The sequence below is a fragment of the Ictalurus furcatus genome, chromosome 1 (genome assembly GCF_023375685.1).
Source record: "Ictalurus furcatus strain D&B chromosome 1, Billie_1.0, whole genome shotgun sequence".
Classification (NCBI taxonomy): domain Eukaryota; kingdom Metazoa; phylum Chordata; class Actinopteri; order Siluriformes; family Ictaluridae; genus Ictalurus; species Ictalurus furcatus.
Window position 1 is genome coordinate 23,579,932 of NC_071255.1, and position 72,089 is coordinate 23,652,020.

At 37.7% G+C, this 72,089-nt stretch overlaps 2 protein-coding genes across 3 annotated transcripts in view; both read right to left on the bottom strand.

Moving 5' to 3' along the window:
* Nucleotides 1-34,438: 34,438 nt before the first annotated feature.
* cenpw (centromere protein W) lies at nt 34,439-48,236 on the bottom strand. Its single transcript, XM_053633281.1, has 3 exons — nt 48,062-48,236; nt 39,024-39,137; nt 34,439-34,934 (listed from the first exon to the last, which is right to left on the bottom strand). The coding sequence occupies exons 1-3, from the start codon at nt 48,146-48,148 to the stop codon at nt 34,908-34,910; spliced, it is 228 nt and encodes a 75-aa protein (XP_053489256.1). The 5' UTR covers nt 48,149-48,236; the 3' UTR covers nt 34,439-34,907.
* A 22,086-nt stretch (nt 48,237-70,322) lies between these two features.
* The window catches only part of trmt11 (tRNA methyltransferase 11 homolog), a 17,084-nt gene continuing 15,317 nt past the window's right edge, over nt 70,323-72,089 (bottom strand). For both annotated transcript variants that reach the window (XM_053633137.1, XM_053633144.1), the window contains one exon: nt 70,323-70,606. In XM_053633137.1, coding sequence (XP_053489112.1) covers nt 70,454-70,606 — 153 coding nt within the window. In that variant the 3' untranslated portion in view covers nt 70,323-70,453. The remainder of the gene's footprint in view (nt 70,607-72,089) is intronic.

Below are 72,089 nucleotides of genomic sequence, written 5' to 3' on the forward strand. Positions count from 1 at the left end.
TTTCACATGACTGTATAATCATACTAATAGTTAAGTGTGCTAAAATAGATACCAACATTTTTCAGCTTTCTTTACAAAGGAATTGTCGTTCACAATAATCTATTATACTCTGATTAGGGGTTTTATCAGCAAATATGCTGAAACCATATCCTTTTATATTCCTCTCTAAATTTGCTTTGTTTGGCATAAAGATTAATGGCCTGATATGGAAGATGGAACTGTTTGGGATGAATGTGAGCAGTCAGATATAATTACCCTACAGGGCTGTAACATTGTTCCATGCTTCAGTGTAAACAAGAACAAAGGAAAAGTCATATCTCTTAGAAATCAGTAACAGGCAGAAAATATCAGTATAAACAATTCTGACATGTGGAATTTACAAAGGACAGTTTATAGCATTCTACCCTCTGTCTATTGTTGTAACAATAGAAGAGGGACCAGCAATCTGCGAGAATGGCATAGTACATATGCTCACAGGATAGGACAAATTATATTTTTGATTTTGATTATCAACAAGATCTGACAGTTGTAACAACTGCATGACACAATTCAATATAAAGGTTAAGGATAAAGTAAGAGGTGGGGATAGTGTTTAACCTTGAACTCTAACTTCATTTATATAAAATGAAAAACAAACAAACAAACAAAAAAACAATGACACCTCAGTCACATTGCCTTCACTCATATGCATGAATCCCACCTCCCAAAAACATGCCTGTAGGTTTATTGTCTATGCTAAATGGCCTCTAGGTGTCAATGAGAGTGAGTGTGTGTGTGTGTGTGTGTGTGTGTGTGTGTGTGTGTGTGTGTGTGTGTGTGTGTGTGTGTGTGTGTGTGTGTGTGTGTGTGTGTGTGTGTGTGTGTGCGTGCATGCACATGCATGGTGGCATGCAATGAGCTTGTATCCTATTCAGCCTGGATCCTGAACAGGAGAAAGTGGTTACTGAAGATGAATGAATGAGTGAATAAATGAATGAATGAAACATCTTTCACATGAGTCCTAAAAGTAAACAAAGAGAACCTAGTTAAACAAATGAGACAAAAATATTATACTTGGTCATTTATTTATTGAGGAAAATGATCAAATGTTACATATCTGTGAGTGGCAAAAGTATGTAAACCACTAAGATTAGCAGTTAATTTGAAGGTGAAATTAGAGTCAGGTGTTTTCAATCAATGGGATCACATGTTTGGGGAAGTGTATCATAGCCTGAACAAAGGACACTTCTGAGGACCTCAGAAAAAGAGTTGTTGATGCTCACCAGGCTGGAAAAGGTTACAAAACCATCTCTAAAGAATTTGGAGGAAATTCAAGACCATTGTTACCCTCCTCAGGAGTGGTCAACCAAAAAAGATCACTCCAAGAGCAAGATGTGTAAAAGTCCACAAGCTCACAAAAGAACCCAGGGTAACATCTAACATCACATAGGTCATTCTACCAAAGAATGGTTAAAGAATAAAGTTAATGTTTTGGAATGGCCACATCAAAGTCCTGACCTTAATCCAATAGAAATGTTGTGAAAGGACCTGAAGCAAGCCATTCATGTGAGAAAACCCAACAACATGACGCTGTTCTGTACTGAGGAAGGGGCTAAAATTCTTCTAAGATGATGTGCAGGACTGATAAACAGTTACCAGAAACGTTTAGTTGCAGTTATTGCTGCACAAGGGGTCACACCAGATACTAAAAGCAAATTGCCACTCACAAATATGTAATATTGGATCATTTTCCTCAATAAATAAATGACCAAATGTAATATTTTTTTTATCTCATTTGCTTAATTGGGTTCTATTTATCTACTTTTAGGATTAGGAGTGAAAATCTGATGATCTGATGATATTTCATGCAGAAATATAAAGGGTTCTAAAGAGTTCACAAACTTTCAAGCACCACTGTATTTGTCCCAAGCTCTTTGTTACAGAATGTTGCACCTCCCAACAGATGCTGCAGGCAATAAGACTACTTTAGAAATGGAAACAATCAGACTGGAAGCTGTCATCAGTAACCAATAACATGAAATGCAAAAGCTACAACAATAACAATAAGGACAACAAAATGGAGCAAGTTCTATGCTTGTGAAGATAAACCAGCTGACTGTTATGCACTGGTGAGTTCAGTCAAGGTGACTCAACTCCCTGTTCTTTAACATGATTCCAAAATCTGTTCATTATTGACAATCCATCCAATTTCACTTCCAATGTGTCATTTATCATCTCTCTTTTAACTAAGAGAGTACAAGAAAGGGCCACCACAGCAGAAAGAGGAGACAGGGTCATACAATCAATTTACCTTGTCCCAGAACATTTTTTATCATCATCTACATGGAAGAGAGTTTGGAGAAGAATTTTCAAAAATCGTCAAGGGAAAAAAATATTCCGCTAAGTACACCCTCACATTCTCCTCCTTTGTAACCTAAAGAAGAACAATAGAATGAGCCCTTGTCACAGTGTTTCATAGTGCTTATATTTGGAGATGTCTCCCTTTCCCTAAACCAACTAACTACTCTCTCAACCAGACTGGATAACTTGTTGTGCAAACCTAGAACCCAGCCAATAGGCACAGGCTCTGAGAGATGAAGCCCCATATCCTATGAACCCATGAAAGTAGACAGGACCCAACTGTGTCCAGAGAAACAAGTCAGAAGGATTAGGAAGGACCTGTGCCTCTACTGTGGGGGCTCTGGACACTGATGCATAGACTGCTCTAACAGACCTAGGCCCCATAATCAATTGGTAAGTAACATCCAGTATGACATAACTCCTTTACAGTGAAACCCAAGTAGTTTTACTTAAGATCCCAGTGAGACCCTCTCCTCCACACTCCATCTGTGGCCTGGACTTTAGACCACTACACTCAGGGAGAGTCCAGTAACCCTACCCCTGACTGTACAAATTATATGGTATATACTCTCATTGTATGCCATTGCTTCCCCTGGATACTCCTAGGTCTCCCTTGCCTGAATAAAAATGACCCCAGAATAAGTTGGTTGAGAGTGGAGAGAATGAGCTGATTATGAAGCTGTTCAGACAGTTGTCTCCAGTTCCAGTATGAATCCACCTCCATAGAGAGCCGTGAAACCCATGGAGAATGTGGCCACTGATTACTATCATCTGGCAGTGGTCTCTAGTAAGCATGGTGCCACCAAACTCCCTCCTCACAGACCCTGGGTTTTAACTATTGACCTGCTGCCAGGAGCCACTGTATGTTACTGTATTTGGGAGGTGGACAAGTAAAAGACTGCCTTCTGAACAGCAACCAGACACTACAAATAACAGGTGGAGTCATATGGCATGACCAATGCCCCACTGTGTCCCAACTGTATTTCAACAAGATCTATGAAATCCAGCTCCAGTATGGTATGAACTATCCAAAAAGTGTTCATAGAGGCTGAGGATGTCGTGAACCACCATATTAAGCCAGAATTCCATCGATGCTGCCCTTTATGGCCAACATTGCTGAGGTAAGATCAACCATTCACTTTTGAATTTGTCAAGGAGCAACTCCTAAGAGGGGGCTTCTTTATCAAATTCTAAGACCCAGCATGTCTCTGCCCTGCCTTCAGCAGCTTGTGACAGGCACTCGCCCGCCTATACCTGCAGCTGTTTCCCAATTAATTACAGACACTTTAAACTCTTAAAATATTCACAGCACAAAGTCCTTGCATAACATGCATCACTCTGCTATTTCCTATGTTTTCCATGAACATGTTTCTATGTACTTTGTATTATCTGTCAGTTTATATAATGTGTTTATTATTCCTCTAGTTAAAGGTCATTCATAGTGTAAGTTTTAGTGTAATATTCTCCATGTAATATTCTGCGATGGACTGGCACCCTGTATAGGGTGTACCCCGCCTTGTGCCCGATGCTTCCTGGGATAGGCTCCAGGTTCCCCCACGACCCTGAAAAGGAGTAAGTGGTTGAAGGTGGATGGATGGATGGATGGATTCTCCATGGTGACCACTTTGTAGTTTAAAGGCTATGTCATGTTTTTGTTTTGCTTGTGTTCAAAAGCAAAAATGGTTGCTTACAGAAGCAAATCAACCTAACTACAATTATATGGCAAGATAAATGCACTCATATCCTGGTCATCACTTTTCAAAAGCTTAAATGTCTGACAAGCAAGGGACATAATTCCAAGAAAAAAGGTTTTGTAATACAGTGGAGGAAATAAGTATTGAACGTGTCAACATTTTTTTCAGTAAATATATTTCCAATGAGGCTATTCAAATGAAATTTTCACCAGACATCATTATTAATGCAAGAAATCCGGAAATATAAAGAATTCACAACATTAAAGTCCATAAATAAAGTTATGTGTAATAAAGTGGAATGACACAGGAAAAAAGTATTGAACATGTTAAGAAAAAGCAGTTCTCCAAGGTAAGGTAAGGCAAGGGACCAGCTGAAATCCGTAATTAATTATACCTCCAATCTGTGCAAATTAATATCAGCTAGGTTAGTAAATTGATGGTCCATAAAAAGGCTTTTCAATAACAAGGTGTCACACAAGAAACATCTCATGATGGGTAAAAGCAAAGAGCTCTCCCAAGACCTTCACAACCTTATTGTTGCAAAACATATTGATGGAATTGGATACAGGCGTATTTCAAAACTTCTGAATCTTCAAGTAAGAACCATTGGGGTCATTATCCTCAAGTGGAAGCAACATCACTCCATCATCAACCGGCCATGCACAGGAGCTCCTCGCAAGATTTCTGATCAGGGAGTCAGAAGAATAGTCAGAAGAGTAACCCAAGAGCCAAGGACCACTCAGAAAGAGCTCCAGAAACACAGAACTTTTTGGCTGTCATACTACACACCATGTTTGGAGAAGAAATGGCACTGCACATCACCTTAAAAACACTATACCAACAGTGATGTTTGGAGGTGGAAGCATCATGGTGTGTTTTTCATTGCATTGTTCTGGCAGACTTCATATAATTGAAGGCACGATGAATGGAGCCCTTTACCAGGAAATCCTTGAGAAGAATCTGCTGCCAAGATGAGATGTGGGTGAACCTTCCAGCAGGACAACAATCCAAAGCATACAGCAAAGGAAACTCTCAATTGGTTTCAGAGAAAAAAAAAATCAAGGCGTTAGAATGGCATAGTCAATAACCTGACTTGAATCCAATTGAACAAGATTTAAAGACAATATCTTTAGAACAATGGGCCAAAATCACACCTGAATACTGCGGCCAATTAATTTTTTCGTACAGGAAGTGCCTTGAAGCTGTCATTACAAACAAAGGGTTCTCAACTAAGTAGTAAATACATTTCAGTTAACGTGTTCAATACTTTTTTTCCTGTGTCATTCCTCTTTATTACATATAGCTTCATTTATGGACTTTAATGTTTGGATTTCTTTATATATGTGGATTTCTTGAGTTAATACTGATGTCTGGTGAATATTTCACGTGAATAGCCTCATTAGAAATAAATTTACTGAAAATTTTTTATATACTTATTTCCCCCACTGTATGTTTTACAGAGGTGGCGATATTCAGTGACATTTCTCTGACAAAACTTTTATGTAGAAACAGTTTGAACATTTTTAAGCACTCTCTCACTCTGTTTTTCAAAAAGAAGAATATTAGATATTTGAACACACCTGCTCACAGAATGTTTCCCCCCCCTACTATTTTAGAATAATGATAAAACTAACACTGTAAAATAACATATGGAATAATGACTAAGAAAATTATTAAACAATTAATAGTTTTAAATTATAAACTATTTAATATTTTTAAATTCTTAACAATATTCATGATGAAGCTTTGCACTCTAGCATCTTCTCAACCAGCCACAACCAGAATTTTCTTAAATATCCCAAATAGGCTGAGAACTGCTTAGTTCTAAATGAAAACAATTTAGTTATAAGTAAAAAACACTAATTTAAACCATAATAATAATAAAAAAAACATTTAACAATGCAATTTGATTAAGAAATCAATTTATACCTGGGCATTGCTTTCATAATTTTCAAATGTCAACCTTAAAGACATTGAAAAATATCTATTCAATCCAGTGTGTCCAAACCTTTGATGGCTATACAGAATACTGTATGCATATTTACAATTTGTTTATGACTGGAAGAAGAATTTAGACAAAATTAAATATCCAACTGGAGATCTTCATTGATTTTGATGCTGAAAACAAACACTATTAATTCTTCTATTAATAAACCTGTGGAGGAAATCAGGAAGGAATACTCAGGAAACATGAGATGTTTCCTAACATCTTAAGTGTCCTAATGACAGTATCTGCATATGTTGACCTGTCTAGCTGCCAGTGTTTTGAGTGTCATGACTATCTTCAGTTGGGAAATGACCATGCAAGACAGGGCTTACAAAGTTAAATGGCTTGACTTCAGACAATACCCCTCCATCCTCTATAGTATGACAATGTACACAAACAAATGAGCTCTCCCTCTCCTACAGATGACAGAGAAAAGAAGAATGATGAGTAACTGCTGAACAAATTTGGCTTATCACTTCCCATCAGAGCATGATTCTGTGAAATACTTATGTTATATGCTTTAGGTTTTAATGTATTTGTATAATTGTATAATGTATTTCCTGGTTATATTATATTGAATGAGTTTTTATTCCACAAATAAATACTGAAACATTCAGAGAATACTTCTCTTTCATAAAATAAAATTATATGGAAGTCAAAAACAATCAAAAATAAAGTGCTTATGTTGAATAATAATAAGAAGAAGAATAAATTAATTAAATAATTAAAATGTAAAAAAAGCAGAATAATTAGAATAGTGAGGTAACTGTCCTCATTAATTTACTAGCTGTCTCTAATAACATTATTAAAATCTTTGCATTATAAAATGGATGTAATATGCTTTGCAACAGATATTGCAATACAGTCTGATGTCTGAGCCAGAAATAAAATGTGTTCTATAGTAACATATAATAGCTATATATTTATGTATAAATAAATAAATAGATGTGTGTGTATATATATATATACATACATACATACACACACATATATATATATATATATATATATATATATATATATATATATATATATATATATATATATATATATATATATGTATGTGTGTATGTATGTATGTATGTATGTATGATTATATCCAGTTATAGTTAGTTTTTGAGTGTTTGAGTGCTAATTAGCAGACATTACGAATCAATTTAGCCCTCAGGTAGGATACCCTAATCTAATTTCAATTAATCTTAAATGACACAATTAGATTGAAAGCTTTACCTGACTCACTTATACATAGATAATGTACACATTCGTGAGGACACATAAGCGGGATATGTTCTCTCTCTATATATGGCCAGACATGGGAGTTTTTATCATAAGTTTTAAAGCTGCAATGCACTTTCACAAGCCTGTTAAATATGGTTTACCGTTTAAAAAAAAACAAAAAACAACATTTTATACATTCATACATTAATGCATCTAGAGTGCAATTAAAGATCAGACTGCTGAGTCTTGGTGCATTGTAAGTCATTAGGTAGCACCACAGGCAGGATATCCTGCCAGTGACCCAGACCAACTCTTAAAATTCCACTGTTCTGCTGTATTGGATTACAGCCTCACAGTGGGAAAAGTAAATACCCACTTTACTGCAGCTCATCCATTTGGTTTATGCCTTATTAAATTAAGGACCAGGCAGAGTAATAACATGTATGTCATGCTGTACAACCACCTTTTATATGAGTTAAGGAAAACGGAATTTTTTATTTATTTATTTATTTTTTACTTTTGTGGGTGGACAAGAAAACCTGAACAGAAAACAATTATAGTTCAAGGAGGAAGGAGAGAGAGAGGAATCAATTCCTCTACATAAATCTTTATGCAGAAGTACAATGATTATGTAAAATGCATTGAAAAGTCACTACCTAAGTTCATAAAAGAATATTTCAAGGTTTTTTTTTCTGTCTGTAGTAAAATCCATGGGGAATCCCCATGGCCATGCCCAATACACACACACACACACACACACACACACACACACACACACACGAATGAAAGAGTTAACAAATAAATAATACATGTCAAATTGGACAGTTGTAGATAATGAACTGACTCTGGCTAAGTATGTATGGGAAAATAAAAAGTGATCCTAAGATATACTGTATAAATCCTCCTAAACAGTGCTTATTGCTGCACAAAGTTCATTACTTAACACCAACCGGAAAAGCTTAAAGCATTTTATTATTAATGATTCTAATACTGAACTGATCCTAATACATTATGATTAAAACTACATTTCTTGACTTTATTTTCATAACATTTAATATTTTTCCCTATTTATCCCCCACTGGTCGTGGTTCAAAAATGTTTTGAGAATACAATTATATTCAAGAATTCAAATAGATTCCAGACAGCAAGTTGAAGATGCCACAACCAGGCGCTCACACATCTTGCTCAACCTTATTTTGCAGCCACAATTCTGTCATATTATATTATGAACAGCAAAAAGCAAGGACGATGATGAGACAGCTTATATAACAGAGAGGACACTGATGAGACAGGCTATATAACAGAGAAGAGGCCTTTAACACATGGTAGGCTTAAAACAAGATGTGCAGATGATTATGGAAATGGAGTGTAACATTGGCGGGTTAATAATAATCTTAATTGCTGGAGAATTAAAAGGACAACATTGTGCTAAACCTTTCTACCAGTAAGTGCTGTGGTAGGTTGATGTCTCCACAAATTCTCAGTCCTTTACTCATAAACATGTCTGTTATGGGACCTGCCATATATTATTGTCTGATGAAGCAAATGTGTGGGTTTTATTTGGACTGGATATAGGGGTGCAAATGAAATAGTGAAAATGTTACTGCCTTGTAAATTCTTCTAAAGATTACAGAGCCAGCATGAACTATAAATTTTATGCTTTATGTCCTGCACAAAAATAAACAGCAAAAAAAAGTAACAATAGAGTAGAGAAGAGGCAGTGCTGAGTCTTTAAAAATATGCCTGAATACACATGGGGGTTCCCATTAACACTAAGGAACCATGATTAACAGGTGACTGTAGATTATTTTCCTATACCTAGCACACTCAAGAGAATCTGGTCCAGTCTTATGATTTGTTACGTTTTAATTTATGGACTACATTTCCCTACAGGGTCGTTACATAAGTGATTTTTAACATTTACATGCAGTTGTGCTTTTAAAAAAATTAAAAATCTTTCTATTCAAATGTGGACATGTCTCACTTGCAGAAAACAAACAATAAAATTAAAACATATTGGTTCATTTTAGGCGGATAAATTCTAAGCATTAATCCATTATAAGTAACCACTTTATCCTGGTCAGGGTTGCATTGAATCTGGACACATATTCAGAACATCATCTCAAAATTTCCTCTCCTATGGACATAGGAGCGGAATAAAAGATGCCTGGTCAGAAAAGTCCAAGGTTCATTGTACCATGCTGATGGAAGAATCAGAATTTACACAAAGATTAGTCCCTAGAGCCATCCCATTTGAACAGCACAGCACAGATCGGTGGTGTACGTAATAAACTGTCTACACAGTGAACATCTACAAATTTTATCCATAGATTTTAATTAGAATGCATTGCAGTTGTATTATAGTGAACTATGCCCCTTTTTAAAAGTGCATGTTAACCCTGTTACTCTGCAGTAACAGAGTTGACACTAACAAAGCCAGCCTTTTTTGGCCTTTCTATTGGTTATTTGCTCATATATCTGCCAACTAAATGGAAAATGGAAACCTCTTGCAATAGTGTAGTAAGGATTTACATTTATTTATTGAGTAAAATTTATTTTTTATCAGATAAATTAATTTTTTGTATGTCATATGTGTTCTCAATATTCACTCATCATGAAGAATAAACTGGCAACAAATGCCCGATGCTCCCTGGGATGGGCTCCAGGTTCCCCATGACCCTGAAAAGGAGTAAGCGGTAGAAGATGGATGGATGGATGGAAATAAGGCTGGGAAACTTATTTACTCTCTTCAGCCACATTGAATCTAAGAAAATGATGTGAGATATGGAATAGTATATTATTTTAAACAGAACAGTTTTCTTCAGAGTAATAGAGTTGACATGAGATCCAGGGACATACTGTGCCCTCTACTAATATTGGCACCCTTGGTAAATATGAGCAAAGAAGGCTGTGAAAAATTGCCTTTATTGTTTAACCTTTTGATCTTTTGTTAAAAAAAAAAAATCACAAAAATACTCTGCTCTCATGGATATCAAACCATTGCAAACATAACACAGGTTTATCAAAAAAAAAAAAATCTTTGTTAAATATAGGTGTGCAACAATTATTGGCACCCCTATGAATTCATATGAGAAAAATATATTTGAAGTATATTCCCATTGATATTTTACATTTTTTAGTACACCTGAGTGACTACGAACAGGAAACTTTTTAGTACGAACTGGGTGACAGCTCAACCATGACTTCCTGTTTCACAGGGGTATAAATACGAGGTAACACATAGGCCAAATTCCCTTAATCATTCATACCAATAGGTAAGACCAAGGAATATATCTGTGATGTGCAGCAAAAAGGTTGTTGAGCTTCACAAAATGGATATTGGGTATAAGAAAATAGCAAAAGCATTGAAAATGCCCATTTCCACCATCAGGGCAATAATTAAGAAGTTCCAGTCAACTGGAAACGTTCTGAATAAACCTGGAATTGGACATGTGTCTATATTGTCTCAACACACTGTGAAGAGGATGGTTCGAGTGGCCAAAAAATGTTCAAGGATCACAGCTGGAGAATTGCAGAAGCTAGTTGCGTCTTGGGGTCAGAAAGTCTCCAAAACTACAATCCGAATTCATCTACATCAGCACAAGTTGTTTGGAAGGGTTTCAAGAAAAAAGCCTCTCTCATCCAAAAACAAACTCAAGCGTCTTCAGTTTGCCAGACACTACTGGACCTTCAAATGGGATCGGGTTCTATGCTTAGACGAAACCAAAATAGAGCCAAAATAAACACCAGAGGTGGTTTTAGCGCACACAGAAAGGTAGCCATATGGAAAAGTACCTCATGCCCATGGTTAAATATGGTGGTGGCTCTTTAATGTTTTGGGGCTGTTTTTCTGCCAGAGGACCTGGATGTTTTGTTGGAATACATGGAATCATGGACTCATAATATCAAATATCAACCGATATTAAATGAAAACCTGACTGCCTCTGCCAGAAAGCTTAAAATTGGCCATGGTTGGATCTTCCAGCAGGGCAATGATCCCAAACATTCATCAAAATCAACACAAAAATGATTTACTGATCACAAAATCAAGGTCCTGCCATGGCCACCCCAGTCCCCTGACTTGAACCCCATAGAAAACCTGTGGGGGGAACTGAAGAGGAGAGTCCACCAGTGTGGACCTCGAACTTTGAAGGATCTGGAGAGATTCTGTATGAAGGAATGGTCTCAGAACCCTTGCCATGTATTCTCCAACCTCATCAGGCATTATTAGGAGAAGACCAATGGTGCCAATATTAGTGGAGGGCACTGTTTTTACTTTTTATTTTTTAATTTTGAAATAGATATGATAAAAATGTGAAAAAGTCTGTACATGTAGAGTTGTCTTAAACTGTACTAGTCGTAGATTTTATTCATAAGAATTCTATTATATATTATTTATTATATCTTATTATTTATTCAGACTGAAAAAAATAACTTGGTTATCATATAAGAAATGCAGGTAATATAAATGAGGCTAAATGTCAGATGAATAAAATCACATTGAAAAAGTAAAATGTCATGATGAAAAAAAATTAAGGTCTTGATTAAAATGTCAGCAACACTCACATTTTATCAAAACAGCTGCCTGTTATGACAGTAGCATATGAAATCTGATGCTAAGCACTATGGGATTACCAGCTCTTCAGTTCTGCACATATTGCAGGCGTGTCTGAGTGATTTCTCTCCACTGCCCAGATGCTGTCCCACACCTCAGCAGTGACCACAGGGGAGACTGGCGATAATGGCAGCCACATGCTTCACACAGTTCACTTAATGTAAAAACACTTTTGCACAGAAAAGGCACACAGAGCATGAGAACTCTCTCACTCTGGCCTCGACAATCTTTCTTTCTCCTTGCAGAGCTGTGCTGCAGATGTGGCAGATGTTGAAGTGTTATTTAAGCAGTTCCTTGGGTCAGAAACCTTGTTGCTGTATCAGAACATTTAAGAATAAAAACACATTAGGCTGAAAATTTGCCATTATGAGCAATGTAGGTAATTATGTAAGCATGCCTTATTACCCTGCTAAAGATAACAGCTTAGCCTGGCATGAATTTCATATATTAGCATGTGCTAATATGGCATGTGCTGCTGGATAACAAGGACTAATGAGATAAACACTGTAAACATGAGGTCTCTATGACAGTACAGTGTAGCTTTAACACAGATTCATTTGAATTGTCAGTTATAGTAAATACATTTTTTAAATGTTATAATTCAAATGTATTTTAAAAGCACTAGAAAGTAATAATATTTAATGCAGAGCTTTACATGTTCTCCCCATGCTCATGTTTACTTCCACTGTCTAAAACATGCAAATAGGTAGACTGGGTATGCTAAATTGCCCCTAGATGTAAATGAATTTTTGAATGCGTGTGGGAATGGACTGGTGTCCCATCTGGGGTTATTTCTTCTGCTTTGCGCCCAGTGTTACCGGCTTGGTTCCAGGTCTATCATGACCTGATCAGAATAAATATGAATTGTAAAATGGGGTGCGGTCACAACAAATACATTATCAAGAGGCTAAGTGTGCTACTGTGATAACCAATCAAATAAGCTATTCTTGTTCTCTACAGAAACCCAGTGTGTGCAGTGCAGTGTAGCCACATTTCTGTATTAACATATGATAACAATTCACTTAACAAATATGTTATCTGTATTGTCAATTTACAAAAGTCAGTATTTTGTATGGTAGTCAGTAGTATGGTAATGGTAGTTACAAAGAATATTACTCTTTTTTTTTTTGCCATTGTGAAAGCCAAAGAACAAAACCCACACTGCAAATAAAGACAGAAGGACTAAGAGTAATGTTCAGTAATGCACACTGCTATATTAACACTATCACTATGGGAAGCAAAAAAGTATAAAGTGAGCTGAATATATTACCACACCAATGAATTTTTAAGGTCACACCCACTGTTGTGCTACTTCACCCACATTAGACCACACCTGTTCATTTCTGGCCATGAAAACTACAACAAAGTGCAGACATCAAACCAAATTACCAATACAGCAGTGTTATACCAGCAAATTGGTTATCAGCTGATAGAACAATTAAGATATGGTTCTAGGTAAAAAGTCCATCATGTTGTGATGTGTGACTACTATCAAAATCAAAAACTGTGAGCCCAAAAATACGTTCCAAATGCACACACCATCCAGTGGAACAAGACTAAGACAATGTGAACACAGGAGATTATATCGGCTGTCTTATTAGTGACATTGTATCTAGAACCCATCCTTTATTTAGGAACCAGTCAAGACATTCTGTTACTTCTTTCAAGCATTTTGGGTTCAACCAATTTTATCTGCCAAAACCAAAATTGCTCAAGGACCTAGCTTGCTTTCAGAAGTGGCTTGGGGTGAACGGACAAGATAAAGTTGGGAAACTGGATCAAGCAGTGATATAAGTGCAAGTGTGGCTCTTCAGAAGGAGCTTGCCTGTGAGAGTTACTATAATATGTGTTCTCTTGTAACTTTCCCATCTTATCTACTGAGTACTGAGTGTCATTATTAATGATAAAAGTAACAAGATTACTTGGTAACATAGCCCTAAATACAGAAATGTCACTATGAACAGGAAGAGCTGATGTTTTGTCAGGACTTCATTAAGCTGCACTATTACAGCCAAAAGTATGTGGAAAACTGAAATTTGAACATGCTATTCCAAAACCATGGAGATTAATAGGAAGTCTTTGTTCTTATAATAACCTCAAATCTTCTGAGAAGACTTTCCATTAGATTTTGGACTGCAGCTGTGGGGATTTGTGCCAATTTTGCCACAAGAGTAGACCTGGTAGGGCAATGTCTATCAATAATGCCTGGTGCGAAGTTGGGGTTACAATTCATCCCAAAGCTGTTCAGTGGGGTAGAGGTCAGGGCTCTGTACAGGCCACTTGAGTTTTTCCACACCAACCTTAATAAACCATGTCTTTATGGACCTTGCTTTGTGCACAGGGGCATTGTCATGCTGAAACATGACCCCAATTCCAGTGAAAGGAAAGCTTAATGCAAAAGCATACAAAGACATTCAAGACAATTGTGTTTCATTTTGTTACATCAGTTGTTGCAACAGTTTGGAGAAGGCCCAAATATGGAGGTTTTATAAGAATAATATAACCCACATGCATGCTTTTAGTGGTTTCTGAACATTCAGTTCCATGGCATCTGCTCTATTTTCTGAATCACATCGCGGTTTTAATTCCAAGTACAGGAATCTTAAAAATTGAATGAAGTGTCTTTTTCAATCCAGTTAAGTGATCTGTTTCCTCTGTTAACCATGAGTAATGTGCTGCAAAGTTTGGTATAGAGCTTTTGTTTTGATGCAAATGCTTTAGTGCTCATTTTGTGTTGTATATGGCCACATCAATGTCAGAATCACAGTCAATATTACTGGCCAAGTGCTCTCACATGTATGAAAAATTTGTTTAAGTTACACTTAGTGCTATATAATGGGACAGAGCAAAGTACTCAATATGAATAGTAACAATTCTACAAAGCACAAATCAAACGAAATATTTACAAAAATATTGCGCAAGAGTTTGGTTTTTAGTTTTTTTTTTTTTTCTTTTCATATTTACATTTAGTTGCATTTTTGTGGTAACATTTGGTGCATACGGAATGGCTCAGTATGGAGTAACATGACATCCTGCAATGCAGTGTTATTGTTAAACCTATTTTAAATACAAAATTGCACATATACAATCACTATACTGTATGCATTCAACTGCATTAACAAAATCAATTTAAAAAAAAAGAATTAAACACAAGGGAGGCATGGTGGCTTAGCGGTTAGCACATATGCCTTGCACCGCCAGGGATGAGGGGTTCGATTCCTGCCTCCGTCCTGTGTGGGTGGAGTTTGCATGTTCTCCCCATGCTTTGGTGGTTTCCTGCAGGTACTCTGGTTTCCTCCCCCAGTCCAAACACATGTGCTGTAAGCTGATTGGCATCTCTACATTGTCATTAGTATGTGAATGGGTGTGCGAGTGTATGCAGTTGTGCTCTGTGATGGGTTCGCACCCTGTCCAGGGTGTGTGCTGCGAGTACCCTGGGATAGGCTCCAGTCTTCCTGTGACCCCGTGTAGGATAAGTGGTACAGAAAATGGATGGATGGAATTAAACACAAGCCAAATTTATTGGCACCATCCTAGAGTGCTCACACATATCTGAGAACAATCACAAATGTAGAATCAAGAAGTATTTGAGAATGAGCACTTCTCATTGCATATTTCGGAAGGTCTGAATTTCCTGTTAAAAGCTAGAAAGAACATGCTACTGCACCTTTGAGTAGTGTGACGATCTGGTGACATATACTAAAATATACTTTTTGAAAAGATGGTGCAGAGGGTGAGAAGACTCTGCAGTGATCTTCCATGGACATTTCCCTGGATTCCTACAGGTCTTCAATGGAGACCAGACTAGAGCAGATATTCCCTTCAAAAAACAAAAACAAAGAAAGGTTACACTTTTTCCTTGGCCTGAGTAGATGCTGCACCAAACGAAACAGTGTATAGGATTATTATTATTATTATTATTATTATTATTATTATTATTATTATTATTATTATATTATTGATACATCATGCATCACTTAGAGCAAATCTGAGCTAGTTCATAGACAGGTTTCCCTAAAGCAGTAGACACATAGGGGTGCATATCAGGAACAGCTAACAAGCAGTCAAGTTTGGTATTATTAAGCTGTTTTTATACTAACACTTCCTTTCAGACTTAGTTCTCCTCCTCTGCTGTTAGTGAATGCTTTGGTTAGCTTACTGTTGTGGTACGTACCAATACTTGTTTGTTTGTTGCTTGGTTATCCATTTGTGGTAGTCTATGTGTCCTATAAATAAACCTTTAGGAGACCTATGCATGCATTAAACAATTTTTTTTTCTTCTAATTGTGGTCAGTTTTTTTGGGGTCAATTTACTCAAAATCTGGACCAATTTGGAATTCAAAATGTAAATCACTGAATTTTTGTGGGAAAACATTTTTCTGCAGATAACCATCTAAATATTTTAATCACTATATAATATATTTAACTAAGAATATAAATATACTTTGCATGTATGTATTCACAATATATTGTGTACAGAATGATTATTTGGAGTTGATGTATTAGTTTGACAGGGGGAGGTTTGCGTATAAGATTAGACCTATTCAAGACCACTGCAGCTAAATAAGTGTAAAATGAATCCCTGACCTTTGATTATAATAATGAGGAGAATGGTAAAGGTTCACATAGCCACCACAAAGTTCCAAAACATTTAAAAGTGTGAAATAAATAGATCCATTATTTTCTCGTCTAGGGACATGTGCTCCTCTGACCCAAGAACTGGAAGGTTGATCTGTAGTGGCTCTTTGCTTCTCCCCATTTAAGATTTGGAACTAAAGATGTAGTAAACTATTTGTCTGACAGTGACATTTGAGACCTTCTTGCCACTTATAATAAGGGTGAACTTTCTTTGACTGGAGTTTGCAGATTCAAATGACTCAGCTCTGAATTTTCCCTGTTACTTTTGGATATTTATTTGAGAGGAGCATAAGTAAATGAAAGGAGATGAGATATATGAGAAATGTAACAACAATGTGCAAATCAAATCTAACTACGTAGGTCAGATTTAATAATCAGTACCAGGTTATGCCGTCAACATGATGCAATCACCATGTAATCTGTTTTGAGCACACATTAGAGCAAATGGAGAAAAATGCTTATTGCTTCACCAAGTGTATAATGATACACACACTCTCAATGGAAAACCATGTATTTTGTAAATTCGTTGTTTGTTTCATTTATGTATGACATCATTTGAAGCTATAATTATAATAATGCTGGAGGCCTGTTCAGAAGAAATTAGATTTTAGAAAATACTGTAACACATAAGCATATTGTCCAAAATCCAATAACCTATTTCTTTTTCAATCTGACGCTCTTTCAGAAGTTGCTTGAAAACACTGATGAGTCTTTAGTGATGAGTCAGCATCACACACACATTACCAAAGAAATCAAAAAATGAAGACTGTTATGGTGGAGATCACATGGATAATGATGTTCTGCATTTAGCATCTGGAGAGGAAAGCCAAAGGTCAGGGCAGACTTTAGAACAAAATGAATGATGGCCAGGAGGGTTACTTAATATTTAGATGTGTGGCGCGAGAGCCTCTCTTCTGTAAGTGTTTGGGTGGCCCACAATCTCAGTTCAGAGCGCAGCAAAGTACCACTTGTGTTCCATTACCTTTACATTTGTTTTGTTTTTCTCATCCCTATTCTTGGGTGTTGTGAATCTAAAAGGAGCCATAAAAAGGGAAACAGAAAGCTCTCAGCCATAACAGCGATACATCCCAAGTGAAATTTTAGACAACCATTAAGCTAATGGGCCACTCAGGCTGCAGTAATGGGCTCTTCAGATTTCAGTGGTCGAGACCTCTGGACTTCATATTCATATAAACATTGTGCAATGAGTAGCGTTTATAACAGATCGAATAGACTTTGATGGCAGGTTTCAGGTACAGCAAATTTGACCCAGATGTCCACTGTTATTTCAGTAGGATATGGGTGGGCAAGGAGATTTTTTTACAAGCAAAGTGTATTAAAGCAGGCTTTTATACATATTAAAGTTTTTGATATGAAAAGCAGCTTTTGTGTCAGAGAGAAAGGTACTTTCTATGGATATGTGACAGGGAATGACTGTGTTTCACAGCATACAACCATACAGCTGGACTTCAACCCAAGCTGAAGAAATGCTTCAATAGAATATTTCACATGCCTCATCCTCTACTAACATGTTTAAGTAGTTATTGAACACCAGAATTAGTAAGGTTGCTATGAAGAGAAAAGAGGCATCTGTTGTGCTGAGCAGATACCAGTGGCAGAAATGAAAACAGACACTGGATTCATACAGATCTAGATAACATGGTGAAAATGTAATTATTTTAGTAATTGTACACAGATATGCATTAAAAATATAAGCTAAATAATGCATATAAAAGATCAGCATTTTGCATTTCCATCATTTGGGCAGTACAGGCACTGTAAGACCAAACCTTGTGAAAACATTTCTAAATGGCATATGAAATATATACAGACTCACTGGGCATTTTATCAGGCCCAACACTGCTCAGATACCATTTGACTGGTAGATCATTTTCAGCATAACAGTGACACTGTCACGGTAGAGGCACTCTAGTGTGTGTAGTGCCAGGGCATAATAACTATCCCAAAAATATCCATCCATGTACGGTTAGTAGATGATCAACACAAATTAGTCTGTAGTGTCTAACAAGGTAGGTGTCTATAATAAAGTGGCCTGCGCTGCTGCTGCATCTGATATACTGTACTTAAAGCACTGCAACAGCCATTAAGATACCTCTACCATGTCAATATAACTGCTGTGCTGAGCATGGTCCAGCAACCAAATAATATCTGATCAGTGGTGGTCCTACTGTTGTCTTTTCACTGATAGACACTGTAAAAAGAAGCTGACAAGATGGGCTAGTCAGTAACTGTTTACGTACAAAGTGCTCCTGTTTGCTTTTCACAGTAGTCCAAATTGACCAAATGGATATGGAGGCATGGACTCCACAAGACCTCTGAAGGTGTGCTGTGGTATGTGGAACCAAAATGTTAGCAGCAGAACCTTTAAGTCCTGTAAGTTTTGAGGTGGGGCCTCCATGGATCGCACTTGTTTGTCCAGCACATACCACAGATGCTTGATTGGATTGAGATCTGGGGAATTTGGAGGCCAAGTCAACACCTTGAACTCTTTGTCATGTTCCTCAAACCATTCCTGAACAATTTTTGCAGTGTGGCCGGGCGAATTATCCTGCTGAAAGAGGCCGGTAATACGATTGCCATGAAGGGGTGTGCTTGGTATGCAACAATGTGGTACATGTCAAAGTAACATCCACATGAATTCCAGGACCGAAGGTTTCCCAGCAGAACATTGCCCAGAGCAGCACACTGCCTCCGCCGGCTTGCCTTCTTCCCATAGTGCATCCTGGTGCCATCTTTTCCCCAGCTAAGCAACACACATTCACCTGGTCATCCACATGATGTAAAAGAAAATGTGATTCATCAGTTCAGGTCACCCTCTTCCATTGTTCCATGGTCCAGTTCTGATGCTCACATAGCCATTGTAGGTGCTTTCGGCAGTGGACTGGGGTCACCATGGGCTCTCTGACCAGTCTGAGGCTATGAGGCCCCATATGAAGCAAGCTCCAAAGCACTGTGTATTCTGACACCTTTCTATCATAACCAGCATTAACTGTTTCAGCAATTTGTGCTACAAATTCCCACTCTCATCAATGAGCCTTTAGCACCCATGACCCTGTCGCCAGTTCACCGGATGTCCTTGCTTGTACCTCTTTTGGTAGGTACTAACCACTGCATATTGGAAACACCCCACAAGACCTGCCCTTTTTCAGATGCTCTTACCCAGTCATCTAGCCATCACAATTTGGCCTTGTAAAAGTCGTTCAGATCCTTATGCTTGCCCATTTTTCCTGCTTCCAACACAGATGGAACCTGCTGACTGAACTTTAAATCAGCTGAGAGAAAAACTGCAGTTTACATAAAGATAAAGATAGTGTCATAGTATTGAAGCCAAAATAGCAGCGTTGTAAATAAATTTGTGTACAAATGAAACTTGTCTGCTTATACGGGAACATACACCGGAGTTACTGATTGTCCATTCACTGTACAGAGAAATACAGAGCTAAAACACATTGCTATAGCAACCACGGGAAAAAAAACCTCTTCCTTGGTGGAAAGTTTTAGAATGACCAGACTGAATTAAAATGTGCAGCATTTCACTTACTGAAAAGGACATTGACGTCATGAAGACCATAAAACAAACAAGAACCGAAAATGTCTGTAGCAAGGGCTTGGCAAGGCATTTCAGAAATGGACAAAAAAGGAAAAGTAACTTGCTGTACTGTAATATTGCCTTACATTCACCCTTCTTCTGTAGCCTAATATTTTGTACCTTTATTTATAATGTCAGAATATTATGAATAAGAATTTTTTTTTTTTAAATAATTTTTGTGTACTTCTCCCATGGTATTCTACATAAAGTCAAGTCAAGAGAGGTTCTCAGTCATGTGCACACCAAGAAATATTGAGCTTTTGACTCTCTCCACAGTTGTTCTGTTGATGTGCAGTGGTGAGTGGTCCACTTGGGTTCTCCTGAAGTCAACAATCATCTCTTTAATCTTATCAACATTAAGAGATAGATTGTTGTCTCTACACCATTCTGCAAGCTGGTTCCCTGTACCGCCCCCCCCTGTACTCTGACTCATCGTTGTTGCTGATGAGGCCCACAACTGTAGTGTCATCAGCAAACTTGATGATGTGATTAAAACTGAAACCAGCAGCACAGTCATGAGTCATCAGGGTAAACAGCAGTGGACTGAGCACACAGTCCTGGGGTCGCCGGTGTTAAGTGTGGTGGTGCTAAAGTTGGAGTTGAAGTTGTCGATCCTGACAGACTGGGGTCTCCTGGTCAGAAGGTTCAGGATCCAGTTACAGAGGGAGGTGTTTAAACCCAGCAGGCTAAGCTTTATCATCAGTTCTTCTGAAATGACTGAAGTCTATGAACAGCATCATTATGTATGTCCTTTTTGTCCAGAAGGGTCAGAGACAGATGGATGGTAGGACCCATATGTCCGTCCATGCATGCAAAAAATAAACCTCTGATATAAAATTACCAATTTTTTTTTTTCTCACTGTCATTAACTTTCAAGGTCACAATGGATCTAGAGCCTATTAACACCTAGGGGCAATTTATCTTAGCCAACCCAAATAATGGAGGCGGGAGGAACATGCACAGAAACGTCACACAGACAGTAACCCCGGAACCCCGGAGCTGGGAGGCCACAACACTACCTGCTGCACCACCGTGCCGCCCCACAACCTTCCTTCTTATTATCCTGAAGCCACCATGCTATTAACTCCTCTGTTGGCATTTGCTGGAAAATACCTGTAGTTACAGTTAGGCTGCAATAATTTGGAAAAATTCTGTGTTTATCTGTTTGATGTGTAGACATTCTATGTTTAATTGACCAGCTGCCAAACGTGTAAAAAGTGTAGTGGATTAAACCATTTCTATACATCCCTGTTAAAATGGCAGGTTTTTGTGATGTAAAAAAAATTAAACCAAAGTAAATCATCTTTTTCCAATTTAATGCGATCAACAAAATAATAGCAATCAACAAAATTCAAGTAAAAAACAAATAAAAACATTTTTTAAAAGAGAAAAATTTAAAAAGAAAAAAATTAAAATAGCCTAGTTGCTCATTTCCACACCTCTTTACAACCCCAGTTCCGAAAAAGTTGGGACAATATGGAAAATGCTAATAAAAACAAAGAGGAGTGATTTGTAAATGTACTTTGATATGTAATTATACACAAAACGCATAAAGACAAGGTATTTGACATTTTACATCAAACATGTTCAACTGCATAGTTTTTTTTGAAATTTTTTTGGTAAAAGTCTTCTAATTTAGTACATCTCGATTTGGCAATTTTATTCCTTGCAAATATGCTCCAGATCTGTCAGATTGTGAGGAGATCTCCTGTACACAGCCCTCTTCAAGTCATCCAGAGATTTATGATAAGATTTAGATCTGGGCTCTAACTGGGTCATTTCAAAATGTTGATGGTCTTCTTGTGAAGCCATTCCTTTGTTGAGTTGGTTTTGTGCATTGGGTCGTCATCTTGCTGAAGGTAAAATTGTTCATCATCTTCTGCTGTCTAACAGAGGCCTGCAGGTTTTATGCAAAAACAGATTGGTATTTGGAGATATTCATGATTTCCTCTATCTTGACCAGTCCCAGCTGAATAGAAGGAACACTATAAGCATGATGCTGCCACCACCAGGCTTCACTGGGGCATGGTATTCTTTGGGTGATATCAAGCATATTTGGGTGGTCATGAATAACATTTAGAATAATACCCAAAAAGTTCTACCTTGGTCTCATCAGAGAAAAGCACATTTTGCCTCATGGTTTGGGGAGATTTAGGTCGGCTTGGGTGTATTTTTTTTTATTTTATTATGGGCTAATGTCTAGCCATCCTACCAACCCCAGCCTAGACATTGAGATATTGTTGTCACATGCAGGGAGTGACCAGTACTTTGCAGATATTCCTGCAGCTCCTTTAATGTTGCTATAGGTCTCCTTGGCCTTTTGTCAGGGAGGGATATCCTGTACTTGGTAATGTCACTGTTGGTACCCCGTTCTCTTCACTTGTTGATGATGGTCCAGCTAATGTTTTGTAAATTGTTTTGTATCACTCCCCTGATTGATACATTTTGACAATGACATCCCATACATGCTTTGTAAGCTCCTTATGGACTATGGCTTCCGCAGTCAAATGAAACCAAGAAGATGTCAAGAAAATCCTACAGAAACAGCTGATCTTTATTTAGGGTTAATCAGAATGACCTCATTGAGGACAGGTGTGTGATGATTACTCTTGAACATGTGTTTGCAATCAGGTTACTGTAAGTTTTATTTCTTTTTTCACCAAAATGTTTCTATTGGTTTTGCACTTGAATTTTGTTGGTTGCTATGTCACATTTAACTTTTAACACATTAAACCTGCTATTTTAACAAGGATATGTAGACTTTTTATATGCACTGTAGATGTTGCAGAAAAAACTTGCCATGATATAGAACAAAACTTGTACAAATTATTGTACTAGTAATGTATTTTATTTTTTCAAAATCCAAAGTTGTAAGAGGGTTTACACTATGTCACTCTTTACATGACTGAATTCATTTCCAGGATCTCTGTGTAAAATAATAGCAGCAATTCCCTTCCTGTTTACGACCTGAAAGTCACCCCCATGCATGTTCTGAAAGCCAATATTCCCAATGTATACTCAAATATATTACTGTGCTTTTAAACCTTTCAATTTGTATTTTATAGATGGATAGCAAATGATACAACAGAGTCGGTGTTGTTGAATCAAGTAGAAAGATGCTAAACAGAGAATGTGGGAATTAGTGGGAAAAAGAAAGTGATGAGAGGTAAGAATCAGGGAGAGTAGTTTCCCATCAGCAGGCCATACTCCATCTCCTCAGTGGGCAGACCACTCAGAGGAGGCAGCTTAAACCATCTTTATAGAGTGCAGGCACGTGGGAACCAATTTTCATTTCCCACTTTGTGTGTTCCCGTAGCATGAAGCTGGACCAGAACTAAACAATGAGCAGATGCAGGACAACTGAGGAGTGAAGGTCTCCATCCATGGGACTGCGGTGTAAATACTGGGCCTCCCCCATAGGCACAGATCAAGGCAATCCTACCCCCCCCATCCTCCACAGCGGGAGTGCCAAAGAGTAATGAGAGGAGGGCAGCAGGAGTGGGATTCCAGGCTGCCTCTGTGGAGAGGCTCTTTTTCCTGACTCGGCAGGTAGCAAGACACATCTTTCAGGTTGGAATTCCTGCACTCACTTGCCTTATTCCTCCGACAACCAACTAATCTCACTTTAGTCTGCAGAGTAATGCATCTACTCTCTACCTCAACAATACCATTAGGCATTTTGCTATTTTTTGCTTCTGCATTTCTTTTCTTTTCTATTTATTGGCACACCATCCAATAACCCTCCAATTTCCTCTCTAAAAGTAGCACCTCTTGCCTATAGTATATTAAGGTGCATTTAACACCTAGTGCTTACCCTAAAAACCATGAAAAAAGACATTTACAAATGTTTGCACACACATTATGTGCACCCCATTATCCTAGTAGTCCTACTGCTTCCTAAGCAGTTCCACTGCAACCGTCTATCCTTAAAAAGAGACCTATTAGACACAACCCACAGCCCATTAATGCTAATATTGCACTAACATGCTACTCATTGGGGGTGGGCCACATAAGGTCATAGTTTGGCAATGCAGGGCACTGACTAAAGTTAATTACACTCTCTGCAGTGGTTCCAAGACACTTAACCCCCTCAGGGTGAAGTTGGAATATCCACCAGAGTACCAAATAAAGCAGTCTTGACACTGTTCTACAAGCCAATGATCCTTATCATCACAAATTGGTCTATATTAAGAAAGAAAAAATGAAAAAGTAAAAAAAATATATATATATATCAGCTATTAAAAAAAAATAAAATAAAAATAACTTAAAAAAGGTTTATACATGTAAAAGGTTTGAAGTTAAAAAAGAATGGAAAAAAGCTACAGTTTGCAAGTAGACATCTCAGGCCCCATCCACACTTACTACATGGATATTTTTCAAACCATAATTTTTTCTCTATGTTTTGGCTTCCTGTCCACATTAAAACAACACAATTTTTGTTTCTGAAAACAAAGCTTTCTGAAACCACCCTCCAAACTGGAGCAATTTTACAAAAATGCTAATGTCACAGCGTGAACCTGTGCATGGGTATTACGAATGCACTAGGATGTTTATCTTTGTTGTTGATATTTGTGGTACTTCCTTCTACTCAATTTTTTCAAAACTATACTGTTTTTGCTTGGGCCAACAGAAGTAAGTTAACTCTTGATTGAGTTGCATCAGCTGTATCTAAAAACAACAGTAGTTATAAATGTAACAGTGATTCTTTTAACCCAGGATAACTTCTGTAGGGTGGTAAGAATCAGCTTGATACCTGCTTGGGTACATGAGCACACATGCTGAGACCTTCTAACAAAATAACTAAGTGATGTATTTGCAATAATTTGCAATCTTCCCCTGGAACTTTCTTATTGAGTTCTTGCCAGGCCAATGTTGGTTCAGAATGATGGTTATCCAAGTTTCATATAAATAGTTACATATACAGTATAAGAAATGCTCTGTTTCACCAGGAGTAGCAAGAATAATCTGGATAACATATGCCACAATGTCTAGAAGAACAAACACACCTTAGGACTTATTAGGAGTAATGTTAACCATGCAGAACCAAAAAAGGTGCAGTGTCACCCAGTTAGTAGCAGTGCAGACTTCATGGATTGATATTCTTCTAAGTAATGACTATAAAGAAGAGGCACAGCATGTATAATGGCATGTCATGGTAGGGATTATGTGTACAGCCCATCTATGGTGATGGTGTTCACCACCACCCAGTGGACTAGCCTCTGCTTAGACAAGAGAGCCCCCTAGGTCTACTCTATGACAAATAAGCAGTTTATATAATGATAAAATAGCCATGATCTAGGTGTATACTGCAAATAACAACTAAAACTCTGCAGGTTGGCCTTCATGAAACACTGCAATGCCAATCAATTACTCAAAAAAAAAATTTTTTTTAAAAATGAAGGAGATATGACCATGGGCAGAAGTCCCAGGCTCAACAACAAGACCATGTAGTACATATTTTCCTCACAGTTCTGCAGCTCTTCTCGACCTCCAAACCAGCCTGATTCATCCTGATGCTCTTCTGCTTGGAGCATTCCACACTTGTTACTCAATTTCTGATGCTGTGGATGTCCCACTGATATCCTAAATATTTGCACTTCCCAAAACAGTTTATGCCCAAAATCACCCTTGCTTCGGTGGATGATCTCACCTAGATACTATCCTTCTGAGAACTGTTCCTGTTATCATACAGCCTCATGCCTGTGGCGATCAGTATATTCAGAATATCTTAATAGCCAATATTCAGTATAACTGCACTCTTACTTGTGCGATATTGCTTAATTATAATCCCACAATGCAGTGTCGCCTAGAAGAGGATGGGTTCCCTTCTGTGTCTGGTTCCACAAGGTTTCTTCCTCTTACTGACCCAGGGATTTTTTTCCTATATTCATTGGTCACCTCTTGCTTGCTTATTAGGGATCTAAATCTACATTTCTGTAAGGCTGATTTGTGTCAGTGTCTATTGTTAAAGTACTATGTCCAATATGGTCTTGCAGTTAAGGGTGATTTTTTTTTGCACATTTAATTATGAGAAGTTATGAATGGTTACATGAATGGTAAGAGTTTGGGTGAGGGACAGGGAATTGTAGCCTTTAATTTCTGCCTTAATTTGTGTGGTTAAACAAATTTATGAATAATTAATGATAGGGGTTTGGAACAACACTTGGCCATGGAGCTTAAAAACTGTGTAGATGTTTCCAGTAAATGCAATCTGGCTGAATAATCTGCAAATCTATTATTAAACAATGATTAAAACACATGTACATCACATTAGCAGAAGAGCAATAACTCACAATAAAGTGAGAAAATCATCAGGGAGATTTATTTAAAATCAACAAATTTTGATTAACTGAATTTAATTAAGTCATTAAAAATTGAATTTAGTCATTGCAGCTATTTTTAATTTTAGACATAAAGAAATTTAAGACGCAAGTTAAAAAACTTGCTGCTTTACCAGCTATTTAGTCCTTTATACCGTATTACTATATTAATAACATACTAGTTTAAATATTCAAACATTTTTACATATTCTGTCATTTTTAACCCAAATACAAATGATTTTAAACTGTTTATTGATAAATGCATGCTGTAACCCACATCTAGGCTAAAAGAAAACATATAAATTAGTTTTTTGAAAGAGATTACTGAAAGGCCAAAATTAATGCAACTTTTAAAAATGTTAAATTTTATCTATAGCAAGTGACAATATTTAAGATCTAGTGCAAAATGAAAAAAAAAAAAAAGGCTTGTTGTGTGCAGCTCAGCCTGTATACAATCCTTACTATGCACAAAAAAACCCTAGCTTCTTAATATTGTTGTACTGAAGCAACAATGTCTTTTATCATTCTCTGCAAGGAATATGGAGGAAAGAAGACACGCCAGGTGTTTAACAGACATGAGGGTAAGTGAAAACTGACAGTAAACTGCTATTAAGCAGAATGTAACTTCAATGTCTAAACACATTATCCTGACACAGCTTTTACCCCAAACAGGTGATGCAAGGTGGTGTGTTATGGTCACACCTCACCGCAGTGGCAACTGTGTCATCTGTCTGAGTTTTGCGCATGGTAACATGAGGACACAGGATCAAGGCTTGGATTGGCCAGCGGACAGACCAGCAGCGGGCCACCATGTCCATGTTGCTTTACGCTAAATAGCGAACAGAGCAAAATGTGCCAGCCTCGGTCAAGGCCGATTGGGCATATGGTTTGTTTTCCCATGAGTCATCTATAAACATCGCTCAGGTGCTTGCCCTCCTTGTGTAGTGTTTTACATGAGCTGTGTGATGTCATTCAGCCCCTGAACACCCAGCATAGCAAAAATAATATTTAGCTTTTAAAAAAATGTTGGGTTTTTTTGCATTTGTTTCTATGGTTACTTAAAAATTCCATAATGCTATGGAACAGACTTTGGAGAGAACATAAATGTTGGCATAGATTAAAGAAAAATTTAATAATAACAATAATAATAATAATAATAATAATAATAATAATAATTCTTGCCAATAAGTTTGCCCTTTTTTACCAACACTGTCTGGGAAAACCCCACAAGAAACCAGTCCAAATCACATCAGTAGTTTGTTTACCAGTTGAGGCACTGACAAATCAATTACAAATACAAACTGAAACTGTGGCAATTTTTGGTTGTCGGGGTATTATGTGATTCTACAACTTTAAACGTCAACAGTGCTGTTTATTGTTTGAACATAGCCCAGAAAGTCAGAGGGGATTACAGGGTTTACCTCTGTATAAAATTCTGTAAGACAGCACAATGGCTTGCTTAAATCCTAGAACTTACCCCCTCTGTTCTTCCCTTAAAAATAGCCTTTAAACAAGAGGTTCTCTCACTGGGCCAACATCAACATCCAATAAAGCTCAAAGATAAACATGGACCAGGCTCCATGGCAGAGTAAATTTCATCCCTTGGGAAATGCGGCCAATTCTCTCCCATCTGCTCAAAACACAAACCTGCTGGCTTCTAGGCTGAACAAAAATCAGGCTAGTAGGAAAAAAATAAAAAAATAAAATCACCTTCTGGAATTTGTCTGATTGTGGCCATATTACAGGGATTATAGTAAAGGTTTTTAGTTTGGTCTTTTCATATAGAAAACCCACCAAAATCCTATGTTACAGCAAATTTTCTTTGAACTTTGCTAGCGAGAAGAGGTTTGATTTACTATTTTCTCACATATGTCCTTGTTTATTTGTACCAAGATTATGTATAGCTTTATTTCAGACAAGAGTCAAAATGTAATTTGATTGTGAAACACTGATGATTAGTTATTAGAAACTAAAGGTGCAATTATTCTCTATTTAAATAAATAACTAAAATAACACAACATATGCAGGTTATAAATGAAAAGAAAGAAGATGTGCCTTAGTGAGATGTTAGGTCAACATGAACCACCAGCTTCAATGCAACTTGGCATTAATTAGTCTATTAGTCTCTGGAACTTACTGGAACACCATTCTTCTAAAAGATATTCCCTCAGTTGGTGTTTTGATGATGGAGGTGGAAAACGCTGTCTAACACATTGGCCCAAAACTTCCCATATGTGTTCAGCTGGGTTGAGATCTGGTGCTGATCATAGCATTCAATGTGATTTATATTATTTTCATACTCATTAAACCATCCAGTGAGCCCTCATGCCCTGTGGATGGGCACATTGCCATGCTTGAAGAGACCAGAAATGTTTCATCATAGGATAAAAGTGATCAATTAGAAGAAATTTCTATTGATTTGCATTGACGCTCACTGCTAAAAGGACGAGTGGACCCAAAGCATGCCAGCACTTTTCATTTAAAAATCCAAAAGGACTTGAATACCAAAACAAACCTCACTACAGAATCATCTCAGCAGCATCCTTAGAAATTCCTATTCATTTCTCTTTTAAGATTTTACCAGGCTGCTCTCCTATCTCTTCGATCAGCCTTAAAAACAGGCTATGAACAACATGAAAAGAGAGGAAAAGGGACAGATGGGCCCCAAACATTCTGGACCTCCAATAACTAATGAAGATCTGTAATAACTGGTAATCAAATGCACCTGAATCGTGCTTGTTCTAATTCGCTCAGATCATGGTAATATTACAAACTGCATTATTAGAGGATGTTGCCCAAGGAAGTTACCAGCTCTGGTTACATCATGTCTGTCCAGCTATAGGTAAAAGTAGAGTAAACAGCTGTTATTCCACTCTGTGTCTAAATATCAGAATTTTGTAAGGCACCATGGCTGGATTAAATAGTAACCATGTTATAAGCGTTTTTCAATGTATTACCATTGTATCCTAATGGGCTTGCGGATTTAGTTTGAGTTTATATCTGGACAAAATATGTTGTCCCATAAGATCACATTTACCAGATCACAGTTACCCAACAATACAATACTAAACGTTAACTATAAACTAATTCTGCATCAGCTTCATGCCAATATTACAAAGCCTGCAGCCATTGAATGTTTGAAACAAGCTCTTCATGTTGGAAACAATTTCACTCTGCTGATGACAATACACCAGCATCGCAGGTTCTATCTTATAACTGTATCACTAAAACAATATCCTAAACACCATGTCCAATTTCAGTTATTCAGCGTTTTTGCTTGGTTATCTAATTAAATCTGCTCAGAGTTGGTCTTGGGCAGCGTTGGAGCAATATGGGTTTCTGGACAAGCAAAACAAATCAAGACCTCCAAAGCTAGATTAGAAGCAGACCAGCCATGCAAGACTGAAGAAAGGGGAGGAGGGAGACAGTGAGAGCCAGCCAGTGCTGAGGGTTAACTAGTGAGGTGAGGCAGTATGTTAAAGTTCTTCACCTGGAACAACATCTGTAAATATCCAGCTGTGTAAATATGCATGTGTTAAGTGTTCCCCAGGCCGGGTGCCCTGCATGATGGTACCTGCCATACAAACAAACAAATGGAGAGTCTTTTCAAAAGTCAACGATGTAATGAAATCAAGCATGGCAAATCTTTGGTTTGTTTATACACTTTCATCGCATTACCTTTGAAAACAGATCTCTATTCAGTTTAATTTTTTTTTTTTCTTAAAAAGAACCATGTTTATATTTGTGTATCGTGCCATCATGCAGTCATGAAAAAAAATTACATAATGAAGCTGTGTGCAGGTCCAGGAGAAAACTGATATGAAATGCATGTTGAAGCTTTGAGTCTTTTTATGTCATCAAGAATTGACCCATTATACAAATCATGTGACGGCAGAGAACTCCAAGACTACAGGGCTGAAGAGAGTTATGACTCTGAGCTGGCCTTAAGCAGAGCTCAAACACGAACAGAAACGCAGCATCAAACAGAGTAAATATAACAAACCAGCAGAAAAAGCAGTTAAAGCGCTAAAAGAGAAGAAAGCACTGCTCGACTACAGAGCAACGAATGCATCATATATACTGTTCCACAGTAAAGATGTTTCTGATAAGATAAGCTTCCAATTAATATGTTTTTATGTTTGTTTTCGCAAATTGGGTTGTTGGCAGTAAAGCTACAAGAGACCGCTTGTACTAGGCTTCCACCTGGCATACTAACATTCTGCTATGTTCCTGCCAGTATGACATCAGTTAGTCATGAGACCTATAATTTTTTTCCTAGTGTAAATCAGGGCTCTCGAGCAGCAGGGCATGACATAAACTTAGTGACACGGTGCACAGGTGTGGAAGTGGAATCCTCCCTCTCACCAGAGACCGCACAAACTTTCTGTTTCTAAGGTGATATCATCAGAGGGGAGAGTTTGGACAGGTTAGCATAAGCTGTGAGCTACAGTGCAGAGCAGGCAAGAAGCCATTTGTCACTGCCCCAATGTGGATATGAGCCTATGGAAGTGACAGAAACAGTTCCGTTAGCTCATTTGTCTGTATGAGTCATGTAAACCTGAGGTCAGGTCAAGCAGTAACATGAAGGAAAATATTAAAATGGGGTAGAAATTCTGTGCCCACTCTTCAGTTCTCTACCTTATAGCCACTGACAGCTGAAATTATCCTCATCACAAAATCGAGGTGGGGGAGTGGGTGGGAACTGATTAAATCTCACCCCCAACAGATCTTTCCAAGTCCTGTTGGGGGATATATATATATAAAATAGTTAATTTGGCACTAGTAACCTGGAAGTGGATAAGGTGGCTTGATGCACTATATGGCCAAAAGTATGTGGACACCCGACCAACGTATATCACACCTATGCATGTTGAAATCACACCTATGCATGTTGAACATCCCGTTCTAAAACCATGGGCATTAATATGGACTCTGTCTTCTTTGCTCTTCTGGGAAGGCTTTCCAGTAGATTATGTGGCCGTAGGGACTTGTGCCCACTCAACCACAAGAGCATTATTGAGGTCGGATACTGATGTTAGGTGACTAGGCCTAGCACACAGTTGGCATTCCAGTTATTCCCAGAATGTGTTCACAGGGTCAGGGCTCTGTGCAGGCCACTCGAGTTCTTCCACACCAACCTTAGCAAACCACGTCTTTATGGACCTCACTTTCTGTACAGGGGCACTGTCATGTTAGAACAGGTTTGGGCCCCTTAGTTCCAGTGAAGGGAAATTCTTCATTCCATACAATTTTGTGCTTCAAAACTTTGTGGAGAAGGCCAACATATGGGTGTGATGGTCAGGTGTCCACATACTTTTGCCCATATAGTTTATCTTTCCTTGATAAGACAGACCAATTAAAGTTAAATAAAAAGAGGAAAACTCAAAATGGCAGGAAAACAAAAGCTGACAAAATGGAACAGATGTAAATTCCGTGCTCTGCCTAATGAAAGAGGAGGGTTCATAGCGGATTCAAACAGAGGAGGGGTCTTAATAGATTCAAACACTAACTATAGCCCTAGGTAAATCAGATGCCTAACTGAACATTAACCATAGCAAATCTCAGCCAGCGTTTTCCTGAGGTTATCAGTGCATTTACCTCCCTAAAACAGAAACCAACAAAAATGTTTGATTCATGTTTGCAGATAGTAACATTTAAAGCCCATGATAACGCAATAAACCAAACTCTCAAGTTAGCCATTTAATTACAGTACCATTACTGACTCCTTCGAAGACTGAGACGACATACAAATCTCTGGGAAGTGTGGAAGCAACCCTGGCCCAACTTAACAGGCATCTTCAGTTTTAAATGCTTCAGAGGAAACAGCATGATAATGATCTGCAAATTATGCATCCCAAAACCCGTGGAGATATATCGGCATTTCACAGCTCAGCATCCAACCTGTGGAAACATGTACAGGTAAGCCACTGGCTAGCTGAGTGAGCTAGACTAGCTAGCCAGATCTTTAGATGTTTTACAGCATGAAAGCTCTATAATAAACTTGACATTATTTTGATTTTTGGTAGCAATTGTCTGTTGTGTTAAATCTATCTAAGCACTGCTGCAGCCTATAGGTAATGCTCAGGATAATGTGTAAGAGTCATCTTTGCTAGATAGCAAACCATATAGCTGAAAGCATAGATGAATTAACATTGAGCTAACTAAGAAAGCTAGCAAGCTACTGAAACCCCAAAAGCATTTGACTAAATTAGTTATCCAGCTAATGTTCCCTTTCTTTCCACACTATTGATAATCAAGGTGATGTTTACATAAGTAAGCCACTTGGTTTGTTAACAATAGGAACTTTGAATTTGTTGTGTCAGTACTTAAAAAAGTCATATGTAAAGTCATTTCTGAAGAAGTTTTTCACTGGCTAACTTACACTTGAGTAATTTTCTTGGTCACTACTTTACTCAAGTGAATTATTACTATAGTGACAGTATTAGAACTACAGTAGTTATACTTTTACTACAGTCAGTGTTTAGTATGCTTTCCACCACTGATGGAATTAAAGTTTTCTTTAGAATCTTCTCTGGTGAATAACCTAATAACTATGGGTTCATAGCTTTACTGTCTGAAATGCTGACTGTACAGCTGTTATTATACATCATTTTATTATCTTTGCAAAATTCTACAGATACTTCAGGAGTATGGTGAACATCACCACCTTTTAACCTCACTGGACACGCTGTACACCGCAGGTATCTAATAAGATTATTGTCTTTGATAATTTTTTTTTTTTAAGTGTACATTTTATTCAATAAGATACTATTTTTTCCTCACCTGTGTACAGACAAATCTAGTCCCTTGCAATAAAATGTTTTAGTAGTTTGTACGGAGAACTGCTACATGAATATTGGTTATAATATTGACTGCTTGGAATCAGAATTCTACAATGATGGTATGACTTGTTTCATGTATAATGGTAGAACAGTAAATAATGAGATATACAACATATTTAATGCAAGTTTTATGTGAGAACGATCCTTTAAGTAAGAACTTGCTAGGTTTTTATTTTTTTGAACCATTTATTTGCATTAAGTGTTTGGTGCAATATATGACTGATTTAGTTTCCACATACTTTGTAGAATAAAGGAATGTCATATGCTTGGCTTTGAAGTCGCCTTGTGCTTCATAGTAATGAATTCAAAGATCATGGTATTTTCGGCATGGTCGCCCTCTACTGGTCATGAAAGGTGAAGGACAGGTCATGAGGTCAACCAGCCCTCGCAGGATGACCTCGGTCTCTAATCGGACAACATGCAGAAACATGATGAATAAGCTGATGTGAAGAAGCGGCTGTTTCCAGCGTTCAAGTGACTCAGATGTTTTCTGGATTAAGATAAGAAAGGTGAAGCCGGAGGTCTGGAGAACATCCTAGTTTTTAAAAGAACATGCTATCAAAGCCTACATTTTTTAAAAGCTCAATTCTTCTGTAAGCAAAGCACTGAAAGCATAGCAAAGACACTCCAGTTAATTCTGACATTGGGATTACGGCTGGGTGCCTCCCAGACCATGTGGTCATCAGTGGGATACCCTGGCATCCATACACACACAAAGGGAGACCCAAACATTTACTTTCCTGTGGTCCGAGGTCAAGGCCTTTGTTCTTTTAACCACCCAAATTACCCAAGGGGCAATGTCCTGCTGCAGGAATAGAGTTAATTAGCACTACATGCACCAATCGGCCAAATTCCTGGCCTCAATGGAGATATTTTACAGTAAGAGATTGTGTTAACTGTCATAAGGGAAAAGCAAGTAATGCTCTGTGCATAATTAGAGTTTAAATGGATGCAACGGTCTTAGAAGGTTGATATTGTGTCAACAAAGATATCATCTTCATTTCCGTTCATGCTAAAAAAAGTCTTCTTGCTAAAATCTTGCTTTGAGGATTGGCTCGGAGATAATACTTCTACTGTTGTATGTGGAAATCAGCCAGAGTTTTTTTTTTTTTTTTAATTATTATTCATATGCACATAAAGTGAAAGGGAGGAAGAGACTGAGGGAGTGTCAGGGTAGCATTATGCCCAAGTTAAGTGGCACATATTGTTTATTAACACATTAAGTAATAAAAAATCCAAAATACAGGAGGAAAACATTTGTGGCTACGGATATTCAGCCCTGATACCATCAGTCACGGACTAAAAGTTTATACACAGCTATTTCCCAACAACACTCGAAAGCAAAAGGTCAACAGTAATGGAGAAGAAAAGTGAACAGAATTCCACAGGGAATTAATCTGAGAGGGAGTGTTTGCACACTATCTCGCAGGCTGCACATTTTAGGACTACACACTGAAAAAAAAGTCAAAGACAAAAAAGGACCTAAGGTAAAGATGAGCAAATGCTAAGCTTATGTTGACTCATGACTCATGTATCCTGGCCCCAGTGAGAGGATGAGTCTGGAGTGCACTGGATACCTGTGCTCTCTCAGACTGTGGGCTCTGTGCAGCTTCAGGCTCACAGAAGAAGCAATGTGTTCCACCTCATCCACGCGTACTCTTCAACAATTTCTGGAAGGCAAACAGAAAAACAGAAGAGGCATAAGAGCATAACAAAATCTAACAGCTCATTCCTCATCTCTGTCACAAACCAGTCTTCCAGTCATGCTTCTCATTTCCTTTCTTCTCATTTGTTCAGATTTGTGCTGTTATTTTCAATTTCTTACATCTGTGTGACATGAGAAAACTACCCACGACATGTAATTTCTAACATATTTGGTTGTGACAGGTCATAATGAGTCCGCTCTTTAGCACAGCAAGCAGACCATTATTCACACCGCTCCAGCTCATGCATGGATAACACTCAACTCTGCATTGAATTACATGCAAATCAAATAAGCTTTTCTAGATCAGAAAATATAAATGTATCATGCTGACTTACAAAATCTACATGGCAGGTTTTTGTGAAGTAAAAAATGAAACTAAGCTAAATCATGTCAGATCTTTTCCCACCTTTAATGTGAAATTGCAAATTATATAAATCCTGAAAATCAATCAGAAATAGTTTTAGAGGAAAAAAGAAACATAAAATAAACCTTACAATAACCTAGTTGCATAAGTTTGCACACCCCTAAAACTACTTTGTTGAAGCACCTTTTGATTTTATTTTATTACACTACTCAATCTTTCTGGGGAAGAGTCTATCAGACTTGGCAATATTATCCATTCCAGGTCAGTCAAATTGTGAGGGCATCTCCTGTGTACAGCCTGCTTCAGGTAACTGCAGAGATTTTCAGCTGGATTCAGGTCTTGGCTCTGACTAGGTCCTTCAAAAACTTTGCTCTTTTTTGGTTAAGCCATTCCTTTGTTGATTTGGACATATGCTTTGAGTCACTGCAGATAGCTTACTAGCAGACACCTGAATGCTTCACATTAAAATCAACTGGTATTTGTAGCTATTCATGATTCTCTCCACCTTGATAAAAGCAGCATTTCTAGTTGAAGAAAAGCAGCCCCAAAACATGATGATGCCACCACCATGCTTCACTGTGGGGATGGTGATCTTTTAGTGATGTACATCTTTTTGACCCAAACATACCTTTTGGAATTGGGCTCATCGGATGATAACATATTTTGCCACATGGTTTGGAATGATTTAGTTAGGCTTGGATGTTTTTGTGAGACAGTGCTTCCGTCAAGTCACCCTAAGCTATGGTCCAGACATGTGAAGAATAGAACAGATTGATGTCACATGCAGAGAGTAAGCAGTACTTGTTAGATATTCCTGCAGCTCCTTTAATGCTGCCGTATGTCTCATGGCAGCCTCATTAATAAGTTTTGTCTTCTCCTTTTGTAACATTGGAGGGACATTTTGTTGTTGGAAATTTCAACGTACGGCCCCATTTTCTCAATTTGTTGATGAAGGCCTTCACAGTGTTCCATGGTACATCTAATGTTTCGGAAATTCTTTTATACTCCTTTCCTGATCAATACCTTTTGACAGTGAGACCTTGTACAGGCTCTGTCAGCTCTTTGCAGTTCATTCAGCAGTCAGATAAACCCAAGATGTCAAGAAAATCCCAGAGAAACAGCTGGTGTTTATTTGGGGTTAGTCAGAATAATTTCATCGATGACAGCTGTATGATAATTACTTTTGAACATGAGATTGAATGTGACTGGTTCGTTCTGCACATAGCCACATCCCCAGTTATAAAAGGGTGTGCACACTTACAGTGGGGGAAATAAGTATTGTCAACAATTTTTTTTTTTTAGTAAATATATTTCCAATGAGGCTATTTAAATTGTCACCAGACATCAGTATTAACTCAAGAAATCCAGAAATATAAAGAATACACAACATTAAAGTCCATAAATGAAGCTATGTGTAATAAAGCAGAATGATACAGGAAAAAAGTTTTGAACACGTTAACTGAAATTTATTTAATACTTAGCAGAGAAGCCTTTGTTTGTAATGACAGCTTCAAGATGCTTCCTGTATGAAGAAATTAATGGGCCATAGTATTCAGGTGTGATTTTGGCCCATTCTTCTAAACATATTGTCTTTAAATCTTGTTCAATTGGATTCAAGTCAGGTGATTGACTGGGCCATTCTAATGCCTTGATTTTTTTCTCTGACACCAACTGAGATTTTCCCTTGCTGTATGCTCTGGATCATTGTCCTGCTGGAAGGTCCACCCACGTCTCATCATCATCCTGGTGGATGGCAGCAGATTCTTCTCAAGAATCTCCCAGTAAAGGGCTCCATTCATTGTTCGTTCAATTAAATGAAGTCTGCCAGAACCATGCAATGAGAAACAGCCTCACACCATGATGCTTCCACCTCCAAACTTCACTGTTGGTATAGTGATTTAAGGTGATGTGCAGTGCCATTTCTTCTCCAAACATGGTGTTTAGTATGACAGCCGAAAAGTTCAATTGTGCTCTCGTCTGACCAGACTACACTCTCCCAGTATTTCATAGGCTTGTCCAAATGAGTTGTAGCAAACTTTAAACGAGCTTCGACATGCCTTTTCTTTAGTAATGGAGTCTTGCGGGGTGAGACTGAGCAGTGGAGTGCATTGGCTATTGTTTTCTCTGTAACGATGGTACCTGCTGCCTCCAAGTGTTTCTGGAGCTCTTTCTGAGTGGTCCTTGGCTCTTGGACTACTCTTCTGTCTCCCTGGTCAGAAATCTTGCGAGCTCCTGTGCGTGGCTGGTTGATGACGGAGTGATGTTGCTTCTACTTCCGGATAATGGCCCCAATGGTGCTTACTGGGAGATTCAGAAATTTTGAAATACGTCTGTATCTGATTCCATCAATATGTTTTGCAGCAATAAGGTTGCACAGGTCTTGGCAGAGCTCTTTGCTTTTACCCATCATGAGATGTTTGTGTGACACCTTGGTAACGAAAAGCCTTTTCATAGACCATCAATTTACCAACCCAGCTGATATTAATTTGCACAGATAGGAGGTATAATTACTTATAGATTTCAGCTGGTTCCTTGCCTTACCTAGTTCTCTTACCTTGGAGAACTGCTTTTTCTTAGTGTGTTCAATACTTTTTTCCTGTGTCATTCCACTTTATCACACATAACTTTATATATGGACTTTAGTGTTGTGAATTCTTTATATTTCCGTATTTCCTGAGTTAATACTGATGTCTGGTGAAAATCTCATGTGAATAACCTCATTGGAAATATATTTACTGAAAAATATGTACTTTCCCCTACTGTATGCAACTGGGTTACTGTAACTTTTTTTTTATTTCCCTAAAATGTTTTTATTTTTTATTTTTTATAGATTGTAATTTCACATTGCGGGTGGAAAAAGTTGATATGATTTATCTTGGTCTCATGAATTTCATCACTAATCAGTTGAGTTTAAAGGCCCTGCTCAAGGGCCCAGCAGTGGCAGCTTGTTGGTACTGGGATTCAAACTCACAACCTTGCAATCTGAAGTCCAATGTCTTAGCTGCTGAGCTACCACTACCTTTACCACTAGGAAATAAAGATTAGGCTCTCCTCAAGCCAGGCAGGTCCTTACCATTCAGTACTGACTATAATGACTGGAGTAATACATGATAGGTGTGTATCAGAAGAAAAAGAAGAGAGAGGGGGAAAAAAAAAACTGTAGGAGTGGGTAGGATTGGTCAGAACTTTGCAAGTGGAGGAGAGTGGGATTTGTGGGAAACGGTCCTACACAGACCTCTATACAGACCTCTGTACAGACCAGTGAAACAGCCCTGGGTGACATCTGTTAGCAATGCAGCCTGATTGAATTATTATGCATGTGAAACTTAATCCAGCTGATCAGAGGAACCCTCAGTGCTTTTAAGGCCTAACACCTACTCAACCCAACACATTCTTAAATAAGCACTAGACTAAGGGAAAGCTTGTTTCCCTATATTGCACTGCCAAGCAGCAGAAGTTAAACAATTTTGTAAATGCTTACATCCTATCAAAAAAAGAATGAAAACAATCAATTATAGATCATTAGCAAAAGAACAAAAGCAATAAACACTGAATCAATAGGACTGGAGCAGAGACTGTTGAATATATGATGCGATATATTACAGGATCAGAAATAATGAGGCTTTTCCTACATTTAGTTGCACATCTTTCAGTCTGGAATAGAACTATTAACAAGACCAGACTGGATACCTTTGCAACAGCTTTAACATGGTGGACTTTGATAGTAGCGGTTTTCTCCTCAAAGGCCTTGATTCTGGACTCTTCTGCCAGTCGATGTAAGACAAGCAGCAGATTCAGCTGGACCTGATTACGCAAGACAAACAACCCAACAATTACTCATCTCTGACAATATGATAACATTTTATGCAGGAGTCATCCAAAAACAGCTTATGCATGATAAATGGCAATAACTTCAATGGATATTTTATTTTATCGCACCAAAGGAGTTACACATTGAAATTCATCTTCAAATTGTTGTAAATCACATAGAAACAATAAAAGATTACTCTAAACTAGTAGTGGCCAAAAAACACAGTGTGGGCTATTGCATTGTTTTCCATCTCTTCTTATAAATCACATCTTTTTTTCACACTTTGGTCATGCAAGCATTTTTAAGAAAACGTCTGTAGTTGCAAATACAAACAAGAGAAATGGATTATATGAGCTAGTTTAATGTAGCACTGGGTGGAGTCCTATAATCCCATCTCAGCTTAGCAGATATATACTATAAGTTTTGTGGACACCTGACCATCACACCCATACCTGATTCTTCCCCAAACTGTTGCCACAAAGCTGGAAGCACCTAAATGATCTAGAATGTCTTTGTAGGCTGGAGCATTACAATTTCCCTTCACTGGAACTAAGAGGCCCAAACCTGTTCCAACATGACAGTGCCCCTTTGTACAAAGTGAGCTCCATGAGCACATGGTTTGCCAAGGTTGGAGTGGAAGAACTCGAGTGTTCTGCACCAAGCCCTGACCTCATCCCTACCGAACACCTTTGGGATGAACTGGAACGTTGACTGTGCCTCGGGCTCCTTCATCCAAAATCAGTGCCCAAACTTACTTCTTGTCGCTGAATGGGCGAATCACCACATCCACACTCCAAAAGCTATTGGAAAGCCTTCCCAGAAGAGTGGAGGTTAATATAAAAACAAAGGTGAACTAAATCTGGCATGAAATGTTCAGAAAGCATATATGAATGTTATGATCAACTGTCCACAATCTTTCAGCCATATAGTGTACAGTGCTGTGAAAACGTATGTGTCTCTATCCTGATTTCTTCTGTTTTTGTGTACATGTCATACTAAATTTTTTCACAAATGAAAACAAAATCTAAAATAAAACAAAGGCAACCCGAGTAAACACAATACAGTTTTTAAATGATAATATCTATTGAAGCAAAAAAGTTATCCAATACCAGCTGGGCCTGTGTGAAAATGTATTTGCCCCCATAGTTACCAATTGCCCAAATCTATGAAACTGAATTTACTGAACATAATGAGGTTCAGCTGGACTAGATGCAAACAGGCCTGATTACTGCCAGACCTGTTCAGTCAAATCATCACTTAAATAGAACTTTTTCAGCAGCATGAAGTTGGTTAAAAGTTCTTACCCAGTAACACACTATGCCAAAATTGAAAGAAATTCCAGAAATTATGAGGAAGAAGGTGATTGAAATACATCATACTGGGAAGGGTAACAAAGCTATTTCAAAGGCTCTGGGACTCTAAATAACCACAGCGGGAGCCCAGAAGTGGACAACCTTCCAAAATTCCCCCAAGAGCGCAGCAACTACTCATCCAGCAAGTCACAAAAGATCCAAGGTCACTGTTCATAACTCCCCTATCAGAAAGACACTGGGTAAAAATGGCATCCATGGAAGTGTGGCAAGGTGAAAACCACTGCTAACCCAGAAGAACATTAATGCTAGTCTGGATTTTGCCAAAACACACATTGATGATCCTCAAATCTTTTGGGAGTATGTTCTGTGGACTGAGGAGTCAAAAGTGGAACTGTTTGGAAGATAGGGGTCCCGTTACATCTGGCATAAACCAAACATTAATTTCCACAAAAAGAACATCATACCCACGGTCAAGCATGGTGGTGGAAGTGTGACGGTGTGAGGATGCTTTGCTGCTTCAGGGCCTGGGCAACAGAATAATTGAGTGAAACATGAATTCTGCTCTCTACCAGAAAATCCTAAAGAAGAATATCCGGTCTTCAGTCCATAAGTTGAAACTCGAGCGCAACTGGATTATGCAGCAAGACAGTGATCCAAAGCAGAGGAGTAAGTCTAGTCCTAGAAGTAAGTGAAAGACTGATCTCCAGTTATCAGAAGTGTTTGGTTGCAGTTATACATGGCACAACCAGATTTTAAGTTTAAGGGGGCAGTTAGTTTTTCACATTGATGATAGGTGTGGGATAATTTTTTTTTTGCTTCAATAAAAAAAAAGAAACAAACAAACAAACAAAAAAAACTATTGTGTGTTTGCTCAGGTTGCCTTTGTTTTATGTTGTATCTCATTTCAAGATCTAAAACTATTTGGTATGAGATGTACACAAAAACAGAAAAAAAATCACAATGGGGCAAATACCTTTTCACAGCACTGTGTAGTATGTCCATCAAGAATAGGGGATCAGTAGATCGTTAGTGGACCTTCACTTTTCCTCCTGCCATGTAGTCGAAACATTATTTAACCCAAGTTTTCACTTGGTCATCCACTACCAAAAAAATAAACATAAAAACTAAAGGGGGTGGGAGTCAACACTACAGATCCTGAGAAGCGTGATTTTACCTCCATGGCTCTGAATCAAGTACCTTATCAATGCACACAGTGTTGTGTGTACACAGTATCACTGTGGAGTGGCTCAGCCTGAAACATGGCTTAATTCCACTGAAATCCTGTGTCAAGATCTGAAGCAAGCCTAATGAGCAAGAAATACCAAAAATATATATGAAAGTTTGTGCACGGTACATCCCTGATCAGCAGCTATAGAAAGCATTTTGGCTGAGGTTACTGCCAATAAAGATCTCACTAGTTCAGATACATTTTACATTAATCACTTTGACAACTCAAACCATACATTTTTTTATAAGTTAAATATGACTGTCTATATTAAGACAGCATAAAATAATAGGAAAGCACATTTAAAGGTAATTAAGGATATTTTTTCAAACTGTACTGTAGCACATAGCATAAAGACATTTGCAATTTTACTCTTCGGGGGAAAATGAATTATTTCTCAGTCAGCATGAGCAGATTTGTTCAATTCATAATGTAGATTCTAATTCTAACCAATTCTAATGCCTATGTATTTGATAAATGGCTCCAGTGATGCAAAAGCACAGAGGGGATGTGTGCATGCATAAATACATCATAATCTCAACGAAATGAAACGCTTAACTAGGGAGAGTGCAGCTAAGAAAAAAAATCCAAGGAAAGAAACTATTTCACTAAAAATACAGAGTATAGCTAGTCACACTTGCCACAACGTAAGCCCACACACAGTAACTCAGTAATTCAAGCCAGTCACACATACTTTTGCCTCTTGTGACACAAGACAATGCAGTAAGGCAAGACCTATGTACCATCTTCTGTTCTTCTTACCACATCTTCTCTTCTGTTCTTTCTCTCAGTCATGTGTGCACACACATAAATGTATATATGAAGTAAGTGTCTGGTGTCTTAACCACATACCGAAAATTTTCCAAACACAGCTAATGATTTCATTGTGCATGTACATGATGACCATTTGGATGCAATTTAAATCTATTAATACCTCATTTTCATAATTGTAGGTCATCTTTGGGGCGTCTGAACATTTTTCCAACAGCTGCTCTTAAGAAATGTTGTTGGGAGAATGAAAGCTGAGAAGCTCAGACTTGCACTGTGCCAAATGCTTTGCCAAAACATAACGACTCAACCTAACTGATTAAAGCCAAGGCCACTTTCTTCACCACCTCACACAAACACACACAAAAAATGTGGAAACTTCAGAGAGGAAAGGGTGCCGAAAAATGTGTGAGCAACAGAGCTACAGATTAGAAGAGTAATGGTCCCTCAGGATTGTTATAGATTTTATATTATATTATATTATATTATATTATATTATATTATATTATATTATATTATATTATATTATATTATATATTATATTATATTATATTATATATGGGAAAAAATGAGAATGATTAAAGGAATGGAACAACTTTAAATACATTACATTTATTCATTAGTAATGCTGAATGAATCAGAAATTTTTTATAGATCTATTTTTTTTCCATAAAAAAATAGAGCTGTTTTCATGAAAGAACCTAACAGTGCTCTGTTAAAACAAGCTGTCACTCACATGAATATGAAAGCCCTAAACATTAGTAAGATTGCAACAATATTTAACACTAACTCTTGTACAATTATATTAAACAAAACACACAAAAAAATGTTCATTAACTTGTGAGAAATGTGTCCCCTGGGATTTTCACACACACACACACACACACACATACCACAATCTCTAGGGTTTACTCAGAATGGTGCAATAAAGAAATAACATCCAATAAGCAGCAGTTCTGTGGACAGAAATGCCTTGTTGATGAGAGCTCAGAGAATGGCCAGAAAGGTTCGAGCTGACAGAAAGGCTACAGTAACTCAGATAACCACTCCGTACAATTGTGGTGAGCAGAAAAACATCTCAGAACATGTAAAACCTCGAGGCAGATGGGCTACAACAGCAGAAGACCACATCTGGTTCCACTTCTCTCAGCCAAGAACAGAAAGCTGAGGCTGCAGTGGACACAGACTGACCAAAACTGGACAGCTGAAGACTGGAAAAACGTAGCCTGGTCTGATGAATCTCGATTTCTCAAACTGGTTTCATAAACATGAGTTCAGTGTTCATCAGAGGCCTTCCCAGTCACGGGATCTGAATCCAATAGAATACCTTGGGGATGCGGTTGAACGCGAGATTCACCGCATGAAAGCGCACCTGAAAAATCTGTAAGAATTGTGTGATGTCAACATGGACCAGAATCTCAAAAGAATGTTTCCAACATTTTGTGGAATCTATGCCATCAAGAATTGAGGCTGTTTTGAGAGCAAAGGGAGGCCCTACCCAGTATTAATATAGTGTTCCTAATAAAGTGCTTAATGAGTTTAAGCTTTATTAATAAACTTTCTCTGTTTCACTGGGAAATGTAGAAAAGAAACACACTCTTTCACAGCTTCCCAGAAGGATGAACCTGATTATTTTCAAGTTCAACCAACCATCAAATGCTCCAGAGTCCATCTCAGTTCAACGTGAGAACAAAGGATGATGTTAAGCCACTGCCACAACCTTAACATACACTTATAACCTTGAGCAATGTAAATGGCAAGCCAAGTTCACAGCGTGGCGCAAAAAGCTAGAAACCACACTTGTTGGAACATCCTTACCATGAATCATTTGGCTCTCGAATGAATCTTACTACAGGATTGCCTTAATAGTTCATTGTTGGATGTCTCTATTGCATGCATGGAATTTTACCTAATTATAATTAAAATTGTAAAAATATTTAAGTGCCACAGTTCCAAAACATCTCAAAACCACCTGCACAAAACATTTTCTATCATTTGTCTTCATCTTTAATGCTAACCACTATATTATATATATATATATATATATATATATATATATATTTATATTTTACACACACACACACACACACACACACACACACATATACACCCCCCCCCCTATACTCCAAGCAATATGACTCAAAGACATCACAATATCTTTCAAATGACAATAATTTATCACGATATGGTTATTATCGTGTCATATTGCCCCGCCGGACCCAGAAAACCAGCTCACACTCATGGTATGGCCTTCATGCACAATCACAACATCAGTTAGGTCTATTCATATCAGTGTAGAAGGCAATAATGGTCTTATTACAAAAACCATTAAAAGAACAGAAAACCAGACCAAACCAGATATTCATTCATAGTATGTGGAAAAAAAAGGAGTCTTTTATTCATTTTCCCCTCATTCTTTCTTTGAGTTTAAAGGCTGGATTAGACCCCTGTAAAGCAGCACTCCTTTCAGGCAGGTTTTTACATCTTAGGAGGGTCCCCACCTCCAGTCTCAATAAAGCATGACCAGCTGCAATAGCTTTTTAATTAGGAGCCATTAGTGCATGGACAGTGTGCACACACTCACGCACGCGCACACTTTTTTCTCTTAAGGAAACAACATTGTATAGCACTTTCCTAGTGATTTTAATCACTATTACTGATTTGTTTTAATCTCTAATCTATACAGCTTACACTACATTACCATAAAATGGCCTGCACATGTTGATTTTATGATATGTAGTACACCCAGTACAGATCTGATGTTAAAACAAATCTGAAATAATTACATAACTTTTAAACTGACCACTTCCTAAGCAACACATACACTAGCAAACACAACAGACTTTCACCTGAAAACATGCGACTGCCAAGAGGGCTCTGAGAAATGTAACAATTACTTCTATTTATAACTAGATATCAATAGTCAAGTAGTGCATTTATCTTTACTTCACCTCTGTAGCTCTCCTGCTTTTAAGTTTGATGCGACTGTTAATATCAATACATGAGAAACTTGATGCGTTCGTTCTGAGAGGTCACATTCATTTAGTTTCGTATAACAAAAGTGGATGGGGTCATTTGATTTTCTTTACATCAGTATGTTGATTTAGGATGCCCTTCACACCTGCCATGTTTGTTGTGGACCTTGACACATCTTTATATATATATATATATATATATATATATATATATAAAAATATAAGAGAGAGAGAGAGAGAGAGAGAGAGAGAGAGAGAGAGAGATCAACAGATAGACAAACACTCAGCCCGCACACCAAATAACTAAACCTTGGTTTTTTCCAAAATAGGCCAATTTTTTTTTTTTTCGCTATACACTGAAGACGTTTGGGTTTGAGATCAAAAGCTGAATATTAGACAATAGATCATAATTTCAGCTTTCATTTCCTGATATTTACATTTATATGTGTTAAACAACTTAGAACATGACATCTTTGGTGGCAGACCACCCAATTTTTTGGTAAGCAAAAGTATTGGAACAGAGTCTTAAAGTAAGTAACACTTAATATGTGGTTACATATTCCTCACCTGCAATAACTGCATCAATATCAACATATGTTGAAGACAGATTGTTTCTGTAGACTTCTGAATTCATTTTGCGGTTACCATCCTGAGTTACATCAATAAAGAGTAGTGAGTCTGTTCCAGAAGCAGCCATACAAGCCCAAGCCATAACACTACCTCCACCATGTTTCACCAATCAACTTCTATGTTTTGGATCATAAGGAGATGCTTTCTTTTTCCACACTTTGGCCTTTCCATCACTTTGGTAGAGGTTAATCTTAGTTCCAGAACTTTTGTGGTTTCTTTGCGAAGTGGAATCAGGCTTTGAGATTCTTACAGCTCATGAGTGGTTTGCATCTTGTGGTATGGTTTCTATATTTCTGACCTCGAAGTGTTCTTCAAATGGTGAACTGTGATACCTTCATCCTTGCCCTGTGGAGGTTGTTGGTGATGTCATCGACTGTTTCTGTCATCAGCTGTTGTTTTCCTTGGCTGACCTGTTCTATGTCTGGTTGTTAGTACAACAGAGGTTTCTTACTTTTTCAGGACAGTCCAAAATGTTGTATTGGCTATGCCCAATGCTTGTGCAATGGCTCTGATAGATTTTCCCTCTTTTCTCAGCTTCAAAATGGCTGGCTTTTCTCCCATAGACAGCTCTCTGGTCTCTGTACTGGTTTAAATGCAGTCTTCATAGGTAAAACCCAGGGCTCAAACCCAGAGCTATTAATTGTTTAAACAACCAATTTAACAGGACATACCTGGCCAGCAAGAAACCCCCACCAGTCACGTTCCAATATTTTTGATTTTTTAATGTTCTAAGTTGTTTAACACATCTAGATGTAAATATCAGGAAATGAAAGCTGAAATTCTGATCTTTCATTTCACATTCATCTTTTGATCTAGAACATTTAGTGTATAGCAAAAAAAATTGAGAATAGAACTGGCCTTGGCCTACCAATATTTTCAAAGGGGAGTGTATGTATTTAGGTTTCAGTGCTTGGACACGTAACACTGGGCATACTGGGAATGAGATGAAGCTCCATAAACAAATATCAAGCCGAATATCAAGAATCTTGGTAAAAGTTGTGTAAAATCAAGTAAAAATCAAGTAATTAGATAAGACACCTGTATTTGTACGGCTGTTGGTGGAATCTGCATTATAATCAGCCTTTCAAAGTTGGTGTCACATTGAAATGATTGACAGGCAATACACAGCCTTGCAAAAAATTCCACAAATTACTCATCAGTGTGGCTTGGTTTCAATCCTCTCGGTGGTCATGTTTTGAAGTTATACATGTGGTTATGTTTCACTGCTTGGTATCCTAATCCTTGAAGTTAGCACATGACATGTTAATGACATGTATAGTTCTGTGCTTGGTCCTTATTTGGTCCAGCAGTCATGTGAAAAAATCAGGTTCTGTCTAAATAAGGAGTTTCTATATGGCTTTGTATGATAGTACAATAATGGCTTTGTATGATAGTACTAAAACTATAGTACAGTAGTACATACTACTGATAGTATAATTCGCGCATGTACATATTATATCTACCAGTAACTATCCTGTTTAAAGTATAAAGTCAGGTGCTTTTGGGAGGATTCGCAGAGTAAGAATATCATTGTACTGTGTAACAGACTGTTTCCTTGACATATGACTATAAACTCTTGAATCTTGACCTGGTTATTTTGAGCCACTTTAAAATTTTTGAAGAAAAGTAATCATATGGAAGCGAGAAACCTATTCACAAAGCTGACTTAATAAAACGCACTCTCACAGGTATATGGATGTTATTGCAGCACGGAGTTATAGACCAGCTATCCTGAATTTACTGTACCACGGATATGTTTTTTTCATTGGATAAAACACAGACAGGTTACTGGTTCACTCCCAGTAAGAAAACTAAACAAAACTGAGTTTGTATTTAAATGGTTATCCGTGTAATGCCATGCAACGCGAGTTTAATATTAATTTAAATCTATGAAATAATTCACCTGTGAACAGCGATGAAACTCACTGCGTACATGTAAACAAGTTTAATCGCTTTTTGGCTAACTATCGCAAGCTGACAGTTGTTCGACGCGGAGCAAAACTTACCATCAAGTCTGCGTTTTTTCCAATCCGTATGTCCGATTTCTTTTTCATGTGAGATTTTAAGACTGTTCTCGGTGCTTTCTTCAACATGGCTGACTTTATAAGTTTACGCTCAAATACACAAAAGTAAAAACCAACAACTATCGCCGTTTTAAACCGGGCGCGCGCTTTACTCCCGTCGCATAATGATGACGCGTGAAGGCATGACCAATGGACAAATCTCAAACGCCTCTGAACGGATATATAGCTCACTTCATATGGTGTTAAAAATAGCAGTTTATTGTCTCTGTAAGTACACATATAAAGGGAGCAAGGAAGCATATTAGATACAGCCAGTTTCAGAGTCAAAATAACGGTGCATTCGGCTGCTTGTCGTAGATACGCCCACAAAACGGGAAACGGTCCGGATGACGTCATCTGCATTTACTTTGACAGATTACAAACAAATATAAATGTTTGTGCTTCTTGTAGTTTACGGTTTGCGCACACGTACTATAAGATAATTATTTATGACTCGTTAATTATGACAAGTATTCAGAAACAATTATGATTAATAAAAATAATGAGAAATAAAATTAAAAAATAACCCGTGTTCTGTTTTTGTCCTACTGCATTTACAGGATCTTCGTAAAACAATATCGCAGGTATTTCTGTTATTTTTCTACTTTTTGTTACCTTATCAGAAAATGACTCCAGTGTTAAACTGTACAGGTAGGTGGCATATTTGATGTACTGCCTTCAGCATTAACATTTAGGAAGAAGTATTCCTTTATGTGCGTGCAAAGTGAAGTTTTAAATAAATTATTCTCGATATGTAGGATAAATTGTCAGAACACGGGCCGGACAGGTGAAAGGTCATATGTTGTAGTGATGTGTCGTTCATGAACGATTCGTTCATTTTGAACGAATCTTTAATATGATTCTGGAACAAGGAGTTGTCTCAGAGAGTGATTCGTTCATTTCTGACCGCGCATGCGCTGCAACATCCCCATAGGTTCTGTACAGGAAACAGAAATGATTAGTTCATCTCTCCAGTCTTCGGGTTCCAGTCGTTTGTTCCTCCAGTGAATGTCGCATAGGCAATGCACCATGCAATGCCGGAAATGGAACAGACTGCATACTAACAGACTGCATAGCCTTAAGAGCCAGTTAAGCAATTAATTAATAATTTCTGTTTCTCATAATTCGGCCTTGGTTGCATTAGCCTATAGTTTATTTTTTTAATTCCAAAAGTGATCAACGTTTGCATAAGTACTAGATGTGTTGGGGAATTTAACATGTAACATTTTAATTATATTCTGCTGAAATGAACGAAATGACTTGTAAAATTATTCGTTCATTTTGCTGAATGAGATTCAAAGATCAGAGTCAGTAAAATGATCCGAACTTCCCATCACTAATATGTCATAGGTTATATGTCACAAGTTGTAAACTTCCCCACTTGTATACACGACTTTGTCTGGTGTTCCACTGCGTTTTTCATGTAGTATTAGTATCTCAGATTTTTTGATACCAACTTTCTTGTTGTAGGAGATTGACAGGTTGATATTTGTCTATTTTGTGCTCCACACTAATGAAACGCTTTAAAAAAACACAATTCCATAGTTTATTTCTTTCTTTAAAAACTAATTCTTAATCTCAATACATCATTTGACATCTACTAATATAGCAAATGACTACAGGCTTTTGTAAATTGGCATGAAACAGGTAGAAGGTCGCTGCAGGCCTGCATAATTCCTTAGTAATTGTGTTATGTGGCAGCTAGGCTATAGCCAAGATGTTCAATGTTATACAGCAATGCATTAGGTATTGCTCCTAAAGTACAAAGCACATGAGACATCTGCAGAGCATTTGGCAATTTAAAAAAAATAATAAATTAATATAATGCGTATCTGAAACTCTGCCAGGACTCTGAGTCCATTTTAAAGGCACATGTTTTTTTGGTTTCTATTAATGTCTTGAAGCTTTGACATTTTGCTGGGTTTTCGCCTATAGCCCCAGGTTTATACACCATACTCACTAATAGTATGTATCAGCTATACCTTCTCACTTATTCCCTCTCCATCAGTTAGTGTTTAAATTACAAACACAAAAGTACTAAAGAACAAAAAAGGTCTTATACAAATATGTCAGCATAATAGATGGCGTTGTACCAGACATTAAGGCTGATAAAAGTTGTGTTATCAAATTATCAAGCAGCAGTGCAGATTTAATAGTACAATGTCATGTCTGGTATTCAGTAAAAGGTTCAAGACTAAGGGTGTCTTGGAGTCTCTTTCCCTATCATTTGGTTTGTATTTGGGATGATTTATAAAGTTTACAGATAGATAAATTACAGTACATGAAGTCACTGTTTTCTGATTAAACAATAAAACATTATGGGTGGCTGAATGCTGGCAGAGAGTTGCAATGAAATAAAATAGGCATTTGTGATCGTTTATTAAAAATGTCTTTGTTTCTTTTGTTTCAATTTCCTTTTAATTTCCTTTTGAATTGCATTTAATGATCATCATGATGCCTACATAAATCATTTCTGAATTAATGTAGATGTATAAATTAACTCAGTCGCTTTAAAGTTAAATTTCACAGACTGCGGTCAAGGATTTTTGTAATGAGTTTTGATTACCTTTAGTATAAAGTTGGGAACGGGTTAAATTTTAGCTCACTAAACCAAGCAGAAACATGACTTTTAGAAATACAATACATACTGTATTGATTGGAGAATATGAGAATAAGTTTTTCTTAACGCCAAATGCCTTTCTTTTTGTAGATTCTATTCTGTCAGCGGAAAGCACCATATTTTTTCACTTTTTGGTTCAGCACCGTTCTAGCTTTCTCTGTGCCTGTGTGATCAAAGCTCTTTCATACATCATTAACCGCTAAAACAACTCCCGCTATAAAGCTTTATCACCCTCATCTTCACGCTCTGCTTTTAATTCCATTAATTCTGCACACAGTGAGCTCTGCACTTGAGCTGCTATAATCTCACCATAATGTCCTGCAATGTTTGTTAAGGAAACTACCCAGAGAAATACTGGGGTTTTAGATGTGTGCCATAATCACTCAAAAGCACTCAAGTGACACAGATTTACTATATTCCTGTGGATACCCCTGATTTGGTAATTCAACTAATGAGGGCAGATGGATCACAGGAGCCCTGCAGACAACATATATTTAGCCTGGCGAATTACCTTGTGCAAATACTGTCCCAATATGCATCTAATTTATCAGGTCCATAGTGAGGGAGGAAGGACTTGGCCCAAGCATCTGCTATCCAGGCTTGTGCTCTGTTCAGCCTCTTATTTACAGTTTACAGGTATCTATCTCTATTATTTCTTTATCCAATCTCAGATGAGAGAAATATTAGGAACAACATTAGTCTTCACCTCAACCCTTCATTGTTTTGTTTGGTTACCAATATAGTACCTTATAAAGATCACTTCAGAGTAATGAACATTATTAGTATTATTTTTAATTGTATTGAGGTTTATTCCAGATCAAGTATAATTTCACGAGTTACAGCTATTCAAACTAGTGCTAGCATAAAAACACTTGATGGTTCAGTGGAAAGGTCTTGAAACATTTGGTGCCTGGTTACAAGTGATACAGAAAGTTCAGGTGTCAAAGTCACCTTTGAGAAATAACTACTATCTGCAAAGTGACTCTCATGTTTAAGACATCTGTCAGTTCATACAGCCGTTGTAGAGTCCAGGCTCCCAACACAGGCTTGCAATTTAAAGCAGGTGCATAAAGGCCATAATGTAGCACACCAGCTCAAACGAAATATATGTTAAGGATTTTCCTGTCCCTGCGGAATATCACAACACCTTGGCTAATATGTTCCATACATGAGTGAGAGGTGATTACATAAAGATGTCAGGATTTCTTTGAAGGTCCACTGATTTGCACTTCAGTGAACCTCATAGTTTTGTGTAAAAGTCCTATGAAATAAGAATCTGCCTACTGATTCTGTTTGAAGAGTGGACTATACAGATAAGGAAACTGTAGATTACTGAATGCCCATAAAAAGGTACTGAAGTGGACAACCTCTGTACTTTTGATGAGTTCATTTCACCATGGAAAATGGCAGTATCGAATAGCCTACATGTGTTCAAGTGGCATGATGTACACATGACTCCTTACATGAAGCCTCTCAGAGCTTATATTCTATCCAAATCATTACAGTCTGTTGGCAAACACATGCTATCCTATCCAGTTTAAGTGAGAGAAGAGTGGAAGACAGCAAAGAAAAATACTGACAAGACCCACAAGACATTCTTTCCTTGTATTTTTACCTCCTCAATTGTACGGTCATTACTTATTACTGAACAATAGGCCTTTTTTATATCTTCCCCAAAAAATGTTTTCTCCCTTTGGTCTTGGCTAATTCCTGCCCACCAGCCAGCTCTCCCCAATCATACAACAGCTACCAAGGTGAATGCTAGCACATGCTTCATAAAAGGCAAACAAAGCCAGCCTCTGCATCTTTAAAAACTGCTGCTCATGGAGCGTCACAGGGTAGCATAACATACTCAGAACAAAGCGCTATCTGTAATCTTCCTCATACATGAGCTCACAGATGCCCAAGATTGGCTCGTGTCACTGTGGTTGACAGGGAGGGAGTATGCAATCCTTCCCAGTCAATTTTGCTCTCTTGACGTCCATGGATGGCAAATTGCACAGCTGTTGAGTCACACCAAAAGATTAAAGCTATAGTTTTTTTTTTCCCCAAGGGATTTTAAATCAGTGAACTTTCCCTGATATTTTACTATTAGCTTGTGTTCTTACTCTAATATGATAAGTATATCTATTTGAATTGTAGATTTCATTCTTTTGTCTGATATTTATTTAAACTAATATTTGCTGGACTAGTTTAGACTAGTTTTGGCTATGTAGCACTCTTCAATGTACAAAACAGTTTAATTTATGCCCTTATGTCGGTGCCATTTTTTAAATTGAACTTGAACTTTTTGTCACTTGTCATTCAAACATTGAATTGTTCTCTTTATTCATTCTGTAGATTCCATTTACAACCTTCAAAGACCACTTTAACATTTACAGAAACACTTCCAGCACCCTTATTGTTTTTATATACTGTTTGAGGTAATCAAATAGCCCATGTGCCTTGTTATTATTGTGATTAATTGCTTTTCTTCATGGGTTCTTCATGGGTTCTTTGAATGGCTAAAGGTTTTTTGCTTCCCAAAAAAGGTACAGTCAAAGTAATCCACTGTTTTTTTTTGCACTCACTCCAGTCCTAGAGTTTAATTTTGACTGTTCTCTGTCCTTCTTACAATGATACTGCATTTGTTTTGTTAGAATAGCGTATCACTGTTGTATTGCTGTCCCTTTCACAGCTACAGTATATGAATTGATTGTGTTCAGCTTGTCAAATGAATAATGTAAATATACTGTCCATGTATATAGATGTAAATACATTGCACGTAGCGGCAATATACTTGTGATACAGTTTCTTTTGCGGTGTGTGTGTGAGAGTCATATAAGGTCACTAATGGAAATATAAAGGGATATGACAGGTACTTCCAGAACCCTTTGAATCATAGACACGTGATTAATGAATTAATGAATAATTAATTATTCACATTTAAAATACCGGGCCAGAACACTTTTACAGATGTTGAGAGGGTTTGTCTGGCATTCATGAAATCCACTGTAATAACAGGCTCTTTAGCTTTGTTGAAGGTTTCAAGGTACAGTAACATCTGTTTTTATACAGTGCTTAAATATGATAGAATTGATAGATTTTACAGAACAGAAATATTGAATGCTCAAATTATCTATTTTCTTTGTGCCTATTCTATTCAGTATCCTGTTCTTGCTATTTCCATACCATAAATAACAATGCCTCACAGTTGTACTTTCCATTCTGGTGAGAAAGCTGAATATCATGAGGAGAGACAAAAACAATGTGGTGGGACAGTGTGGAATTATGTTTCACTGTAGGAGGAAAGTTCTACTAGTATCATGTGGTCCAAATGGAATTTATTTGGTCAAATTTGAGGATTTAATCAGAATAGGAGGTAAATAGGAACAGGAGTTACACATTATACATATATGTAGATTGTATATGGCCAAGTTTCATTTTATACAATTAGTGTTGGATGTTTTGTTGTTTTCTCTAGATCTGAGTGCGTGTGAATGTATGAGTGTGTGAAACTATATACGTGTACCTGACAAGACATAATGAAGTAAGCATATCAACAACTAAAAAAGTGTTACAACCACAAGCATAAAACAGCAATATGCATGTTGATCACAAAATGATTTCTCAGTTAAACACATCTACAATCTTAGGTACTAAACTGTAACTTTTGTTGAAGTGTGGGTATAGTTTACCTTACAAAAAAAAAAAAAAGAAAACATTTAAGGACCGTAATTACCTTTTAGAGTAAAGTTTAATAGGCACACTACATGAACCCTTTCTAGGTAAAATATACATACAAACAGTAAAAAAAAAAACAACGTACGTTTGAGGATACCTCAGCGACAAGGAATGGTACAGTTTAGTACCTTTTTTGTGTATAATGAATCCACTGAACATACAAACTATCTGAAAATGATTCATGAATGAAGTTGACATGTGCTGAATCACCTGTCCTGCCCAGGAATATCAACCATTCAGTCTGGTGGAATGTGGTGTACATCCTGCTATATATCTGTCTTCAGAATTTCTCTTTATGTTACTAGAATAACTATTTTACCTAACTGCAAACCTAATCCATCAGCCTTGTGCTTATTTAACTAAACGTTTCAATTCTAGAACCGAGGAGTTCATTGAGAGCTTCGTCCATGTGGCCTTTGAAATGCAATCTCCTGCGGAAGCGAGCTAAGGGGTATGGCTCTGAGAGAAAGTAGAAACAGTGAAGAGAGATGGAACATTTGTTTGCATTCCCGCATAGTGTTTATGTTCCCTGTGGTACTGTGCCTGACCACAGACCCAACTGTGGTCGCACAATCGAGACACTCCGGAGCTCCGCATATTAAGAATGATAAATATTGACAAGGTTATAGATTAAGAGGGGGCTGGTCCCTACTTGTGACAAAAGGTTTCTGATTGAAGAACAACAAGCAGTTGTCACAGGATCAGCCATTGATTATAGTAATGAAAAGCTGTTAACGTGTGTTTTTTGTTGTTGTGAGATATATTGTGCTCATTCCATCATCCTTTAATATCCACACATCCCACATGCTTTATATACTATGTATCTTATTTCATCAAGCTTGTAATAATATCTGGATATTGTCTCTGAGACTGCACTGGTTCTCAGTTTAACAATTATTCCACTTCCTGAACATTTATCCCACTCCTTCTCCTGAACCTCCACTGCCGCCCATGGAGAGAATAAATACTCCTGTCTCACTTCATGCAGTCTGTTATCTGATGACATTCCTGGGTGTCAGAGACACACTGGAGATTTGAACAGCTTGCTGTCTTATCAGAACATCATGAGCTCTCACAAGATGCACTGACTGCATCCCTTCATCAGTGTTTCCTCCTTAACAGCCAGAAAACGAGTGTAGAGTATGGCTTTCAGTCTCCTAAAAGCTTTCAGGACAGATATCTTGAAACTATGCACAAGTACAAGAACATGCACTTATTAGATGACTCAATCAGTTGAATTGATCTGACCATTTGTAATTCGCACTCAGTAAGAGTGTATTAAAAGAAGAAAGGCAAATATTTGAAATTGCTGAAAAGAAATCAGAAATAGTATGTATAAAGCGACTCTGATTTTACAATTAAATGCTTAAGACATTTAAGCTATCCTCAGTGCAATATTTAGTATAGTTAAGGAAGTCAAAGGTTTAGAGAAGTGTGATGGGTGCAATGAGCAAATAAACCAGATTTATTGCACCTTTGCTGGAAACAGAGCACTATATAAAACTGTCTAAGCTTGAGTTACTACTCTATTGCAACTTACAAACAACTCATGCTGGAATGTTATTTCATGTAAGACATCCTCTTCATAATAGTTTTTTTTTTTTTCCTTCGGAAACACTGGAAACATGCATTATTTTAGATTATTACATTCACTGCTTAAACTCACAGGACCAATTCTCATAACACTCATACTGTTGTGTGACAAATGAAAGAAAGAAACAGCATAAAGGAAGAAATAACAAGTGCTTTATTAAGGTAAAAGGTAAAAGGTATTTTCTCAAGTGGTGTTTTGATGATTGTGGTAGAGAGCAATCTAACATATTGTTCTAAAATCTTCCATATACAGTACTGTGCAAACATTTTAGGCACATGCAAAGAAATGCTGTAAGGCAAAGATGACTTCAAAATAATTAAATTAAATGTTTCTACATTTAAGAAAAAAAAAAGAGTAGTAAAGAGCAGTAAACGGTAGTAAAATGAAACAAAGTCAGTATTTGGTGTGACAAAAAAATAAAAATAAAAAATAGTAGTCTTCAGTACAATTAGTGCAGTTTTATAAGGAAATAAGTTGTAAGTGTTATTGAGCATCTTGCAGAAACAGACACAGCTCTTCTGGAGACTTTGATTGTCGCACTTGCTTCATATTTTTGCAGCAAAACCCAGCAGCCTTCATTGGGTTGTTTTGTCTGAAAAGTGTCTCTTATGTAATCTGCTGCTTTCTTTACTGACATACAAACATTTTTCTGTAAAATTTAATTTTGTACTAGAAAACTAATGTCTGCGAATCTAAAATGTTTTTTGTACTGACTCAATAATAAGTCATGAAATGAAAAATCTATAACAAAGTTTGTACTCTACTAAAAAAATAGGGTGCCTAAAACTTTTGCACAATACTGTATATTCAGCTGGGTTAAGATTTGGTGACTGTGCAGGCCACTGCATTTTCATTTCATATGCATCAAACCATCCAGTGAGCCCTCATACCCTGTGGATGGGGATGGGCTCCTCCTGGAAGAGACCACTCCTACCACGGTAGAAATGTTTCATGATATAATAAAGGCGATCAGTCAGAAGAATTTTCCATTGATTTGTATTCACATTCCACAATCATCCTGATTAATGTCTCTGTCTGAAGCCCCTTCTCTACCAGCACAAAAACCATTAATACTGTAGTAGGGTAGAGTTTACTACTGTAATGTTTACTACTCTTCTCCAAAGTCATTTGTCTGGTGGCTTTAAGGGGCCAGGAATTTAAATAATTTAAACAGTTTTAAGCAGCAATTCATTGTTTCAGATTCATTTTTATTTCTTTACCCACAATAATGTCTTATCACTATATAGCTTAATCTTATCATCCCTCATTCCTGTGATCCAAGTACACCTTCCAGTCAAAGCAAATTCTAAATGGCTTTACAGTATATTCATTTTCTTTACAGTATATTCATTTTCTTTACAGTATATCCATTGTGTTTGACAGTATATTCATTTTATTTTTTCTCTGCTAAGGTGTGCACTCAAACTAGTTTCATTTAAGATTAAATTATTGTGACACTTCTATAGTCAAGGATGACTCATCTGACCATATCACTTTTTCCCCCATCTCTAGACAAGTGCCTGTGGTTTTTGGTTCAATGAAATCACAAGTGTGCAATATCCTTTGTACTAAGGGGTTTGTGCACAGCAACCTAACTGTCCTCCTCTGTATAGTTGTGGACGGACTGTTCTTTCTGACTGCCTGATCACGTCCTGCGCTGACATTTTCAATCACCCAAAGACCAGCTGCTCTTCAGTTTCCCTTATATGTCGCACTAATGCACAAGCACAATACGCACAATTCTACTCATATTTATTGATATTTTTCCAATACAACTCCGTTGTTCAGCATTTTTAAACAGGCCACAGAGCATGGTATGATTTTAATTGAATAGTATCATACCTTTTCCTCTAAGTTACATTGTAATTACTGACTAGTTCATAGCTGTTACAAAATACTATACTTTAAGATCGATAAGTGAATAATAAGGTGAGAGGTTAAACAGTTAAAAAATTGGGAGTGGTTTTGATTTGAGGTGTGTGTACGTGTGTGTGTGTGTGTGTGTGTGTGTGTGTACGTATGTGAAACCATTGTAGATTGAGAAAGCGCTCCTCTCATGATGTGGGTTGATGTGGCATTTTGGGGGAGTGGAGTGCTCATGTTATCAGGTCAATGCTACTCTGATAACAATGCAGGCTGATTATTCTCTCCCATCAACAATCGCTGTTGCAATCCAATTAACCATAGAGCACCCTGGTGAAAAGGAGAACACACTCACACACAAACACACACTCACACACACAAACACAACCCCCAAAAAGTTGGGACGCTGTGTAAAATATAAATTAATGTAAATAAAAGCACAGTGCAATGTTTTGCAAACCTCATAAACCCATATGTTATTCACAATAGAACACAAAGGTCATTTTAAATTTGATGGCCGCAACATGTCTCAAAAAAGTTGGGACGGGGGGCAACAAAAGTCTGGAAAAGTAAGTGTTACTAAAAAGAAACAGCTGGAGGAACATTTTGTAACTAATTAGGTTGATTGGCAATAGGTCAGTAACATGATTGGGTATAAAAAGAATATCTTAGAGAGACAGAGTCTCTCAGAAGTAAAGATGGGATGGAATCTGGATGGAAGCACATGTTGCTCTAAAACCTGTATATATCTTTCAGCATTGATGGTGCCTTTCCAGATGTGCAAGCTGCCCATTCCATAGGCACTAATGCACCCCATACCATCAGAGATGCAGGCTTTTGAACTCAGCACGGATAAAAAGCCGGATGGTCCCACTCCTCTTTAGTCATCTTTAGTTTAGAGGACGCAGCATCCATGGTTTCCAAAAAGAATTTCAAATCTCGATTCGTCTGACTACAGAACAGTTTTCCACTTTGCCTCAGTCCATTTTAAATGAGCTTTGGCCCAGAGTAGAAGGCGGTGTTTCTTGATCATGTTCACATATGGCTTCTTCTTTACATGATAGAGCTTTAACCAGTGTTTGTGGATGGCACGGCGAACTGTGTTAACAGACAGTGAGTTCTGGAGGTGTTTCTGAGCCCATGCAGTGATTTCCATTACAGAATCATGCCTGATTTTAATGCATTGCCGCCTGAAGGCCCGAAGATCACGGGCATGCAATGTTGATTTTCACCCTTGTCCCTTGCGTACAGAGATTTCTCCAGATTCTTGGAATCTTTTTATGATATTATGTACTGTAGAAGATGAGATATTCATAGTCTTTGCAATTTTACTTTGAGGAACATTATTCTGAAATTGTTCCACAAATTGTAGATGCAGTTTTTTGCAGTTTGGTGAACCACTTCCCATCTTTTCTTTTGAAAGACTCTGGCTCTCTAAGATACTCCTTTTATACCCAATCATGTTATTGACCTGTTTCCCATTAACCTCCAGCTGTTTCTTTTTAGTAACACTTACTTTTCCAGGCTTTTGTTGCCCCCATCCCAGCTTTTTTGAGACGTGTTACGGCGCAACAATTTCAAATTTACCTTCGTTTTTTTCTTAAATTGTACATTTCCTCAATTTAAACATTTTATATTTTTTTCTATATTCTATTGTGAATAACATATGGGTGTATGAGATTTGCAACTCATTGCATTCTGTTTTTATTTACATTTTACACAGCATTCCAACTTTTTTTTGGAATTAGGGGTGTACATACAGACAGAAAAATTCCATCTACTACTGTCTCACAGCATCTGCCTGGAAGACTGGAGTCCATGGTCAAAGTTTTCTTCTAGGATTAAATAAACTCAATCCAGCCATCTGACTGAGCGCCATGGGAGCTCCTCCTGACAAGAATGTGTGTGCGGTGAGGCATGTTGCCCTCCGTTAGCTTAACAGTTTGTTTTACGTGCTTGGGTTCACTGACCTTAGCCTGTGAACATATGGGACTACAGGGCCGAGATGCCTCTCATGCTTGCAGTCCCACTCGCTTAGTCTCCTCACTGTGAGGGCATCTTCTTACTCAACATCACATTTCTAACAAACCTGATCTTATCTAGTTCTACAGCTCAAGGAGTCAATAGCTTTTGCTCATGAGATCTTGCTACAAAGATCTTAAACTGGTGTGGGAGGTCCTCACAACTTCATGTAGGACAAGAGGAGAGAAAACAGAGCTGTTGGTGATGTGTTTAAATCAACATGGCTACTAAATCCCCTTTATCAGTAATTTGTTATCTAACCTATGACTCGGTGGTGAAATTAAGCAGATCCCAACAGTTTATCATGGTCAAAATGCTACTGGGGAAGGTATTGTTGCTTTGTCTGGTTAGCAGCACTTACTTATACTGTCTGGCCATGCCAAGTGGTATGTTGAAACTAAATAAAGGGCACAGACATTCCAGGATCATCTTCAAAAATTGTTGGAAGGTTTCATCATTCCATCAAAAAAATGTTACTGACAAAATTTCAACAATGCAAGCTAAGCCCACAAGATCTGGATCAGGTCTGTAGGCTATTCTTGTATCTTCTATAATATATCAATTACACCTGACACAATGATACCCACCAAAAGTAAATAAATAAGCAAACATAAACACCCAGTAGCACATAGCACTATCACATCACACCATCTGAAAGTAATAAACAAGGTTGCTAATACACCACCTGTGCTAATAACAATGTGTCTATGAAGATGGCCACATGCTTTTGCACAGAGATTAAAAGAGGAGATTCCTGGCGCTCTGCTTGGCTGGTCGGCGCTTGTATGCCCATGAGGGGAAGGCAACCTTGGGGATTAGGCCAGTGTTGGTTCAGGCGGGTCCTGTGGAGACAGACAGAGATTGTCATGCTGCCAGGAGTTAGAGTCACTCAGAGGTGAAAGCTGCTGGCTGAGAGGACAGGCAAGAAAGGGGGACTCGACCTTTGCATAGAAAAGACACCAGTGGAGGTGAGGGTCATAAAGGTTGCAGCAGAGACTTATGGGTGATGAATAGCACAGAGGCCAGATTAATGTGGTTATTATTTCCAGATGGAAATATGATCGGGAGGATTCAGGTTCCTGCCAGATATACACTGGGTGACTCACTAAGGCTTATGAGAAGGCTATAGATCTTAGGAGAAGGTTACTTACGTTGCATTTCTGTTTCAATAATTATCAGTAGTCACAGGATCTGCAGACTATATGAAATGCAAAGCCTAAAGATGCTACCAGTAGTTTATACTACTTCATCTGTTTAGAAAGCTAGATATGAACACAAATGAATATTTCATGCCATTGGATGGCTGGCAGGTGCATGGGCTATTCTGTTTCAGAACAGGTCCTCTGTGACCCTACCAGAGAGGGACAGAACCCTTCAGCAGTATTTGCTCTGACAATGAGCCCTTGCCATCCAAAATGGTGTGTGTGTGTGTTTGTGTGTGTGTTAAGGAATTACCTCATGCAGAGTTGCTCTTCTTTCTCCTGCATGATGACCTTGCCCTGACCTGGAAGAGTATCTTTTTCACCTGTCTGCACTGGAATACTACCTTCATCTTGATTCAAACCATATCTTTCAATGTCTCATAGATAATTCTTTTGTTAATTCACCAACTTTTGAATAGTTTTTTGTTTATCCTTGTGTGGATATCATTTGTGTTTGTGTTTACACACTCTTCATGCTGACCTGTATTCAGTGTTCTTGACCCACTAATTCCCTCACATGGCTGCATTAGACAGAAAGATGAGCATCATATCTTTCCCTTCATGGTCGTGTTTGTGTTATCTTAGGCTGCTTATTAATAGCCTGGACTATTTTCTCAGTATAAACATAGTCGTATATAGTTTTAGTAAACCAATATTCTCCAGTGGCATGCTTGCTAAATTAAGCTTGTGTCATGGTAACTGAATGGTCAATTGTATGGCAGGTGAAACAAGACCTTTAAAAAACAGTTGCTGAAGTGTCTAAAGGAAACTGCCATAGAAGGAGAAAGACTGGCCAGATGAGTGGCAAGGCAAGGAGGTGAACCTTATGGTTCAATGGCATACAGGCACTAAGTAATTGAGGCATGAAGCAGAATGTCCTTCACCCAATACTGAACAAGAGTCACTGTAACCAGAGCACCAAGGAACACATTACCTCAAAGACTTTGTAAAGCCTGACTTGTGCACACAGGACCAAAAAAAAGGGGGGGGCGGGGGGAGGGATCATAAGCATCTATGGATCTAGTGATGGAGATGTCCTGGGTATAGTTGGCCGTTTTGGATCTTCAAAGGGCACAGGTGAGAGCAGCATTGTGCTCTCTGGCTTCTCACGTTACCCTTTCAACTCCCAGAGGAGGAAAGACATCAAAGAGGAAGCTTAAAAAGCCTGTCACTGCTTTCCTCCACATACTCTGCAAACTGCTGCTTTGCTCTCCTTTCCTGAGGCCCACAGCTATAAGGCAATGGTCTCTAACTGTTTTCTCTCAGACCAAACAATTGAGAACTTCTAAAGGCCTCTTAAATTTGTCTGGTGATGGATGTATTAGAAATCTCTATGGACCTAAGGGTCTATACAGGTTCCATTCACTGCAATGAAATCCTCTCAGCTGCACCAGGTTCTATGCTCAGTTTGAAACTATCTAGCCAATTTCTCCTTAAAGCTGTCAGTCATAAGGCATTATTATTACAGCAACAAGATATTTCTCAGGAAATTTGAAGAAGTTTTGATTTCCACCACATTTCTCATGCTCATTTTGCTAGCATGGTCTCTTGCGTTTGACATGGGATGAACTTTTAATGCTCGTTGGCAAGCAAGTAATACTGCTGGCTAGAACTGAACGTGAATATAAACATGGTACATTTTTATAATATAAATCAAGTGGGATTTTACATTTTCTCAGAATGTGGCTTTTGACCAGGTGATCCAAAATGTGGTATATGGCATTCATGCATGTACAAGCCAAAGAAATATCAGATAAGTAAACTCTACTTACTTATAATTCAAGAGATTTTTAGCTACTTGGAGGGGTATAAAACAGAAGTATCCAGTCCTGTTAGGATGAAGTGTCCAGGTGCTATGAAGTGACATTTATAGACCACCTACTGATGCCAAACAAAGGCAAGTAGCTGAAGACTATGAAAAGCTGCCATGGCATTACACGATTGAATCTTTTTTACCTGCTCAATCATATTTTGCTGGCAGGACAATGCTTTACAATATTTTATCCACATCAGAATAAAACATTAACTAAATGGTAAAAAGCTATATATATATATATATATATATATATATATATATATATATATATATATATACATATATTCCTGTAATGTTTACAATATAATGCATAACTGCTATGCTTAGAATTGCATTTGATCTACATCTTTTCTACATTTTGTACCATATATAAGAATTAAGGCTTTACCGGATGGCAACATCTTGTTTTCCTTAAAAGAAAAGAAGCTCGAACCTGTCAGGCTAACATCCATAAACAGGGGATGTACCATATCTAAGGAGCTCATGATTCATCATCATCTTGAAATTCTTGAGCCAAGTTAGGTAGGAGTTCATGAGACCCAAAAGAGAAGCAGGGGGCTCTATTGATGATAATATCTGCAAAAATAGGTTTCACTCTAGCAAAAATATCAAAGCACCAACCACCATGAAAGAAAACATAATCAAAGAGATTCATTACTCATTAATGAGTAATTAAAAATCAATAATCAAAATTCATTTGCCATTATCTTATATTTCACTATTAATCAAATCACTTAAAAATCAAGACTCATTTAGAACTGATTATGGGATGAAAAATCAACAAGTCTTTCATGACTTCCTGAAACTGCATTATGGAAAGAAAAATAGCCATATGATAGATAGATAGATAGATTGATAGATTGATTGATTTATAACAAATGGATAAATAAATAAGTTGAGCATATCCCTGCCTGTAATATTGTGCAGTGCCTAGATTCCTAAAGCACATTTGTTTAATTAATTGTAGTTTTTGAAGAAACTAGATCCTGGAACAATACAAGTAAGCCTTTGATACATTGCATATAGTACGCACATATTCATTAATATTCATTAAGGGATGCTTCTTTTGATATTTATTAGATTAATGTTATGTCCAAAATAATGTATGATGTTCTTTTTTCCTGGGCCAATGGGACAAATCATAGCCAACGTTCTGAAATTCATACTATTGGGAGATACTAACAAATAGAATTGAATGTCCATGCACTTCTAGACAAAATAATAAAAAAAGATCTAAAACTGGATGACCCGACGCCTGCACAGCAGTTCACACATTTTAAATATATTGATACATTGACTGTTATTCTACAGACACTACAGCATCTAAAATGTTATAATTTAATGTTATCACATTGTAGAGGTCTAATTAAACAGCAATTTCATAAAATGAAGTAAAATGAAGAAGAAAAGTCAAATTATTTTAAATAAAAGCATAGGCTAATGTCTATAATGTCTGCTTTTACAGTGGTTACAAATACACTAAAAAAAACTAAGTGAAAATTTAAAGGGAAATGGTGCGGTATTGCCCTTGCCATTTTCTGGTTTGCTGGGTTTGGGATTCCCAGGAGAACCAGTGTCACCTAAAAAGAATGGAAGAAGACCCTGAGACTCTATATTGTGGTGCTCTGTGATGTCCCTTCTCTGATCTATTAGAAAAAAATGCCCTCAGAATTCACTGCCCTGCACAATTTCAAAATGTTCCCACTCCAATCACATCTGATTCAACTCATAAATGCCTTGATAATCAGCTAAAGAGCTGGATCAGGTGTTTTGGGAGAACAAAACCTGGAAACTGTCCAGCCACTAAAATTCCAAGACTGGATTTGAGAAGCTCTGTCTAAGAGTAAAACCAAACTAATAAAACTTACAGTGTAGCTAGCACACAGGTGCAGGCCTGATAATGATGGTCTGATGTGCCATCAGCTGCAAAGCACCATATGTACTTGGTGAGGCTCCAAGCTACATCTTTTTATGGCTCCATCTGGAAGAAAGTGATGAGGTGCTAAGTGCCTCATAAACTACTCACTAAATCAGGTAAGGGTCTTTCAAATCTCTACAAACCTCTGGGCTAACTGCAAGTAAAATAGCTCCACTTTCCACTGATGTTTAATGGATCATGCCTTCCAATGCATTGTTCAGAAGACATCATTCATTTTGGAAATTTTTATCTTTCACTACAGACCAAGAAGGACATTTTCACTTAGGGGTTACTCACGTTTGTTGCCAGCGGTTTAGACATTAATGGCTGTATGTTGTTATTTTGAGGGGACAGCAAATTTACACTGTTACACAAGCTGTACACTCACTACTTTACATTGTAGCAAAGAGTCATTTCTTCAGTGTTGTCACATGAAAAGATATAATCAAATATTTACAAAAATGTGAGGGGTGTACTCACTTTGTGAGATACTGTAATAACTAGTAATGGCATTTTTGTAAACATTCCACCCTGGTCTAGGTATTGAATGGACAGAGTGACATAGATTTCCAATATTAACCTCCTTGTTTTTGCTTCAAAATATATGGCTATAGTGACAATAGGAATCTGTAACAGAAACGGAAATGTACTAAAGCTGGAGTCATAGATTACCTTTTACCAATTTGACATCTTGCACCATTAAAAAGGGGTGTGATAAACACCACACCAAGAAATGTATTTCATTATAGCTAACTGTGAGCTGCTTTTTAATCACTTTTTCCTCCAATGCTGCTGTTTATTAAGGCCCTTGTTATAGTTCATTAACCCATTAAACTTCCAGGACATATTGGCGGGTCCAGCTATATATTCCTTTATTGTTTTAGTAGCAAAAATAATTAATAGTAGTTGAAATTACATGACTTATGGATCTAAGATGAACTGAATAAGAACCAGAGATTTTAAGAGCTTAAGTGAGCTTTAGGTGCATCACGTGTTGAAAACAGACCCTCTGTGTACTAAGAAAACCTTGTTGTATAATGGTATTGTAATTAGGCCAGGATAGCGGAAGCAGACTTCAAGTTGTAGGACAGGCCGGTCATTGACACTGTTCATTTCCAGATCACTGACCTGTCCACATCCAAAAGGACACATATCAAATGTCTTATGTTCCATATCTTAAAGATTCCAGACATTGTTTCTTCCAGTTGGTGAGGGAAGTGTGAGCCAGTCTGGACAATATTAAAGTAAATAATGGGATTGACACAATCCATTGGCAGACACTTACACTAACCTAGACAGAACGCACCACTGAGATTAGTGATTACCACACTTGGCTCTTGAAATTATTTTGATAATTAAGAATCAAACTATATTGAAAATGTCCCAATAGTATATAACAAGCTTTTGGGAAAAAAATGTAAATACCTGAAGGAGACACCAGAATGAATTATTTCAGTATTTCCTGCTATTAAGTTATCCTTGACTAATTTGGTTTATAATGAATTTCCACAGTGAGCTTTTTGTCCAGCATTGCCCAAAATGATTCTCTGCACCTGAACACAGGGCCTACATTTGCTTTCTCCCAGCTCCCAACACACCTGAACCAAGAACACCTAATAAAAAAAATGGATTTGGGGCCCAAATACTCCAGACTGTCTTGGGGTTAGAGAGTTGTGGGAGGCAAGGACTGGTTTTTGAAACACTGGCCTAGGTATTGAATGAATGGAACACTTGCTCTCATGTTACCATCTGCAGGGTAGTTTGGATAATCACAGGTGACCTTTGAAGGAACAGCCACAAGAAAGTTACCACTTTTGACAATTTCTGTATTTTATCAACTAACTGGTTGCTGCAGTCCTCGTCATATCCTCGAAATTTTAAGTTCAGTGCTAGGAGCAATAATATCAACTCTATACATGTTGATCTAGATCAGACAAGCCCCCCTGTTGGAGAGACAAGGTTTTCTTTGGATAGAAACAATGCACAACTGGCAATCCAGAGGCTCTCACACATCTGGTGTTAGTCTTTGCACATAAAGGCATATGTTTACATTGAATTTAGCTGAAATCCTCCCACAGCTCCAATCAATCAAAACCAGTATATGAGGAACTTTATCAGATTGGTGCTGGGGCACTTAATTGGCCTTTGCTTCAAGCTGACCACCCTGTGTCTCTGTGTCTCTAAGGGAGTAATGACTATATCAGTCTGGTCCTAGATATTGCTGTTTAACCATTCCAAACATCTGACTCAGCATTTCAGGCAGGCTTTTCACATGAACCAGAAGGTAGTCACAGAAAGATGAGCTGTCACAGTCTACCTTTTTAATCAATTTGCTCAGTCAAGGTCAGCACATGCAAATGTTCAAACCTGAGAACAAAGGAGAGAAATATAAAGATCTCTTCATATATACTCTGTATGTAATATACAATGCGAATATTGGGAATAACAGTAGAGTCATTAGAACAAGCATAGATACATTATACATCTTAAATTAAGTTCTACACTAAATAAAATTTACAAAAATGGAGGATTTTTCTTAGACCTGGTCTTAGTTGTTACATGGTGGCAAATTTCCACGATGGGGAAAAAAAACAACAAGCTTGCACTACACATCTGTTCCTCTGTATGGGCTGTTTGTTTACTTGGGTCGAAGTGAAGGAGAGAAGGGGGAGTCCTCATGGCTTATCCCAGGAAGCCAGAATGGGAACTTGAAACTATATACACTGAAAAAACCCTAGCATCAAGTGACTGACTTTCTTTTGGACAGCGTATTCAAAGCAATAGCTCATTGATAAACATTTGTGGAAGCACAGAGCACCACAAATTGTGGTGGAGAATTCTGAGGTGGATAACTGCATGGCCACTTGTAAACTGTGGTTGGGAAAAAAACAAAAGCTGCTGACAAACTGTGAAGAATATAGAACTAGGGGGTGGATATTTGGTCTCGCCTTGGCTATTTGTTCTCTTCTTTCCCTAAACATATTGTGGTGTGTGTGGGTGAATGAGAAGCATTTGTTTTTGCTACCATCTGTATCTAATAAAGCAGTCTCCACTGGCCTCCTTAGTTTGTTAAAAGAGCATGTGCTTGTTGTTTTTGCTGGTTATTAGTTTTATTGGCTGTTCATGAGCATCCAATTTAAACTTCACAGCTCATTTACAAACAAAAAGAAGGTATGCAGATTAATGTCAATTAGCATATTTTCAAGTACTTATAACAGTGAAAGCCAAGCCCCAATATGAAAAGTTAACATATATAGTTTTTTTTTTTCCTAGGCAAGAACTGGCTTTAAACATTGTGAATATGACACGAGTTAAATTCACAATGCCTTAAAATGACTGAGCAACACAGCCAGATAATTTAGTATTAAAATTTACAGATATATAAAGTTCTTCCAAAAAGTGAAGGCTCCATCAATATTCCTTCAGCAAATGTACATTTAGTTGACAATATGGTGAGTACTTAAGTTGGTTGACTGGCCATTATTAAATGATGCATACAGAAAGGCCAGTGTGCTTTTGTTGGTTTGGCAAATTGAAGAGTTAACTTGTATTTTTAAATGAGGAATATTCAAAAGCACAATTAAACACAGTAGTTTTCGGCCATTAACTATATGTACACTGTACCATATGAACAAAAGATCAAAAGTTCCATTCCAGATTTTTAGTCCCCCTTTGCTGTTGTAATAACCTCTGCTCTTCTAGGAAGGCTTTCTACTAGATTTTGGATTGCGGCTGTGGGGATTTACTCATTCACCCACAAGAGCATTATTGAGGTCAGGCACTGATGTCAAGTGAGGAGGCCTGGGCCATGTCAGTGTTCCAATTCATCCCTGAGGTGTTCAGTGGGGTTGATCTGTGCAGGCCACTCAAGTTCTTCCTTCCCAAACTTGGAACACCGTGTCTTCATAGAGCTCGCTTTGTGCACAAGGGTAAGGGCATTGTCATGCCGGGACATGTTTGAGCTAGACCCCTTGTGAAGGGAAATTGTAATTGTATAAACATTCCATACAGTTGTGTGCTTGGCAACAGTTTGGGGAAGGCCCACATATGCATGTTACGGTCAGGTGTCCTCAAACTTTTGTCCATATAATGTAATTGAATCATTATGTTAAGCATTTTAGCTAGTGTACTTCAAAATATAGCCAGTGGGTGACAAAATATAAACATTAAAACCCCAAATTATATTGCAATACCATGTACTCCAACCTCCCAACTCACTCTGCATGACAATTTACAATGTCAAGTGCTCTTGAAAGTTTCCCTCATTTTGGAACTGCCTTACCTCATCCAAAGCTACTTTACTATTGGTTGTTGGGAAAGGTTTTGTGTTAAGGTTTTCTAAAGCTGTTTAGTATTTCATTCATACTAGACACACCATACATCGATCATGGCCTTACAGTGAACTCTTAGAAAAGTTCCCTAACACTGAGGCAGGCCACACAGTTCAGATTAATTGAGAATGATAGCCACTCCATTATCCCAATGACACGTTATTACACTTGCTAATCAGATTGTGGCATTGATATCTGTTGAGGATGCGAAGGCTGATGACGGCAGCTGCATTACTGATCTCCATCGGCATGCTGCAGCCGTGGGCATTCATGAAGTGGGACCCCAAATACCAAACCATTTATTCCAGATATTTACTCCAAATATTATAGGTCATAAAGACACGTTACTGGAAGATCTCTGTACGCATGAGATCACAAGGAGGTATCCAGGTGTTTCACCCAATGCCTGGAGGTTCAGAGAACCAGATTTACATACATAACTAGCAGTATCATGTGTGTATGGTGAAAAAGTTCTAGCCTTCAGTCTTGCTAAACATACACAATACTGTCACTTCACAGAAGATAAGTAATCTTCTAAAAGCAACAGTTGACCATCACACCAATCAAGACGAGCGAAACCTTGCAACTAACAAATTATAACAATGAAAACAACAAGAAAAATTTCACATGAGCTTCGGTGACAGTTGGAATGTACTATCTGTAACGTAAGCCCTTATGAAATAACTTCTACCTGAAGACAATCCTTGCAGAAACACTTGGATGTGCATCCTTTTGATTTATAATATTAGATTTATGTCCAAGCAAAGAAGAACAATTGCTTTCCTTAATGTTCATGGATCAAATTTATGTTGAACATAAATCTCCCAGATGATTTTCTTGGAGTTAAATTCAAGAGCAATTCATTAATCAGCTATCTTAACTAAGTTCATACAACAGGAAGCAGCAGTCCATCATCCTCCCACAATGTACAGTAGGTGAACCTGCCTCTACATCATTGCTACATTTGCTACGTGCAAGGGATTACTGCAATCCCTTTCACACTTTATCTAAATAGGCAATGATAATGCAGTAATAAATAACATCAGATCCCTTTCGGCTTGCTTTCACTTGAAGTGAGATATAAAAGAGAACACATAAAAAAAAAAAGGACAACAGGCATGCTTTTTTAATTGAAATCACATTCTGAAGTAATGTATGTTTTAAAAGAAGCAGTAAAAAGTAAATTACAAAGAATTTTCATAAAGTAATAGGCAGTATAAATGTGTTAATTTAAAATCTTAAAATTTTATCCATTATTCTCCTTTGTTCGATGTGGTTCTTTTCCGTTGCCTTTTCCGTTCTTTTTGGTGATGCCACTGAAGTATTTCTCCCTGAAGGAGTTATGGCCTTGGTACGGGCTGAATCGTGGGTCTGCTAACTGTGCTAGCGCGTCTGACTTCTGTAAGAAAACACAGATGTACGTCAATATGACAGGATAATTATTATTTTTATTACTGGATATTTTATACTATTATTAGGCCATGAGGTTTTGGCACAATGTTTGCCTTGCTGTCCAAGCAACAGTACTACCTGTATTTATTGTACACTTTTGGTGGATGCAGCAGAAATGTTCCACATACAAGACTTGTTATTTTTATTCAAGTAAATCCCATAAACTGCACAGACATTATGAAAAAAATAGACAAATATGAAAATTTGCTCAAAAGGTTTCCACAAGCCATAAACTTGCTGGGTCAAATTATCCATTTGTTTCCAAACGAAGTTGAAGTTGTTCCAAAGATCACTGCAGTCTAGTGTGCCAGAATTTTGTAAACTCAGAAAATAAAGCTCCACCATTACATCAAGGACAATTATCAACAAAAGCAATTTACATTCTGCTATCTTGTTTGTGTAGCTCATAAGCTCACAGCATAATGTGTAAAGACACAAAAGCATTAAGCTCCTCAGTTTCTGTATGAAGTTGAGGCCAGGTCATTTGTAGGGCCAATTGATGGAGACCAGGAGGAAAACACATAATGAGGTGCAGGAGACATGAAGATACGGAAGTGAATAATCCGCCACTTTGCATCATCAGTGACACCTTCAACTATTTCCATTCATTTTAGACATCGTTTCTGCCAGTCAAGCTGAATCCAGGCTTACCCCAACACCAAAAACCCAAACAACAGACAGAGTTAAAGTGGAGCAATAAAGAGGAGAAAGAGACTGAGTGTGTGTGGAAAAGACAGAAACCAAGCCTTCATCAGGGCCTGGGTGTTGCTTGACAAACTAACACAGTGACGTTCTACACTTTTTCAAACAACTTGACAGCACACTGTACATCTGACCATAATTCAAGACAGATCCAGATCCACACTCAGACATTTAATGTTTAACATGTTAAACATTTACACATAGATAACCATCGGACACTACTACAATTTCCACCAAAATTGAACCCCCCCCCCCAAAAAAAAACAAAACACACAGCTGTGTTTATGTCAGAGTTTATGGCAGAAATCACAACGAATACAAGAAACTTCTATGGTTTATCAGCATGTTTCTTGAAAGGTTGATGGATGCTGCCTACAATCACATTTATTAGCAGATGCTCTTATCCAGTGCGACTTACAGAAGTGCTTTGTAGTCTCTATCCAACACATCCTCCTGCTAGTGTGTATGTATATACACTACATACAGTATCTCACAAAAGTGAGTACACCCCTAAGTGAAAATGTCCAAATTGGGCCCAATTAGCCATTTTCCCTCCCCGGTGTCATGTGACTTGTTAGTGTTACAAGGTCTCAGGTGTGAATGGGGAGCAGGTGTGTTAAATTTGGTGTCATCACTCTCACACTCCCTCATACTGGTCACTGGAAGTTCAACATGGCACCTCATGACAAAGAACTTTCTGAGGATCTGAAAAAAAGAATTGTTGCTCT

Excerpts from the sequence above, each read along its gene's own strand:
- cenpw (XM_053633281.1), bottom strand. The coding sequence starts at position 48,148 with ATGTTGAAGAAAGCACCGAGAACAGTCTTAAAATCTCACATGAAAAAG. Across the intron at positions 39,138-48,061 it reads GAAAAAACGCAGACTTGATG|GTCCAGCTGAATCTGCTGCT; the intron begins GTAAGTTTTGCT and ends TTGCGTAATCAG. Across the intron at positions 34,935-39,023 it reads ATGTTAAAGCTGTTGCAAAG|AAATTGTTGAAGAGTACGCG; the intron begins GTATCCAGTCTG and ends TTTGCCTTCCAG.